The 71,588-nt window shown below is 42.3% G+C and overlaps 3 protein-coding genes and 1 long non-coding RNA gene across 9 annotated transcripts in view; 3 read left to right on the top strand and 1 right to left on the bottom strand.

Moving 5' to 3' along the window:
- The window catches only part of LOC129839799 (rho GDP-dissociation inhibitor 1-like), a 19,345-nt gene extending 1,387 nt beyond the window's left edge, over window positions 1-17,958 (top strand). The window contains exons 2-6 of the mRNA XM_055907439.1: window positions 10,832-11,023; window positions 14,352-14,435; window positions 14,745-14,821; window positions 15,783-15,846; window positions 17,158-17,958. Coding sequence (XP_055763414.1) covers window positions 10,832-11,023; window positions 14,352-14,435; window positions 14,745-14,821; window positions 15,783-15,846; window positions 17,158-17,357 — 617 coding nt within the window. The 3' untranslated portion in view covers window positions 17,358-17,958. The remainder of the gene's footprint in view (window positions 1-10,831; window positions 11,024-14,351; window positions 14,436-14,744; window positions 14,822-15,782; window positions 15,847-17,157) is intronic.
- A 4,319-nt stretch (window positions 17,959-22,277) lies between these two features.
- LOC129839315 (protein phosphatase 1 regulatory subunit 12C-like) lies at window positions 22,278-37,727 on the bottom strand. 2 transcript variants are annotated; one of them, XM_055906640.1, is made up of 20 exons: window positions 37,122-37,727; window positions 36,387-36,561; window positions 36,146-36,276; window positions 35,741-35,859; window positions 35,298-35,457; window positions 34,944-35,088; window positions 34,508-34,582; window positions 34,110-34,189; window positions 31,809-31,918; window positions 31,578-31,642; window positions 31,194-31,324; window positions 28,291-28,378; window positions 28,046-28,163; window positions 26,798-26,907; window positions 26,106-26,170; window positions 25,979-26,018; window positions 25,625-25,729; window positions 25,134-25,184; window positions 24,894-24,944; window positions 22,278-24,449 (listed from the first exon to the last, which is right to left on the bottom strand). In XM_055906640.1, exons 1-20 carry the CDS (start codon window positions 37,343-37,345, stop codon window positions 24,363-24,365), a joined length of 2,130 nt encoding a protein of 709 aa, XP_055762615.1. In that variant the 5' UTR covers window positions 37,346-37,727; the 3' UTR covers window positions 22,278-24,362. The 2 variants fall into 2 exon arrangements, with proteins under 2 accessions (XP_055762615.1, XP_055762613.1); XM_055906638.1 differs by having other exon boundaries at window positions 31,194-31,327; window positions 37,122-37,726.
- A 7,893-nt stretch (window positions 37,728-45,620) lies between these two features.
- Window positions 45,621-58,277, top strand: LOC129839440 (nicotinate-nucleotide pyrophosphorylase [carboxylating]-like). 4 transcript variants are annotated; one of them, XM_055906902.1, is made up of 5 exons: window positions 45,621-45,682; window positions 56,323-56,614; window positions 56,887-57,197; window positions 57,469-57,600; window positions 57,857-58,277. In XM_055906902.1, the coding sequence occupies exons 2-5, from the start codon at window positions 56,362-56,364 to the stop codon at window positions 58,070-58,072; spliced, it is 912 nt and encodes a 303-aa protein (XP_055762877.1). In that variant the 5' UTR covers window positions 45,621-45,682; window positions 56,323-56,361; the 3' UTR covers window positions 58,073-58,277. The 4 variants fall into 4 exon arrangements, with proteins under 4 accessions (XP_055762877.1, XP_055762875.1, XP_055762876.1 ...); XM_055906900.1 differs by lacking the exon at window positions 45,621-45,682 and adding an exon at window positions 46,983-47,145; XM_055906901.1 differs by lacking the exon at window positions 45,621-45,682 and adding an exon at window positions 50,703-50,937.
- Window positions 58,278-58,902: 625 nt separating this feature from the next.
- LOC129839441 (uncharacterized) lies at window positions 58,903-62,423 on the top strand. Of its 2 annotated transcripts, none has more exons than XR_008757025.1 (3): window positions 58,903-59,378; window positions 59,730-60,521; window positions 60,908-62,423. It is a non-coding gene; the product is annotated as an uncharacterized LOC129839441 (long non-coding RNA). The 2 variants fall into 2 exon arrangements; XR_008757024.1 differs by having other exon boundaries at window positions 58,908-59,378; window positions 59,730-60,474.
- Window positions 62,424-71,588: the final 9,165 nt, after the last annotated feature.

Below are 71,588 nucleotides of genomic sequence, written 5' to 3'. Positions count from 1 at the left end.
CAAACAATCTCTCGTATATGCTCAGGAGCTTGCAAATGGTTATGTTTCTGTTCTGAATTTCCCGTGCGCTTGCCAGCTGAGTTAAAATCAGGCCGACAAACCCCTGGCCCCTAGCTCCCAGACAGAGTTGAGGATGTCATTTGCCTAAGAGCAGAGAATAGGAAGTGAGATTTTACTCTTAAGTGACACTGCAAGTTTAGTGCAAATCATTACACAACATTAGTACTGAAACACCCCCACCTTTGGTCAAAAGTTAATATAATCTGACACATTTGCCAACCCAAACAGTTGAGTTAATTATGTGGTATAGAGGTCTACACGGGTCCAACCAAATACCAGACCAGGGTGGGTCCAAAGTGCAAGCTTTTTCCTCGGATCTGGGCCGGGCCCTATTTGATTGTCATCGGGTCTTGGGTCTATGTAACTACAGCTGATAGACCCGAATGGACACCACCACCACGGCTCTGCATAGCATATTTGTTTTACACTAATATTCATTAAGTAGAAGAGCAACTAGGCTGATATATATTTTGCTTTTACATGGGTCTAGACCTGGACCCAATAGGTTGGGCGTCTGGTCCATTCAGGTCCGGGTCTGATTGTCCTCGGATCTGTTCTTGCAAGATGGTGGTAGGTCGACCACTTGTGTCTGTGTGTGTAAAAGCAGTCGGTGTGAGTCTGCAACCTGGTCTTAGAACGTTTCGTATTATTCTTTACGCAAATCGAAGACAGTAGATTTCATATGGTATGTATTAATTTGTGGATGTCATCATCCATTATGTATGATTTGTTATGAACCAATTTGTTGTGGCTACCGTTAGCTACGTGGCTAATGTTAGCTATGCTAGAGATTAAGGTTAGGAGTTTGGTTAGCGGTAATGTTAAGTAGCTAACAAGTAGTAAGTAGTTGCTAATTAGCTCAAATGCTAAAGTTGTCCATGATGAAATTCGAACACACAACCTTTGGGTTGCTAGATATTCGCGTTATACGCCCGACCAACCACCCACCTTTAGTTTTTGCCTTAAGTAACATTCTGTCTTATGTAACCATATCCTACTAATTTGAGTGTCCCTGATTTACATTTACTATGCTACATCAAGTCTGAGACCAGGCTTGAGTCTAAGCAGGCCCCTGGCTGCCCTGTGCTCAGGCATGTTTATCACTGCAGTCAAATCCATGTTCCACTGTCTGCAGGGTGAGCGCTCTCCTTCTGTGGCATTCCACCCAGCCTGCTAGTTCAGGCAGGTCAGGAGGCTGGGTGTATGTTAGCAGAGTCACGAGCAAGTCTCAAGTCACAAGGTCCGAGTCTCGAGTCTCAAGTCGAGTCCGAAGTAGAACGGGTCGTGTCAAGTTCAAGGCGTGTATTCTAAGATCAAGTCACATGTTTTTTCAAATCGAGTAATAAAAAAAATCTATACATGCAATGACTTGTTCAACTACAATTCTTTGTCTATTTATTGAGGCTTCCATACAGCCCTTTTCATTATTTTGTCTCAAAATAGGGACCTTGTAGCAGTCTTAAACACCAGTCTCGACGTCAACAGTGAGGAGGCGTCTTTGAGATGCTGGCCTTCTAGGCAGAGTTGCAAAGAAAAAGCCATATCTCAGGCTGGCCAATAAAGAAAAGATTAAGATGGGCAAAAGAACACAGACACTGGACAGAGGAGCTCTGCCTAGAAGGCCAGCATCCCGGAGTCGCCTCTTCACTGTTGACGTTGAGACTGTTTTTTTGCTGGTGATGAAGCTGCCAGTTGAGGACTTGAGTCGTCTGTTTCTCAAACTAGACACACTAATGTACTTGTCCTCTTGCTCATTTGTTCACCAGGGCCTCCCACTCCTTTTTCTATTCTGGTTAGGGCCAGTTTGTGCTGTTCTGTGAAGGGAGTAGTACACAATATTGTACGAGATCTTCAGTTTCTTGGCAATTTCTCGCATGGGATAGACTTCATTTCTCAGAACAAGAATAGACTAACGCGTTTCAGAAGAAAGGTCTTTGTTTCTGGCCATTTTGAACCTGTAATCGAACCCACAAATACTGATGCTCCAGATACTCATCTAGTCTAAAGGAGGCCAGTTTTATTGCTTCTTTAATCAGAACAACAGTTTTCAGCTGTGATAACATAATTGCGAAAGGGTTTTCTAATGATCAATTAGCCTTGTAAAATGAGAAACTTGGATTAGTTATCTGCCATTGGAACACAGGAGTGATGGTTGCTGATAATGGGCCTCTGTACGCCTAATTAGATATTCTATTAAAAATCAGCTGTTTCCAGTTACAATAGTCATTTACAACATTAACAAAATCAGCTGTTTCCAGCTACAATAGTCAATTACAACATTAACAATGTCTGCACTGGCAGTTCTATCTATTGGATCAATTTGATGTTATTTTAATGGACAAAAGCAATTTTTTTTTTTTCAAAAACAAGGACATTTCTAAGTGACCCCAAACTTTTGAACGATAGTGTATGTTAATAGCAGTGACGCTATTACTGTGTAACTCCGGTAGGGCAACATCTGAAAAACGGCGCACTTGGTGGTGTGTACCGGTGCTCGACCAGTCGGCGAAAGCCAACATCACCCACGACAGAGAACGGTTGATTGTCAAGGGCACTTGGTTCTATTTGTGACGCAGTGCAAGTCCCGCCTCTCCTATCTTCTCATTGGTTTTAAGAGCATACACCCACGTTGGTGATTGAAAGATGAACTTAGGTCCACATTCCAGTCCAGTTGGTGGTCTTTTATTTTTTAACCATTTAACTAGGCAAGTCAGTTAAGAACAAATTCTTATTTACAATGATGGGTTGACTACTTGTGCTTGTAAAAGTCCATACTCAACAAAAATGACATTCGATAGCTACTATCTATGTTTAACTTTGAGCTGGATTTGCCTGTCTTTGCGATTATTAGTTTGTTTTTCGCTCGTTAACATTTAGCTAACAGCATCTATAGCTGTGCTCGAATACTCATACTAACCATACTATTTGTGACGTGAATTGAGTATATATTATGCTTATTGGTCATAGTATGGATATAGTTAGTATGCCAAACGTTCCCGATGTTGGGAAGCCAACAGGGGTATGGCTATCCGTACCCCTGTTGATCGGTGTATGGGTAGCCAAGTGGAAAGCATGGCCAGACGAAGAAAATTGCTTATTGAAATTCTCAATTATAGTGGATTTTTCGGTGGCGACTGTTTCCTCGCCTCAGTGCAGTGGGGCAGCTGGGAGGAGGTGCTCTTATTCTCCATGGACTTTAGTGCCCCAGAACTTTTTTGAGATTGTGCTACAGGATGCAAATTTCTGCTTGAAAAAGCTAGCCTTAGCTTTCCTAACTGCCTGTGTATTTGTTCCTAACTTCCCTGAAAAGTTGCATATCACGGGGGCTGTTCGATGCTAATGCAGAACGCCACAGGGTGTTTTTGTGCTAGTCAAGGGCAGTCAGGTCTGGAGAGAACCAAGAGCTATATCTGTTCCTGGTTCAACCTTTTTTGAATGGGGCATGCTTATTTAAGATGGTGAGGAAGGCACTTTTAAAGAATAACCAGGCATCCTCTACTGACGGGATGAGGTCAATATCCTTCCAGGATACCCGGGCCAGGTCGATTAGAAAGGCCTGCTCACTGAAGTGTTTTAGGGAGTGTTTGACAGTGATGAGGGGTGGTCGTTTGACCGCAGACCCATTACGGATGCAAGCAATGAGGCAGTGATTATAGAATAACTATCTTCAAAGTAATGACTCGGGACGTCGGGTTTGATATGAAAGCTTCTTTTAGTAATAATTCTTGATCACGTTACATTTAACAACTTTAGATTCTACAGAGCAATGCAAATAAGATGCTAGCGCAAAGGAGCCAAAAATTACCTGTTAATTGCACTTAACTAGCGCGTTCACTCACTACTTACTGTTGCAAGGCATTCTGGAACTTGCAGTCAAAAGCGTAATTCAATACTAACCAATACAATTACATACTTAAATAACTGTAAAGACATATCTTTAGATACAGCTCAATGAATTAACTTAAACATTAACTCTGTAACACATTAAAGTTACAACATCGATCGCTGAGATCTTGGTTGAAAACAGCAGAGGTGTATTTGGAGGGCAAGTTGGTTAGGATGATATCTATGAGGGTGCCTGTGTTTACGGATTTGGGGTTGTACCTGGTGGGTTCATTGATAATTTGTGTGAGATTGAGGGCATCAAGCTTAGATTGTAGGATGGCCGGTGTGTTAAGCATGTTCCAGTTTAGGTCACCTAGCAGCACAAGCTCTGAAGATAGATGGGGGGCAATCAATTCACATATGGTGTCCAGGGCACATCTGGGGGCAGAGGGTGGTCTATTGCAAGCAACAACGGTGAGAGACTTGTTTCTGGAAAGGAGGATTTTTAAAAGTAGAAGCTCGAATTGTTTGGGTACAGACCTGTATAGTATGACAGAACTCGGCAAGCTATCTCTGCAGTAGATTGCCACAACGCCCCCTTTGGCAGTTCTATCTTGTCTGAAAATGGTATAGTTAGGCATGGAAATTCCAGGGTTTTTGGTGGTCTTCCTAAGCCAGGATTCAGACACGGCTAGGACATCCGGGTTGGCAGAGTGTGCTAAATCAGTGAATAAAACAAACTTAGGGAGGAGGCTTCTAATGTTAACATGCATGAAACTTTGGCTTTTACGGTTACAGAAGTCAATAAAGGAGAGCACCTGTGGAGTAGAAGTGGAGATGGGCACTGCAGGGCCAGGATTAACCTCTACATCACCAGAGGAACAGAGGAGTAGTTGACTGTTATATGTGTGGATTAATTGGTGGAGTAGAGGACCTTGTGCATTTCAGTTAAAATAACAACTCAATGTTTATATCCCAGGACAAATTAGCTAGCAACAGCAAGCTATCTAAATAAGGCAAATTAGCTAGCAAATGCAAGCTAGCTAGCTAAATTGCCATAAATGTGTAATGCTTTTTGATCTGTCCCCAAATTAATGTTATTGGTTCAGAGTTTATTTTGATATTTTAACCTGCGTGTTGTGATCGCGTTTGGTTTGGGGGGGACAAAATAAATTTATGCACGATGGCGCACGTGCGCAACCAGTTTGGGTTCCGTGTATCTCACCCAATCTGTGTTGATTGACAGTTTGCTGTTCCATTCAAAGGGCCAAGTGTGCGTTTCACTAGCCAATATGTGGCTACTGTCTCTGGCTGCGTGGAGAGTAATCCATGGTGCTTCTGTACCACAAAATGAGTAACAAAATGTTACAAAACCTGGCCAGATCATTTCAAATCATCAGTCTCAAGTCTTGTGGCTCCAAGTCAAGTCTCAAGTTATTTTATTTTCTATACAAGTGGACTTGGGTCAGACTCGACAACTCTCTGTTAGTGTTAACTAGAGGTTGACCGATTATGGTTTTTCAACGCCGATACCGATATTGGAGGACCAAAAAAAGCCGATACCGATTAATCGGCCGCCTATTATTTTTTTTTACATTTGTAATAATGACAATTACAACAATACTGAATGAACACTTATTTTAACTTAATATAATACATCAATAAAATCAATTTAATAAGTAATGAAACATGTTCAATTTTGTTTAAATAATGCAAAAACAAAGTGTTGGAGAAGAAAGTAAAAGTGCAATATGTGCCATGTAAGAAAGCTAACGTTTTAGTTCCTTGCTCAGAACATGAGAACATATGAAAGCTGGTGGTTCCTTTTAACATGAGTTTTCAATATTCCCAGGTAAGAAGTTTTAGGTTGTAGTTATTATAGGAATCATAGGACTATTTCTCTCTAAACCATTTGTATTTCATATACCTTTGACTATTGGATGTTCTTATAGGCACTTTAGTATTGCAGTGTAACAGTATAGCTTCCGTCCCTCTCCTCACTCCTACCTGGGCTCGAACCAGGAACACATCGACAACAGCCACCCTCGAAGCAGCGTTACCCATGCAGAGCAAGGGGAACAACTACTCCAAATCAGAGCGAGTGACGTTTGAAACGCTATTAGCGCGCACCCCGCCAACTAACTAGCCATTTCACATTGATTACACCAGCCTAATCTTGGGAGTTGATAGGCTTGAAGTCATAAACAGCGCAATGCTTGAAGCATTGCGAAGAGCTGCTGGCAAAATGCACAAAAGTGCTGTTTGAATGAATGCTTACGAGCATGCTGGTGCCTACCATTGCTCTATCAAATCATAGACTTAATTATAACATAATAACACACAGAAATACAAGCCTTAGGTCATTAATATGGTCGAATCCGGAAACTATCATCTCGAAAACAAAACATTTATTCTTTCAGTGAAATACGGAACCGTTCTGTATTCTATCTAAAGGGTGGCATCCATAAGTCTAAATATTCCTGTTACATTCCACAACCTTCAATGTTATGTCATAATTACGTAAAATTCTGGCAAATTAGTTCGCTATGAGCCAGGCGGCCCAAACTGTTGCAAAAACTCTGACTTTGCGTGCAATGAACGCAAGAGAAGTGACACAATTTCACCTGGTTAATATAGCCTGCTAACCTGGAATTATTTTAGCTAAATATGCAGGTTTTAAAAATATATATTTCCGTGTATTGATTTTAAGAACGGCATTGATGTTTATGGTTAGGTACACGTTGGAGCGTTGGAGCAACGACAGTCCTTTTTCTCGAATGCGCGCTGCATCGATTATATGCAACGCAGGACACGCTAGATAAACTAGTAATGTCATCAACCATGTGTAGTTATAACTAGTGATTATGATTGATTGTTTTTTATAAGATAAGTTTAATGCTAGCTAGCAACTTACCGTGGCTTCTTACTGCATTCGCGTAACAGGCGGGCTCCTCGTGAGGCAGGTGGTTAGAGCGTTTGACTAGTTAACCATAAGGTTGCAAGATTGAATCCCTGAGCTGACAAGGTAAAAATCTGTCGTTCTGCCCCTGAACAAGGCAGTTAACCCACCGTTCCTAGGCCGTCATTGAAAATAAGAATGTGTTCTTAACTGACATGCCTAGTTAAATAAAGGTGTAAAATAAAAAAACTGCGAAATCAGCGTCCAAAATTACCGATTTCCGATTGTTATGAAAACGTGAAATCGGCCCTAATTAATCGGCCATTCCGATTAATCGGTCGACCTCTAGTGTTAACACCTCTCTAGCCAAAGGGGATACCCATTCTCCCAACTTTTAATGAGATGTTTTGTGTACAGTTGTTTCCGAGGCAAACTAGCCTTTTGTGAAATAGGCTACAGTTAACATGTTACAAACTCTGCCAGTAATATAACATCACATATCATTGTTATAGATGCGTGGAAGGGCTTCTTTTTTTTAATTACCAAAGTAGAATGCATTTGTCCAATTAGTTGGAGTATTTGCCGTCAAGGTTCCAAGCTGCAAGCTGCCTTCAAGATAAGATGACACGCATTTCATATTAGGCCTGAACCATAATTGCAGACTAATAATTGTTTGTCTCTTGTATATGGGCCGATGTAAGTTACTGACTAAGCATTAGGTCTATGATGGAACTACTACGCTGTCACACTGATGGTAGGCTTCCTTAACTCTTGAGATCAGCTCACATAATCACATTAGAAACATCTCTATATTCAGCACAAGGTTTCCGTTCGGAATGTGTTGCATTTATTTACTGGACCCATATGCATCGGGAGCGTAACCTAATTAGGGCGTCCACCCACGGTACTCAGGAAGACACAAATCCCGTTTAGGTTATGGTAATTCATTTGAACAGAAAATGCAAATCGAGAATGCAACGATGTTATCTAATTCCGATGCCCACATACTTTTCCTCAGTCAATAAGCGGCGTAACGAATAACAAAATCAGTAGCCTATTTTAATTTACTATCCCCCATGTAAAAGTTGACCAATTCTATTGTTCGGCTTGTCGAGAAACAGCCTATTCCAAACTGACTCTGGGACAGTTGTGGGACGATAGATCCCAAATTCATACAACCAGTAGGCCTAGGCTACATAAAACAAATGTTAAAAAGCCATGAGTCTGATGCAACCGATAAGAACATTTATCCTTAAAAGGTTGATCAAATCAAATTTATATAGCCCTTCTTACATCAGCTGATATCTCAAAGTGCTGTACAGAAACCCAGCTTAAAACCCCAAACAGCAAGCAATGCAGGTGTAGAAGCACAGTGGCTAGGAAACTCCCTAGAAAGGCCAAAACCTAGGAAGAAACCTAGAGCGGAACCAGGCTGAGGGGTGGCCAGTCCTCTTCTGGCTGTGCCGGGTGGAGATTATAACAGAACATGGCCAAGATGTTCAAATGTTCATAAATGACCAGCATGGTCAAATAATAATAATCACAGTAGTTGTTGAGGGTGCAGCAAGTCAGCACCTCTGGAGTAAATGTCAGCTATTATTTCTTCATACTTATAAGCGCAGCAATGCGCACAAGACAGTAGGCTACGCGTGAATGTTCGTCCCATAGTGCAATTAGCGGGGAAACACTGTTGTCATAATCAAGCTGTTACATGTGACAGAGATGAAATGTAGATAGATGGGAGAACGAATATGCAACAACTAGCATGGGTTGCTAATATGACAAAGATTGTGGCTTTGGCTACTGGACAATGAAAGAAAGTTGGTATAAAATAATTGCCTATATGGATATGGTCTGATTTTGACCAGGCAACTTTGAAGCAAGGTAAGATATGTAGTAAAATGTTCAGTATTCCAAAAAGGAAGTATATGTTTTCAAAATGCATACTGCCTCCAGCTGATTGCAAAGTGGTGTGTGAAGCCCTGATGAAGCCTGCCTTCTATTGCTTATGCATTTGCTGTTTGAGATGCTGTATCGGCAGCTCTCACGCTGTCTTGCACATTTTCCACTTAAAGGCTCTGTAGCTGTATGCTGTGCGAGTGTGATAACTGAGATGCATAACCAATATACACACACGGAAATGTAATTTCACTCAATTATTCAAATGAACCTATACTATAGACCGATGAGCATGACCAGTCAAATGTATTTAAATCGACTGGTATTTCCAATTTGTAAGTCGCTCTGGATAAGAGCGTCTGCTAAATGACTTAAATGTAAATGTAAATGTATTTCCATCAATGAATAGGCTACAAAGCATTATTTCGCAATGGGATTTTCTTCTTCTGGACAATTGGCCAGTGCCAATTGTATTTATTGGTCTTTCTAAAAAAAGTTATTCTGCCCAAAAGCCGGCTAATAACAGCTAACGGAAACCCTGATGCAGCAGTACTTTATTTTTCTTTTGTTTTATGGTGTACTTTTTGTTCCTATATCTTTGTTACCGTGTAGATTGGGATTAGTTTCCTAATACATGTACTATACACTGTATGCCATACAAAACCAACTGCGTCATTCATTCTCCCCGCTCCATTTTCCTCCAAATCAAACTCCCACCAGGCTGCTAGTCTTTTTTATTATTTTTTTAATAAAAAAAAAATAGTCTTACACTCTTTGGTGAACAAGGATCCAGATGTGCTTTTAATTCTTAAGACTAAACGCCAACATTTAAATACTTTAACTCCCCCAAGCTCCAGCGAAGAACGATAGATCACCAAAAGTGGAATATAACTTTCAGCGAATTATTATATGTATTTTTTTCTATTCCTCTGCAGTAGCAGAAACAGAGGATTCATGATAAGGCTATTGTGGGAGAGAAAGCCTTATTGGGATTTTTGGACGCTTCTTGGCAAAAACACAGCTCTTCCTGCTTTTGTGAGTCCCTCATGATTCAAGTATATTGAGGAGAGGCCGCTCATTCCAATTATTACCCCTGGATGGGGATGACCCATCTGGAGTGGATTTTATTGGCCATCTTGCTGTCACGGTTTTAGTTGTTGGTAAGATGGCATCAAATGATGTCGGCATAAGTTCAAAGGACAGAGATGGGCAGGTTGAATTTTGAGTAGTTTGAGAAAAGCAATTTCAAGAACAGTTTCATTCCGATTTTACTTGAGGAAAGCTCCACAAATTATGCCCGGAAGTCGGCCCAGATCCAAACAAGTTTCCTCATGACAACGACCTTAGGTGTTTGCCATTACAGATCTGGGGCAAACAGGCAACAACATCTAAGGAACATGGTCATTGATTGCGTTGATCTAAAGAATGTAGCCTGCATGTGGTCTATTTTAGGAGCATGTAAATTCTGTATGTCAACATCGTTTTGACCGAAGCTTGACCACATCTGTCAGTGTAGTTGAACTTACTTGATAAATAATGAAAAGAAGACATCACTGTAACACATGACAGTCAGTGTAAGTAGATTGGTGTGAGCTTGTTTTGAAAAGTCAGGCTGAGAGGCCCCTGGGGACCAATGGTTGTGAGAGACTGATGGTGTTTGATCTATTTTTCGAACAACCCCTCTGGTGGTTCTCCCAATGCTAAGGAACACAGCCCCTGCTCCTCTGACCTCAATCTTGTGTGTGTTAGGGGCCCATGTACACATGACCTCATTTGAGGGAGATGGTCTCCCACCAGTGATGATGCTGTTTCAGTGTGCCCAGATTTTTCACATTAGATCCTGGATTAAGTCATCAGGAGTGACTTAATGTTTTTGTGATGTAAAAAAAAAAAAAAAAAGATTCTGCAACTTTTTTGGTTCTTCTGATCAGGGAACCTTTCTGCATTTGAGTTCCTTGTGTGATGTCACAGCAGCATTTCATAGTAATTGATGAGATGCTGTCATCCCTTTTATTTGAGCAGAATATACTACATCCTCTGAGGAGTAGCGATTAGTGGAACTATTTATTTGCTGTATCTTGGTTGTAAACATTCCTCTCTTCTTCCTCTTCCCCGCCCTCTCTCTGTCACTTCTCTTTCTCTCCACAGACATGGCTGAGGACGATTTGACTCCGGAGCAGCTAGCAGCCATCGCTGCGGAGAACGACGTAGGCGAGACGGTCAACTACAAGCCCCCGGCCCAGAAGACCCTGCAGGAGATCCAGGAGCTGGACCAGGATGACGAGAGTCTCCGGAAGTACAAGGAGGTTCTGCTAGGTGCCGGCGCTGCTGCTGTCGCTGGTGAGTGGGTGTGTTTGTCATTTCTCTCTCTATGTGTGTTTGTATGCGTGTTTGCCTGACGCCTGCTTAGTATCTTTACGTGTCATATCCAAGATGGTGTAGCAGTCGGACGTGTGTCTTGTCCCGTCCTGTCCCGTGTAAATATAGTTTTCCTCAGTTTCTTCTCTCATATATATTTCATATATTTTAATCTCACTTTTCATCATCGAACTGAATATACTCTCCTGCAACCCACCTCACCCAATGTGGTACGGATCTGCTATTTTTATACTTTAAAACCGGAACCCTCATCAGAAGATAGCCAGCTAACTAGCTACTAGATACTAGTCAGTTAGCCACTGCTAGCGGTCTTCACCGTTAACTAGGACACCAGCCAGCCTCAGCTCGGTCAATACCTGCCAGTCTGCCATCTCCCGGCTAGCCAAAGAGGTCCACCAGCTAATTCTTGGGCTACAATACCTATTTTTCCATATGTCCTGGACCCTTTACTGCTGACACGGAGTCCCGCCGATCCATCACGACTGGTCTCTCATCGAATAGCCCCCCGCGATATGGAACTTTTCACGGAAGTCAGGAACCAATATACATAGTCAGTTAGGAAAGCTAAGGCTAGCTTTTTCAAACAGAAATTTGCATCCTGTAGCACTAATTCCAAAAAGTTTTTGGGACACTAAAGTCCATGGAGAATAAGAGCACCTCTTCCCAGCTGCCCACTGCACCGAGGCTAGGAAACACTGTCACTGCCGATTTAAATCCGGGTTCATTGAGAATTTCAAAAGCATTTTTCTACGGCTGGCCATGCTTTCCACCAGGCTACACCTACCCCGGTCAACAGCCCTGCACCCCCCACAGCAACTTGCCCATGCTCCCCCCCACTTCTCCTTAACCCAAATCCAGACAGCTGATGTTCTGAAAGAGCTGCAAAATCTGGATCCCTACAAATCAGCTGGGCTAGATAATCTGGACCCTCTCTTTCTAAAATTGTCTGCCGAAATTGTTGCAACCCCTATTACTACCCTGTTCAACCTCTCTTTCGTATCTTCTGAGATCCCCAAAGATTGGAAAGCTGCCATGGTCATCCCCCTCTTCAAAGGGGGAGACCCTCTAGACCCAAACTGTTACAGACCTATATCCATCCTGCCCTGCCTTTCTAAAATCTTCGAAAGCCAAGTTAACAAACAGATCACCGACCATTTCGAATTCCACTAACTTCTCCGCTATGCAATCTGGTTTCTGAGCTGGTCATGGGTGTACCTCAGCCACGCTCAAGGACCTAAACACGATATCATAACCGCCATCGATAAAAGACAATACTGTGCAGCCGTCTTCATCGACCTGGCCAAGGCTTTCGACTTTGTCAATCACCACATTCTTATTGGCAGACTCCATAGGTTTCTCAAATGACTGTCTCACCTGGTTCACCAACTACTTCTCAGATAGAATTCAGTGTGTCAAATTGGAGGGCCTGTTGTCCGGACCTCTGGCAGTCTCTATGGGGGTGCCACAGGGTTCAATTCTCGGGCCGACTTTTTTCTCTGTAGACATCAATGATGTCGCTCTTGCTGCTGGTGATTCTCTGATCCACCTCTACGCAGACGACACCATTCTGTATACTTCTGGCCCTTCTTTGGACACTGTGTTAACAAACTTCCAGATGAGCTTCAATGCCATACAACTCTCCTTCCGTGGCCTCCAACTGCTCTTAAATGCAAGTAAAACTAAATGCATGCTATTCAACCATTCGCTGCCCGCACCCGCCTGCCCGTCTAGCGTCACTACTCTGGACGGTTCTGACTTAGAATATGTGGATAACTACAAATACCTAGGTGTCTGGTTAGACTATAAACACTTCTTCCAGACTCACATTAAGCATCTCCAATCCAAAATTAAATCTAGAATTGGCTTCCTATTTCACAAAAAAGCATCCTTCACTCATGCTGCCAAACATACCCTCGTAAAACTGACTGTCCTACCGATTCTTGACTTTGGCGATGTCATTTACAAAATAGCCTCCACACTCTACTCAGGAAATTGCATGTAGTCTATCACAGTGCCATCCGTTTTGTCACCAAAGCCCCATATACTACCCACCACTGCGACCTGTATGCTCTCGTTGGCTGGCCCTCGCTTCATATTCTTCGCCAACCCCACTGGCTCCAGGTCATCTATAAGTCTTTGCTAGGTAAAGCCCCGCCTTATCTCAGCTCACTGGTCACCATGGTAACACCCACCCGTAGTACGCGCTCCAGCAGGTATATTTCACTGGTCATCCCCAAAGCCAACACCTCGTTTGGCCGCCTTTCCTTCCAGTTCTCTGCTGCCAATGACTGGAACGAATTGCAAAAATCACTGAAGCTGGAGACCCATATCTCCCTCACTAACTTTAAGCATCAGCTGTCAGAGCAGCTTACTGATCACTGTACCTGTACACAGCCTGTCTGTAAATACCCCACCCAAATACCTCATCCCCATATTGTTATTTATCTTTTTGCTCTTTTGCACCTCAGTATCTCTACTTGCACATCTATCATTCCAGTGTTAATGCTAAATTGTAATTATTTTGCCTCTATGGCCTATATTGCCTTACCTCCCTAATCTTCTACATTTGCACACACTGTACATCGATTTTTCTGTTGCGTTAATAACTGTACGTTTGTTTATGTGTAACTCTGTTGTTTTTGTCGTCGCACTGCTTTGCTATATCTTGGCCAGGTGGCAGTGTAAATGAGAACTTGTTCTCAACTAGCCTACCTGGTTAAATAAAGGTGAAATTAAAAATAAAAAAATAACACTGTTTAGCTCTGGGAGAAGGCTATAGCTAGTACCCAGGGACTGTTTGTATCTCAAAATAAACAAATGTTTATTTCATGTTGGGGCCCTTCCAACTAATGGATAGCTGTCCTGATTTCAGCGCTCATCTGGGGCAGACCGCTGGACAGCTGGTTGTTACTGATAGTATGCATGCAGTCCTCATTCCTAAATGTTGCCTCTAAGATGTCTTGGTCTGTACAATCGATTAAAAGTTGTGATGTTTAAATGGAAGCCTAGGTAAGGGCAATAACGTCACAGATATCCCTACTTGGATGTATTCAGTTTGGTTGTCATTTAGACACAAATGCAGAATGATATAAAAATACATTTAAGTATTGTCTTTGTGCTAAATGTCAGAATATAAAATACGTTTGTGACGTATTTTCACACCGACTTACCTATAAAGTTTAAAGGTCTGAAACCAAACATTACATATCAGCTGGGGGTAATTGTGTCAAGGTTGCTGTGGGTCAGTTACCTGATCCATATGAATGTTCTTTGTCTGGTCTTGTTGCAGATCCCAGCGTTCCCAACGTTCAGGTGACACGGTTGACACTGATGTGTGAGACTGCCCCGAACCCACTGACCCTTGACCTGCAAGGTGAGCTGTAGAACTTTTGTTTACTGTAATCCCCAGAAATCTTATCGTACGAGCATCTCAAAACATGGGGGAAATGGTTCCGATTGTGTAACTAACTGCCGTTGACAAACTGATCTGTTAGACCGTGTTCTAAGAAAAGACCTGCTACTGTCACCTGACTCTCTTGAGGTGAGCAAGACACCTTGTGCCGCTCTCACACTCCACACTGGGGCCCTGTGGACGGCAGTCGCCTGCTGCATGCCCTAGTTAGTTAGTGTGTGTGTTGGAGAAACCTTACTGTTTTTTTCCCCCTCGTTGTCTTTCTAACAGGAGATCTGGAGTCCTTTAAGAAGCAGTCCTTTATCCTGAAGGAGGGAGTGGAGTACAGAATAAAGATCAGCTTCAAAGTGAGAGCACAGTTCAGATGTGTTGCAGTGGTCCTTGCTGACATTTAAATGTACAGGTAACTGCCAAAATAAAGGAAACCCCAACAAAAAGTGTCTTAATAGGGTATTGGGCCACTACGAGTCACAACAGCTTCAATGCACCTTGGCATAGATTCTACAAGAGTCTGGAACTCTATTGGAGGGATGCGACACCATTCTTCCACGAGAAATTCCATAATTTGATGTTTTGTTAATGAAGGAAAACGCTGTCTGAGGCGCCGTGCCAGAATCTCACATAAGTGTTCAATTGGTTTGAGACTGAGACAGCCATGGCATATGTTTCACATTGTTTTTATGCTCATCAAACCATTCACTGACCACTTGTGGATGGGGGCATTGCCATGGTGGCCAAAATATTGGACCGCCCAGCATTTTTATGCATGATGGGATGTTAATTTCTTAATGAACCGAGGAGCCACACCTGTGTGGAAGCACCGGCTTTCAATATACTTTGTATCCCTCATTTACACAAGTGTTTCCAATATTTTGGCAGTTACCTGTACAATATGTAAGATATTGCACAAAACAATTCAATTGAACTACATTGATGCTTTTTTGTTATTTCAGGTCAATTGAATTGAGAATCAATGTAGTTCAATTTACGAGAATGAAAGCTGTTTGTATAAAGACCCCATCAGTTAAATGCAGAAGACACATTTCAGTTGAATGCATTCAGTAGTACAACTGACTAGGTATCCCCTTTTCCCTTTCCCTAAAAAGGTGGTGGCTACACTTTTCTTTCCCCCCCACTAGAAATCAAACACTCAGATTGTGCCATTAATGAACTTGGCTTACCGGTAGGTATTGTATTTTTCAGATTTCACGGTTCACTAGGTCTTTTAAATGGCCTATTTCTGTCAGATGAGCTTGCGATAAGCTAGATTGATTTTCCATGCCGCTAACGATGCCTCTGTCTCTGCAGGTGAACAAGGAGATTGTCTCGGGACTCAAGTATGTCCAGCAGACCCACAGGAAAGGAGTGAGAAGTGAGTGCTTGCTGCTTCCTATCCCTCTTGTTTGTTCCCTCCTGACCTCATCTCAACCGCACAAGCCTTCCTCCCATAGTAAATGTGGGAAATTGTGCCCTAGACTGAAGCGAATGTTGACATCAACGTTGAAGTTTCCCACTACCATAAGTTTCTACAGATTGCCCTGTTAAGGGAATGTACTAGGTGATACATTGTCATGGTTTCCAAATGTTGGTCCTAACAGAATTGAAGAGATAAGTGGCATGATTTCCACATCAACACCGTTTCTTTAGACAGTAAGTCAATTAATTAGTTCAATGAAGAGCTGTAAACACTTAAGGCCTGTGGAAACTACCATTGTTTAATGTTGACGGACAGCCCCGGCCCACACACTGCCTTCCCTTTTTAATCTGCCAAGAGAAACAGGCAGAAGGTCCAGGGACTGAAATTGAGATATTGTTTGAAACCGGATGAAAAGGTTGAAAAGGAGGCTGAAAAACAGACTCAAGTGTCAATAGGGATATTATTGAGAAATTGTTTTGAGGCATTCATCTCACATTTTACTGAGCAGAAGAGAAAGGCGTGAAATGTTTGTTTGAAACTGGATTCAAGTCGAGGCACAAAACAGCCTGTTGTGTCAATTGCTATATTAGTGAGCCGTGTTTGTGAGGCTTATTGAGAAATCGATAGATCAACATAAATTGGAGCAGGCCTCCTGAGTGGCGCGGCGGTCTACGGGCACTGCTATGCAGTGCTTGAGGCGTCACTACAGACCCGGGTTCAATCCCAGTGTCTTCCGGGCTAGGGAAGGGTTTGGCTGAGCGAGATATCCTTGTCCCGTTGCGCTCTAGCGTCTCCTTGCTGGGGGCCGGGTGCCTGCAAGCTGACTTCAGTCCCCAGCTGGACGGTGTTTCCTCCGGCACATTGGTGCGGGTGGCTTCTGGATTAAGCGAGCTGTGTGTCAAGAAGCAGTGTGGCTTGGCAGGGTCGTGTTTCAGAGGACTCATGGCTCTCGACCTTCGCCTCTCCCGAGTCCGTAGGGGAGTTGCAGCGATGGGCCAAGGCTATAACTACCAATTATATATCATGAAATTGGGGAGAAAAAGGGGTAAAAGTACAACAAATTCTATAAATTGGATTAAAACAATCAGTCGTGTTTTTCATTAATCCTGTTTATTGATAACTTTCTTCCCAGAGAGCAAGTCTTTTCTCCAAATAGTTACTCCCTGTTTCATTCAGTTTTCTGTTTATTGCCTAATGAACACCCCCCTGTATTTCTTGTCCTCCCTGGTGATTCAAACAGCCCTTCTTTTCTCTCGGTCTCTGTAGTTGACAAGTCAGACTACATGGTGGGGAGCTATGGGCCAAGGCCGAACGAGTACGACTTCCTGACCCCGCTGGAGGAGGCTCCTAAAGGCATGCTGGCCCGCGGCACCTACAACATCAAGTCCAAGTTCACCGACGACGATAAGCACGACCACCTTTCCTGGGAGTGGAACCTCAACATCAAGAAAGACTGGAAAGACTAAGAAAGAGGCCTTCAAAACCAAACCCCACAACCATGTCCCCATTTCTCCATTAGTTTATTTTCTTCTACTTCATTCCATCCTCATGTCTTCAATCTTCATTCTGACCCTTCCTCTTCATTCCGACCCTTCCCATCCCTCTCTCGTTTCTCCCCATTTATCCGTCTTCATTAGTAGCAGAAGCAACGCCCCCCTCTGTCCGTCCACCCCCCCTCTCCTTTCATTGGTTGCACAAAATCCACCATCATTGATTCATTGCCCTGAACCTACCATCCATGCAACCTTAAAGGCCCAGTCCAGTCAAAAATGTGATTTACCTGTTTATATATTATATCCACACTGAGGTTGGAATAATATTGTGAGAATTATGATGATGCCCTTTCAGTGTTGGAGCTGTTTGAAAAGACTGCCTTGGTGGGATGGAGTTTTGGCTCCCTGGTGACATCACCAGTTGGTAAATTAGTTGATAGACCAGTAAAGAATAGTTCCAAACCTCTCTGCCAATAACAGCTAGTTTTCCCTTCCTCACTGAGGCCACTCCCAGACAGTCCTAACCAAATTCTTGCTTGAGAAATTGCTCTTTTCTAAGAAGCTATTTTGTTAATTTTTTTTACCATTGTTTTCAATTAAAATCACAGTAAGGTACTTAATTGTTACCCAGAAATGATTTGATATATTAAAAACAGCTGCATTGGACCTTTAAGTCTCCCATAGCTGTACTGTGCAGGATCTATCCTCAACCCCTCATGGTTTGTCCTGATTGAAGTGATTAAACCCCCCTTTGCTCCCTAAATGGTCTTCCTGTCAGTAAGAAGTACATGTGGAAAAGCAAGTGTACAATCAACTTTTCATTTAGCCTTTTTTTATATAATTGTATGAATAATAGTATACTGTGGCTTTGTTCATGTCACTGTTGATATTAATCAGCTTTTATGGTCATTCCTTCCCTGACATCTTTTTCTGCCCCTTTTTAGCATTCCTTTGCTTGCCTCCTTGGTAGTTTATTTTTTATATTTACCAAGACCTGCCTTGTTAAAGATATTCTCCTGAACTTTTGTATTCTTTTTTGCCAGTAGTTCTGAAAGTGGCACCCACGAGCCAAAAGGGGTCTCTGAAAATTGCATGTGTCACAAATGTGCAGATATGTGCACCACGACATTGCTCTCGCTCTACTGTGTGTGCGTCTTGCTAGCCGTCACTCAAATGGCGAGGGGCTGAAACTCATATTACTAAGGGGCTTGCCCAAGTGGGGGTAAATATAGGGAAAAAAGTTCTGGAGCATGTCTTTTAAACGTACAGTGAATTAATGAGCTGCTTTACTTCAGCTCCTCCTACCCCCCTTAAATGTTTAACCCTTTCCTCCTACATGGGGATTGGGGCCAAGGTAACCTAATGTAGCAGGTATAAAAAAATATTTAAAAAAATGAAACTAGATCCCCTACATAAGGGGTATTCAACTCTTACCCTACGAGGTCTGCATCCTGCTGGTTCTCTGTTTGTGGAGGAGGAGTTAAGGTGGCGTGTCGCCTTGTTAACGTCCAAAAGCAGAAGTCCATTTCCCCTGAAAACAGGAACATCCAGTTGTTGCGGACTCTGCAGAGGCTAGGGCAAAGCAAGTGAAAGATAATATGACATTGGGGGGGAAAAGGGCGTAAGTCCCAGTGCTGCCTTATACTGAAAGATGAAAAGAATCAGTTTCACTCACCAATAATGGGTTTACTACTCTTACGCAGTAATCATGGTAGTGCACTAACAGATGGGGCATTCCTTGGGCTGTATGTTGTGTATTTCATGTGGTGCTTGCCATCAGGTAGACTCACTCAAGGGCATATTGTACTGTCAACTGTTCCACCATTTTAATCTCTTTGCTAGTTGAGATTCTCCCTGTAGTGTTTACACACATGCTGCTCCCGGCCTGTTTTGTCTACACTCAACTTGTGTTTACTAGCAGAGGTTAACATGGTAGTTAGAATGAGAATAGAATACACCACCTAGAATTTACTAATGTGTTTTTTTCCTTGCCCACCCCAGCAGGCCACGTCATCATTGTCGATAACACACTTGTGTTCCTTAGCCATGAGGCCTTATCGTCGACTTTGGTCGTGTGAAAAAGAAAGACATTTATTTTATTTTTGTTGGTTGCCTTAATGTACATCAATCACCAGTCAGATTTCCCTCCTCCCCACCTCACTCACATTTTGTTATAACCCTTAGAGCCTGCTGTCGGAGGTCAAAGGTGATGACAAGTACCAGAGAAGGCACAGGAGTAGAGAATGACTCACCGTCTGCTGCTGGAGTCATTGACGGTGTTTTAGCTCTCATTAGGAACAGGAGCTGGTAGGGTTAAGATATACACCTCCACAGTCAGGCCCCAGCCTTTGTCCAATGACATATTGACGAAAAGAGACGTTGATGGAAGAACGGTCGAGTTTGCACAGAGTAGGATGTGCTAGCAGAAAACGCGTGATACTGTTTGAGTATGTTAAGAGGGAGGGATTTTGGATCAAAGTGGAATTGACATGTACTGTACCCTAAGCATATGGATGTAAAAGTGTTTCAGATATTGTGAATGATCTTATGCTTTTCCATACATTCCTTCACATTGTACAGTTTCAATGATGATGCTGGTGGGATTGTATAAATTATTCGATCATTTGTGATTGCTCTTCTTGGACAATAAAGATGTTGCTCAACTTGGCCTGTTGTACAGACTATCTCTGGGTTTCAAAGTTTATTTGTGGGTAAAATAAGTAAAACCATTATTTCCAGTCTTGATCTATTCAGCAATCACATTTTACAACTTCTCAAGATTTCTACTAGTCACATATTTTTAGGCTAGTGGCCAATCTTAACAGGCCTAAGTTTGAGAGAACCTTACCCAAGGTATAACAAAGCACAACCACATTTTTCCATATCTCTAAGGTCTCCCATATATGGATGGTTGTATACAAAAATCTTATTGCAAAAGTGGTTATATTGATAGATATGGTGACACACACCCTTACCTGGTGGGGGAGTGGGCCACCTAAGCTTATGATGACCCAAAATTGAAAGCTCTTGCTAAAATTGAGTATACAAGTAATCAGTTGTCTGCTCTTCATAGACAAATCAAGAGCATTAGGATATCTTAAAGCATGTAGAAAATAGACCTGTAAGCACACATACAATAGGGCGACATGTCAACCATGAACATTTATGATGAATAAACTTCACTATTTGGTAGATGTTTGTTGTCGTTCAGTTCTGTATGGTCCAGTCTGACAAAAATGTATATTGTGGCCAGACACTGATGGTCCCCCTGTGAATTGTGTATGTTTAGCCGCTACTCTTGCAATTACGTTAGAGGGTCCCCCTAGATTTGACTCCAAATTACCATTAAATGGTGGTTTTATTACATGTATTAAATTAGAATTTGTTTTGATTTTTGTACTGTACTTATGACCTGTACTCAAGGCAATTTCTATGTACTTCAACTATGTTTGGAATCCAATATGCCCACAATGTACACTCAAACACCTTTGTCTGGTTATATAAAAAAAATTAAAAGCCAGCAGACTGCTTGTCATGGCAACACCAAATATTCCAAGTTACGAGCCTCAATGAGGCATCTGAGAGGCTCCAACTAAAGGAAAGAGAATCCTGGACTCTAACAACCTCTCTCTAGCTCTACAACTTTCCCCCACTGTGGTATAACTTGCTCCTCCAGGATTGGGCTCTTAAGTCACCTCTTTACAGACGGTACCAGGTTTTCTATTTTTTTTGGGGGGGGGGTTTAGTAATGAATTTAGGCTACAAAATAGGCTGCTTATAATAGGTGAATTACCCTATGTGAATGCAGCCATACACACAACTCTCTTACCAAAAGAATGCAAACTAAATGCTGAAAGTAGTCACTTAGTTATTCATACATGCAAACAAAAATAGGGCCCAATTCTGACCCAAGTTAAGCGTGTGGAAATGGAACTGAAGCTTATGAAAAATATGAACACAACATGCAACAATTTTAATATAAGGAAATCAGTCAATTGAAATAAATGCAATAGGTGCTAATCTATGGATTTCACATGACTTGGTCACAGATACCATTAAAAAAAAGTAGGGACGTTGATCAGAAAACCAGTCAGTATCTGGTGTGACAACACATCTACTTCAGATAGAGTTGATCAGGCTGTTGATTGTGGCCTGTGGAATGTTGTCCCACACCTCTTCAATGGCTTTGTGAAGTTGCTGGATATTGGCAGGAACTGTCACACACTGTCGTACACGTCAATCCAGAGCACCCCAAACATGCTCAATGGGTGACATGTCTGGTGAGTTTGCAGGCCATGGAAGAACTAGGACATTTTCAGCTTCCAGGAATTGTCTACAGATCCTTGCGACATTATCATGCTGAAACACAAGGTGATGGTGGAGGATGAATGGCACAACAATGGGTCTCAGGATCTCGTCATGGTATCTCTGTGCATTCAAATTGCCATCAATAAAATGCAATTGTTATCTCTGTTCGTAGCTTATGCCTGCCTATTCCACAACTCCACCACCACCATGGGGCACTCTGTTGACATCAGCAAACCACTCGTTCAGACAACGCCCTACACGCTGACTGCCATCTGCCCGGTACATTTGAAACCAGGATTCATCCATGAAGAGTATACTTCTCTAGCGTGCAGCCATCGAAGCTGAGCATTCGCCCACTGAAGTCAGTTATGAAGCCGAACTGCAGTCATGTCAAGACCCTGGTGAGGACGAGCCACGCAGACGAGCTTCCCTGAGACAGTTTCTGACAGTTTGTGCAGAAATTCTGACAGTTTGTGCAGTATCATGGTATACCATCATACTTCAAGGCTAAAACCATGGTACATTTGCATGGTATAAGTAAAAGTACCATAGTAGTACCATGATATAAATGAAAGGACCAAAGGGTATTATAAGAAACTTTATTTGTTATTTATTTCAAATGATCACACGAACAGTTACTTTAGTTAAGAACTTTGATTTGGTAACAGATTCAAGCAACAGTTTTGATAAAAGTCAGCTCTAAATGCTTAATTCCATGTGAAGCCGTATAGTGGATATGTGACTACTTTATGAAAGTGGATATGTCGATCTAGTGCAGGACTCTCCGACCTTGTTCCTAGAGAGCTACCCGCCTGTAGGTTTTCCCCAGTTGTAACTAACCTGATTGAGCTTATCAACTAGCTAATTATTAGAATCAGGTACGCTAGATTAGGGTTGGAGTGAAAACCTACAGGACAGTAGCTCTCCAGGAACAGGGTTGGAGAGCCTTGATCTAGTGGATGTTGTCTATTGTAAAATGATACACTTGCAAGTGGAAACTCAGAACTCAGCTGTGGAGTCATTACTGATTGTGATGTAATTATTAATGTATCTTGGTCTTGACTTTTTCTTTTTACCTACTAAGATTCATCTTGAAAAGTCCAGTGCAGTCAAAAACGTTATTTCCCCGTGTTATATTTCCACACTGAGGTTGGAATAATACTGTGAAATTGCAAAAATGATAATGCCTTTTTAGTGTCAGAGCTGTTTGAAAAGACCGCCTAAAATTTCAGCCTGTTTTGGTGGGATGGAGTTTTGGCCTGCCTGATGACATCACCAGGTGGTTAAATGAGTTAATAGACCAATAAGAGAGTTCTAAACCTTTAGTTTTCAGTTGCCCCCTCCCCACTCAGATCACTCCCAGACAGTCCTAGCAAAATTCTTGCTTGATTATTGCTCTTTGATAAGCTGTTTCTTTTTAACCATTTTAATTGAAAACAATCACACTAAGGTACTTTATTGTTTCCCAAAATTGATTTGATATTGAGATAAAAACAGCTGCATTGGACCTTTAATGAAAAGCACAATATAAATAAAAAGAGCATCGACTTCCATATGCAGTGAGTGCTTCCCTAATGTCTCCATTAGGTAAGGTGTTGATCATGAGTTTTATTCTCTTCACCTCACAGGAACTGTAGGGGGGGGCAAGATGGTGAGCTTAATTTACCATACTGTATTTTATTTTTGACGTTGTGTAAATATTAATTACAAATATATATAGAAAGGCACATTGTCAAAATACAATTTGGCATGCATTTAAAAAAAACGCAGTAAACATTCAAAAGACTTGACCCATCTTGCAGTCTACTAACTAACAGGTCTCCGTCACAGTATGAGCACCCAGCATCTCCGTCCTTTCCTAAATAAAGAGACCATTACTACGTCACTGGATGAGGAGAGGGCCCCTGTACATAAATATACACATAAATATACATTCAAAAATATTGAACATGCACATATAGTTTGGTCCAACTTTAACAGTAGTCAGCTCAAGTACAGTATTGACCCAGACTCGTCCTGAGAGACAAACCAATCACTTCACCTTTCCCCCAAACAACATGCCAAACAAGCCGTAAATGGGGGGGGGGGGGGGGGGTTTGGCACATTTTTGTGGAATATGCATGTCAAAACCTAATAACAACCTTCTCCGCCTCTCCTCAGAACTGAAGCACCTGACGTTGGCATCGCCCCCCCCCCCAGTCCTGTTTAGGTGTCTAGTGGTATGTACTCTGAAGTAAGATCATGTTGTTATCGTAACCGTGCACTTTGCATGGTTATTAAAATAGATCTTAAAAACACATGTATCCTTAAACAAGGTAATGCAGAAGCAAAGCACAAAATACTTAGGTCAAAAAAACTAAAAAAGATCAACTTTACGAATTTGAACAGGAACACCGTACAGTACCCTGTGAATCCATAGGTGCAGGTCAGCTTCTTATTCAGTAGATTGAGTAATGAACCAAACCAAAGGCGAATAATAACCCTGCAAAAACTATTCTTTCCAGTTATAAATCCAAAAATGTCATTGAACAAATGCATCGTTGGTCTTCCATCAGAGCAGAACGCAGTTTGTTTTATGCTGGGTTTTGTTCCCGGTATGTGCCTTGTGAGTTGGGCAAGAGACAGGAACCTTTAACACTTTTCTCCGTATAGAGGTTTGGGAGAGGAGGCTCATTTGGAAAGTTTGCTGATGACACGGATGAGAGCGGCATTCTCGTCCTTTAGCCTCTGGTTGTCTGCTCTGAGATCCACCAGCACCTGGAAATACACGATAACAAGGGAAGACAATCAATATCAATATCTCTTTATCATCACGATCGGTTGATGGAAATCTATTGGTTATTGTATGTTACAGATAATGCAATGTAGAACGAACGGTACAGAATAAAACCATATTCTCAGAACACTTTTTTTATTTTTACATAGTGTTTAGGGTAGATTCATTAGTGTTTGTGTAATTTGGAGTTGGTTTGAGTACTTTTATGTGGTTAATGTTTTTGATAGTTTATTCTTTGGGGTAGTATGTTGTTGTTTTTTAGGTTGTTGAATAGTTTGGGGTAGCTTATGGTTAGTGTTTTGGGTAGTTAGTAGGATCCCTAAGCACATAATCAATGCTAATAATTATGCAGGTTAATTCAAGTCTGAACAGACAAAATATGAGTTAAATAGGCTAGCCCCGGTGACGGAACAATTCCCTTATACCTTCAGCTCATCCTCCAGTTCCACTGCTTTTCTCTGGAGTGCTCTCTTCTCCTGCGAGTAAAACAGACACTGATGTTATAACTCACTCCCACATAGGTATGCAGCCTTTATGGCTAATGACATTAGGTTATATTCCATTTCACCTCCATTGATCCAATAAATAAATCATTTCCTGAATTGGGAAGCTAAAAGTGAAATGGGCCCTAAACATGAATAGAGACAGGTTAAGAGGGGACTCACGAATCTCTCCAGTTCCAGCAGGGCCGGCCTCTCTGTGCTGCTCTCTTGACTCTGCAATGGAGACACAGAAACGACAGGGCCAGTCATTGACATGCACAGCTCAACACAGCAGCCGAGCGGTATAATGACGACACATTCTGTGTGCTATAATCTGGAATCCATCTGTGTTCCTACCATACTGTGTATTATTTGTCTTACACAACGTAACTTCTCTCTACATTGTCAAGAGTCGGACACAGAACACCATCAGGTCCCGCCTCCCTGGCAAGACTGACAGTGTCCCAGTACTCTTCGTCTCCCTCCTTTCCACTGCTACGTGGATCTGATATATTGAAATGGAATACCTGATAATCATATCCAGACTTATCTGTAGTTCCCTACCTGGAGTTATGAGCGAGAGAAGACAAGGAAGAGTCATGGCACAGGGCTTTGCTATACACCATGGATCTTGACCCATGGCCATCAACATCCAGACAGGATCATATCCTCACCTGTCGGAGTCTCTCCAGCTCCACTTTGCTCTGGCTGAGCAGCAGCGCCGTCTCCTGCAGCTCGTCTTTGAGCAGGCCGTTCTCCTGCAGCACCGACCTGTACAGCTAGGGGGCGACACCAAACGGCGATTCGGTCAAAAGGCAGAGGACAACAGCCTGGATATAGCCGAGCCACTGCAGTTCTAAATAGATTCAGTTGAAGTGGTTTAAACTCCTATTTCCCAGCTAGTCAGCTGCATCCATTCATTCCCCCTCATGTTTTTCTCTCACTTATTAAAACCTTAGCTTCCATCTTTCAAGTGCCGGAAGAATGTGTATATTTAAAATCACTGGGAGTTGTCAACAACACCATACCATTTTGTAGTCTGGTGAGGAATCTCCCAACTGAGGCTCACTGCAAATATGGAGTACATGATTTCATCAATATAAAAGAGGTTTAGTAATTCAGTATACTGTAGTATAGAAATGAAAAACCACTTACCTGGGTGAACTATGACGGTGGTTTTCATCCTGTTGGGCTTCATCCATTGCATCCAAATGTTCATTCTTATTGAAACAAATAATATATATATATACAGATACAGCATATAATGAACATTGTAACAAACACCACGTTGACAATGGTATGTTTGACATGGACCACTAATATTTTACCAGGCATTGTAATACAAGACTACATTTGTGACAAATAATCAGATTGCAACATTTTGTGTGTGTGGGGGGGGGGGGGGGGGGGGGGTCCTATCTTTCAGGCCTACATTATAAAGCAGTCAAAATACAGAAATGCCGCGGATGTCATAAGGTGAATGCACCAATTTGTAAATCGCTCTGGATAAGAGCGTCTGCTAAATGACTTAAATGTAAATGTAAATGTAAATACACAACTGAAAAATAGGAAAAAAAGAGAACATTTCAGGTCGGTATGGAGTTCCTGTTCTGAGTATGAGGTTACGAAACACTGTGTCATTTCCTCTTTGACTTTGTAGGACATAACATTTATTTTGTACTTGTGACATGTTGGATGTGGACAAGAAAGAGTGATACTGATATTCAAATTAAAGTTCAATCAGTTTATACAAAGAGAAAATGGTCAAACGATTTGAACAACAAAAAAAACTTCAAAAGCTCTCGCACGAATACTATGAATATGTATGAAGGGGTTCCTCCGCTTACCCCTAGCTGAACCACCCCGGTGGAGCGTCTCTCTCGCCTTCCCTTCCGTCGGTCCCTCACTCCTAGCCGCGTCTCTCCCTCGGACCCGACCTCCTTCACTGTGTCAGTGTCTACAATACAAGAGGAACAGAATGGCATTGCTAGATCACAAAGGCATTCAACGGCACGGCTCGAAACTAACGTTTTCCACCGGAGGCACTGGCGCTACCAACTTTTTCAGTTGACGGCACCAGCACGTGATATGGTCGCACCAATTGTTTTGCCGCTGCGTGCCAATAATGACCTGACCTGTGTCTCATAATGTGCCTGCATTCCATACAGAACCAGGCTAATAATGACAAGCCATCTTTAACATTTGCATGCCATTGCAGTGTTTGACATTCAGATGAATTTGCCAGTGGCACACTGGGCCAATGCCAACTGAAAGTTACTGACCTGAATGAAAAGAATGCTGGCCAAGGAAAGCAGATGATGCGTGCAACAATTAAAATGTTATGTTTCATTTGCAGGCTGAGTAAGTAGCCTACAGCAGGGCTCTCCAACCCTGTTCCTGGAGAGCTACCGTCCTGTAGGTTTTCGCACCAACACTAATCTAGAGCACATGATTCTAATAATTAGCTGCTTGATAAGTTGAATCAGGAAAATTACAAAATGGGGCTGAAATGAAAGGCTCCTGGAACAGGGTCTGACAGCTCTGGTCTATAATGATCTACCCTCCATAAAAAAAACTATCTTTGAGCAATCTCAAAAAGGGTGTTCTTGCTAGCGATTGTAGGGTCCTAAAAAATATATGTTTTAGTTTTTCACATGCAAAAGTCACCTTTTTTGGTTGAAAAACTGCTCAAATTTGATGTTCTCAGACCACAACAATGCTTAAACCACATTGGGAAAACACTTGAGATCTGGGAACATTTATTTATTTTTTGAAATTGGAGGGTGTAAATTGTGAACCAAAAAGTGCCCAGGAGAAGAAAAAAAAAAAAAAAAAAAATCACTGGCACCCTAGCATCCAATTAAAAATGTGTGTTGCACTGCCAAGTCAAACGGTCGCAAATACGAGTTTTGGTTGCAAATTTGAGCCTTTAACAGACACTAAGGCAAGGCTAGGGCATGCATCTGATATTGCCAACTTGATGTTTTCATGACACTAAAATACTTTTAAAACTAGGATTCATAATCCTGTCTTCCTGAATGGCATTACTATTAATAAATGAAAACAGCTCATTTTCCCACCACAGTCCCACTCACCTCTCTCAGTAGGTGTTATGGTGACTATAGGGCTGACATGCAGGATGTTGCTAGGTGGTGAATCAGCCGGTTTGGCTACGCTCTTCTCTGCCTCCTTCAAGTCAGTGAGCGTCACACCCTGTCACAGGAAACAAGCAAAAAAATCATGTTTATTATTTATGCTGAAAGGTGGTCAGTTATGGTGACAAGATCCATTTGAAGTCCTCTGTAAGAGACGTAAAGAGATGGTTTATAGTGGCCAGTACCTGTGTGGAGCGGCGAGACTGGCGCATGAGGCGTGATCGTGCCTTCCTCTGAGACTCAGACTCCTCGTCTCTTACTGGGGCCTGGAACCTGAGGGGCAAACATCCACACCGTTCCATTAGAACCCATAGATTCACAATGCTCCAAAAGAACCCATCCACACAGCTCCATTAGAACCCATAGATTCACAATGCTCCAAAAAAGAACCCATCCACACAGCTCCATTAGAACCCTTAGATTCACAATGCTCCAAAAAAGAACCCATCCACACCGCTCCATTAGAACCCATAGATTCAGAGCCGTAACCAGGGTTGGAGTTTCAGTGAACGAGGGGAAATATGAGAAATTATTCATACTGACACGTAGCATCAGCGACAGTTCAGTCAGTTGTAATGATGAATTGCATAAAACAATCAACTTTTTACATGGATATCCATTTTGTCAAATTACAAAGCGTTTTGGGGCATTACATGGCGAGGCATTATGAGGCATGAACTAATCAAGCTCCGCACAAACACACATCAATGGAGCACACAGATGATCGTATCATCAGTCACATGAAATATTAGCACATTACTTACGATTCTGTATAAACATCAGTGATGTAGTGGTAAAAAAAGTGGGTAATGGGTAAACTATAAACTCCAGCGGGGGATCAAGACTAACAAGAGCGGTGGGTCAGTAGCCGAAAGGTCGCTGGTTCGAAGAACCCATCCACACAGCCCCATTAGAACCCTTAGATTCATTATGCTCCAAAAGAACCCATCCACACAGCTCCATTAGAACCCTTAGATTCATTATGCTCCAAAAGAACCCATCCACACAGCTCCATTAGAACCCTTAGATTCATTATGCTCCAAAAGAACCCATCCACACAGCTCCATTAGAACCCTTAGATTCATTATGCTCCAAAAGAACCCATCCACACAGCCCCATTAGAACCCTTAGATTCATTATGCTCCAAAAGAACCCATCCACACAGCCCCATTAGAACCCTTAGATTCATTATGCTCCAAAAGAACCCATCCACACAGCCCCATTAGAACCCTTAGATTCATTATGCTCCAAAAGAACCCATCCACACAGCCCCATTAGAACCCTTAGATTCATTATGCTCCAAAAGAACCCATCCACACAGCCCCATTAGAACCCTTAGATTCATTATGCTCCAAAAGAACCCATCCACACAGCTCCATTAGAACCCGTAGATTCATTATGCTCCAAAAGAACACATCCACACAGCTCCATTAGAACCCTTACATTCATTATGCTCCAAAAGAACCCATCCACACAGCTCCATTAGAACCCTTAGATTCATTATGCTCCAAAAGAACACATCCACACAGCTCCATTAGAACCCTTACATTCATTATGCTCCAAAAGAACCCATCCACACAGCTCCATTAGAACCCTTAGATTCATTATGCTCCAAAAGAACCCATCCACACAGCTCCATTAGAACCCTTAGATTCATTATGCTCCAAAAGAACACATCCACACAGCCCCATTAGAACCCTTACATTCATTATGCTCCAAAAGAACACATCCACACAGCTCCATTAGAAGCCGTATATTCATTATGCTCCAAAAGAACCCATCCACACAGCTCCATTAGAACCCTTAGATTCATTATGTTCCAAAAGAACCCATCCACACAGCCCCATTAGAACCCTTAGATTCATTATGCTCCAAAAGAACCCATCCACACAGCTCCATTAGAACCCGTGGATTCATTATGCTCCAAAAGAACACATCCACACAGCTCCATTAGAACCCTTACATTCATTATGCTCCAAAAGAACCCATCCACACAGCTCCATTAGAACCCTTAGATTCATTATGCTCCAAAAGAACCCATCCACACAGCTCCATTAGAACCCTTAGATTCATTATGCTCCAAAAGAACACATCCACACAGCCCCATTAGAACCCTTACATTCATTATGCTCCAAAAGAACCCATCCACACAGCCCCATTAGAACCCTTAGATTCATTATGCTCCAAAAGAACCCATCCACACAGCTCCATTAGAACCCGTAGATTCATTATGCTCCAAAAGAACACATCCACACAGCTCCATTAGAAGCCGTGTATTCATTATGCTCCAAAAGAACCCATCCACACAGCTCCATTAGAACCCTTAGATTCATTATGCTCCAAAAGAAAACCCATCCACACAGCTCCATTAGAACCCTTAGATTCATTATGCTCCAAAAGAACCCATCCACACAGCTCCATTAGAACCCTTAGATTCATTATGCTCCAAAAGAACCCATCCACACAGCTCCATTAGAACCCTTAGATTCATTATGCTCCAAAAGAAAACCCATCCACACAGCTCCATTAGAACCCTTAGATTCATTAGTGCTCCAAAAGAACACACCCACACAGCTCCATAAAAGCACATCCACTTAATTTACAGCAGAAGAGACACACTCCTCTACTAAAACACATTGACAGTGCTTTAACAACAGCTTGTCTTGAGTGTCTTTCATTCATTAGCTCTCATCACCCCTTCCTTTTTATGTGCCACTCCCTGCCTCCTGCTACACCAACTATTCAGTCATCTGTCCTATAGTTGTGCCACGCCCTGCCTCCTGCTACACCAACTATTCAGTCATCTGTCCTATAGTTGTGCCAGGCCCTGCCTCCTGCTACACCAACTATTCAGTCATCTGTCCTATAGTTGTGCCACGCCCTGCCTCCTGCTACACCAACTATTCAGTCATCTGTCCTATAGTTGTGCCAGGCCCTGCCTCCTGCTACACCAACTATTCAGTCATCTGTCCTATAGTTGTGCCACGCCCTGCCTCCTGCTACACCAACTATTCAGTCATCTGTCCTATAGTTGTGCCAGGCCACGAAGCTTTAAATGTGTGTTTACTGTGTGTCGTGTGGCTCTTACTTCCGTCTGTCTGGGTTGGTGTTGTTGGGACTATCAGCCAGGGGGTCCTTCCTCTGGGGGGTGGGCTGGACCCGGGCTGTACGACTGGCTCTGTCCTGGTCCCGCTCCTCCACATCCTTCTCCTCTGGAACCTGCTGGACCGCAGGCAAGACAAGACCACATTAATACAGGGAAATAATAACACTCCTCTTGACACTAATCGATTCATTGTTGCTAGTCTGATGACTCACATTTTTCTTGATGTTCAAATGGAAAGGACATTTTGTGAACATCAACAGCGAAGATACGAAAATAACGAATAACTAAGTGTGTAAAGCCCGACGGACCCAGGTAGACTACACAACATCGACAGTACAGCTTAAGATACATTGAGACATGTCTTACCTTCTCAGCAGGGCTGACGGTGGAGGTGGCACTTTCTGTGTCTGGACTGGATAAAGTGGAGCTTTCTAAGACAGGAGGTGTACTCTGGTCAGTGGGTATTCATGACTGGGTACTCAAAATTGCCATACCACTTGACCAGAGCATTTTAAAATGTGAACATGTACTTCAATACGTCTTCATGAAAGCAGATATGTCTGTGTGTGTATGTGTGAGACCAGACATATTATATACCAGGGCTGCTCTCTTTCTCCTCGCTGAGCTCCAAGCCTTCAGACCTCCTCTCTTTAGACTGGTCCTGCACGTTCATCTTTTCCTTACTGCTCATCCTGCACACCGAGGTCCTGAAACACACACAGAGATGATTATTATCAGCATTTCACAGAAATAGGCAGCATTCTGATTATTTACCCTTCTCCCAAAGTGTGCTCTCGTTCACTCCCCTCCGTGCATTGAAAAGCTTTGGATTAGTGCATACATGGGAGGAGATAATGATCGGAATGTAGCCATGAAATTCAGTGGAGGAACGCATCCAGTTCTGACACTGTCCAACACAATCCCTGCTATTATTTACAAGGAAGATGCCTTTTTCATAGTCAGCCATCTTTGTAAAATAACATTAGTCAATGAAGAACTATCCAATTGAATCTCATCGAAATGTCTTATGAAGACAAAACCATCTTTCTGCATGAAAATAATAAATAAATATATTTGATACTCGAGGCCAAGCCCACCACATTTACTCCAACTACAGTCTAACCGCAAATTAAATACTACAGGTCAGAAGAGGAAAATAAACTATAGAAAATAAGATGCAGTAGTAATAAGGCATATCCTGACCTCCGTTGATTGTAATGAGATGCAGTAGTAATAAGGCATATACTGACCTCCGTTGTTTGTAATGAGATGCAGTAGTAATAAGGCATATACTGACCTCCGTTGTTTGTAATGAGATGCAGTAGTAATAAGGCATATACTGACCTCCGTTGTTTGTAATGAGATGCAGTAGTAATAAGGCATATACTGACCTCCGTTGTTTGTAATGAGATGCAGTAGTAATAAGGCATATACTGACCTCCGTTGTTTGTAATGAGATGCAGTAGTAATAAGGCATATACTGACCTCCGTTGTTTGTAATGAGATGCAGTAGTAATAAGGCATATACTGACCTCCGTTGTTTGTAATGAGATGCAGTAGTAATAAGGCATATACTGACCTCCGTTGTTTGTAATGAGATGCAGTAGTAATAAGGCATATACTGACCTCCGTTGTTTGTAATGAGATGCAGTAGTAATAAGGCATATACTGACCTCCGTTGTTTGTAATGAGATGCAGTAGTAATAAGGCATATACTGACCTCCGTTGTTTGTAATGAGATGCAGTAGTAATAAGGCATATCTGTTGTTTGTAATGAGATGCAGTAGTAATAAGGCATATCTGTTGTTTGTAATGAGATGCAGTAGTAATAAGGCATATCCGTTGTTTGTAATGAGATGCAGTAGTAATAAGGCATATCCGTTGTTTGTAATGAGATGCAGTAGTAATAAGGCATATCCGTTGTTTGTAATGAGATGCAGTAGTAATAAGGCATATCCGTTGTTTGTAATGAGATGCAGTAGTAATAAGGCATATCCGTTGTTTGTAATGAGATGCAGTAGTAATAAGGCATATCCGTTGTTTGTAATGAGATGCAGTAGTAATAAGGCATATCCGTTGTTTGTAATGAGATGCAGTAGTAATAAGGCATATCCGTTGTTTGTAATGAGATGCAGTAGTAATAAGGCATATCCGTTGTTTGTAATGAGATGCAGTAGTAATAAGGCATATCCGTTGTTTGTAATGAGATGCAGTAGTAATAAGGCATATCTGTTGTTTGTAATGAGATGCAGTAGTAATAAGGCATATCTGTTGTTTGTAATGAGATGCAGTAGTAATAAGGCATATCTGTTGTTTGTAACGAGATGCAGTAGTAATAAGGCATATCTGTTGTTTGTAACGAGATGCAGTAGTAATAAGGCATATCCGTTGTTTGTAATGAGATGCAGTAGTAATAAGGCATATCTGTTGTTTGTAATGAGATGCAGTAGTAATAAGGCATATCTGTTGTTTGTAATGAGATGCAGTAGTAATAAGGCATATCTGTTGTTTGTAATGAGATGCAGTAGTAATAAGGCATATCTGTTGTTTGTAACGAGATGCAGTAGTAATAAGGCATATCTGTTGTTTGTAACGAGATGCAGTAGTAATAAGGCATATCTGTTGTTTGTAACGAGATGCAGTAGTAATAAGGCATATCCGTTGTTTGTAACGAGATGCAGTAGTAATAAGGCATATCTGTTGTTTGTAATGAGATGCAGTAGTAATAAGGCATATCTGTTGTTTGTAACGAGATGCAGTAGTAATAAGGCATATCTGTTGTTTGTAATGAGATGCAGTAGTAATAAGGCATATCCGTTGTTTGTAATGAGATGCAGTAGTAATAAGGCATATCTGTTGTTTGTAATGAGATGCAGTAGTAATAAGGCATATCCTGACCTCCGTCGTTTGCTATCAGCTTTTGCAGCAGTAGAGCCTGCAGGGTTCTGTCTGTCCATGATGGACTGCTCATTACGCCACTGTGAAGGGACACTCGGTCATCAGTGACAGAAATATGACCACTGTCATATTGATAACACACATAATAATAATATTGCAAGGCAAATATAGTAGCAAGAGTCATGACAGCATCACTCATCAGTAAGAGAAACATTGGAAGACTGCCTTTTGCAGAACAGCCCAATATTAGATGGCAAATGTGGCAAAAAGTCAAATGATACTATTCCAAAAAGATGTGAAATCTACAATTAATATTTCACAATCAGGCAGTTTTGTATTGGCCATCTACAGAAATATTTTGCACACATGAACAGTGACAAAAAAAAGGGAAGTCTCACATTGGCTTGTTTCTGTGACAGCTCCTCCAGCAATGACACAACACTCTCATCAGCGACATCAAACGGAGTCTGACCCTGCAGGGTTGACATTACACAATGAAAATAGAGCACAAAGGAAGCAGCAAGACAGTACGTGGCATCACACTTCCTACCACATGACGAAGCTACATTAGCCTAGCATTTCAAAAAGTAGTAACAAATACTACAGAGACCTGGTATACAAGCAGTCGGCAATATTTCGAGGGACATTGAGTAATGTCTTGAGGAGGACGGGCTCATTGGAATTGGCTGAAATAGAATAAAATGGAACGGTATCAAACATATAGAAACCACATTTGACTCCGTTCCATTAAATCCATTCCAGTCATTACAATAAGCCTGTCCTCCTACAGCTCCTCCAGGATACATGTGTATGGCTCTAGTCTGTCTGTCTCACCCCATTGCTGCAAACCTCCATGTCGCAGAGCTGTTCAGCCAGTATCCTGCAGGCATCTCCCTGCCCCCAGTGTGACGCTGCGTGGAGAGGCGTCCAGCCATCACAGTCCATCTCTGACACGTCCAGACCACACTGGCATAGCAGTCTGAACCACAACAACACAGAGTGGTTTAGCACAGAGAGCAAAGCAGAAAGCCTATGCAATTGAGTTCATTCATTTTGTCTGTTTGTTTTTTAACAACGCCCTGTTTTTTCATAAACTCAAGAGTTATTGAGCTTGTCAGAGTGGCTGTGAGGGAGAGACAAGAAAAATAGGTTTATTGAGAGAATTGGGACACGGTCATGGACACTCACTTGATGGCTTCTAGGTAGCCCTTGGCTGCAGCCACATGCAGGGGAGTGGCCCCAGTTTTGGGGTGCCGTAGTTCTGAGGGAGGCCCCTCTGTCAGCCAGGCTCTGGCGTCTTTCATGATCTGCTCCTCCTCCACCCGCTTAGCTGCCTCCACATCCACACCTGAGACAGGAATGAAATGCATAACCAACAACTCAACAAGAACGTGTAAAAAGTGGTAGTCAAGAAGCTTCTTCCTCTCTCAACTCCATTGAAAAAGGGAGAGCCTTATTCTTGTTTAGCTCGATATGAAACGTTGACAGCATCACAAACCAAAAATTGGCTAAGAGTGTGCCCTGGCTTCCCTTCCTTCTCAGTACCTAAGTAAGTCTTTATAAATCAGACACCACTTATCACCCTGAATCTCTCCTTTGTTTCCTCCCCATGTTGGTAGCAGCGTACTCACCTTGTCTCACTGTGTATTGGTGCAGGAGCGACTCAGTGGCCTCGTCTTCAGCTATGTCTAGGGGGACGTCGCCATCGCAGTTCACAGCAGTGAGAGACGCACCCTGCTGCAAAAGGAAACTGAGATATAGAAAGAGAGTTTGAAACCATCCACAACTGAGAAACAGGCCACATAATTAAGAGTAAACAAAAAGCACTTGACCAGCTTTACAGGCCCTGCTGTACCAGACAACAATACAGCCTTGTTGAATGGAGAAACATTGGCACAGAGAGGCTTAGGCTACAAAATCAGGTTAACTCAATTGCAACGACTGCCCAACACTATAACAGAGGAATGTAGAACACTTTCATAGGTAGCCCCTATTCTATTGCCTGATGTTGAAGTGATATAGTGTACTGTACATACTCAGTTATCTCCAGGTTCCCACAGGTGGCTGCCACATGCAGCGGAGTCCAGCCCTCACTGTCCACCTGGTTTATGTTGGCACCCTGAGCCAGGAGAAAGACCATCACCTCCATGCTGCCATCTATACAAGCCTACAGTGAACGAGGAGATAGGGTGATGATATTCATTGCTCCAGTATGACTATAGGTTGTAGAGTCAATACACAGACACTACATTCTACTCATTTACCACAAGTCCTTACCTGGTGAAGAGCTGTGATTCCGTCAGCATTGGCACAATTCACAACCTTTCCCTGATAGTCTCCATTCTTGCCTTCTGACTCTTTTGCATCTTTCAGCATCTCTTGGGCCTCATCTGTGTCACCACTGGCACAAGCTGCCAGGAACTCTGCAGCAGTATCAAACCGCACTCGCCTCCTACAGTAGAGGTCATCATTTAGTGACATTACTCAGGTTATTAAAGTGAATATTTTACCAGCACTCCATGGCAGCTATTCAAACCTCGTTATTTGCATACATGAAAGGCTGGTCATATTCCCCTCCTCCAAATAGTCCATGTTAAACCCAGTGGTTGTCAACAACAGTGGTGGACTGTAGCTAACTAGATATGTAGTTAGCTAACTTAACTAGTCAGCCAGAAACATAGTTAACTGCCTGATAACTTTCCAAAAATGACTAGCCAGCCAATGTGGGTGTGTTAGCTACATATCCTGTCGAATGGTGTAGAGAACTGTTCTAAATCTACTAACGTTACTAGACAGTAGACAATGTATGTATGCATGTGCCATTGTTGTGATTACAGACATAGATAGTTAGCGAGATAAACATTCAAGTATCAGCAAAGCTAACTAGTAAGTGCCTAGCCCACGCACAGCATTCCTGAATAGCATCCGGTATAGTATTAGTACTAGTTAGCTAGCGATAACCTAGCTAGCTGGCTAGTTAGCTAGTAATGCATCAATCTGACAATACAGTACCTTCGTTTGAGTAGAAGACTATTGGCTTCCCCGGTGGTCGATCCGCTTCCCTCCACATCCTGAGAATGGTCCTTTGAAACGGCGTTGTTTACGGCCTCCGAGCAGCCTGCATCCTCGACATCGCCCCGCCACCTTCGCCTGGGCACAGCCGGTTCTCTGTCGGTGCTCGAACCGGACCAGCGCTTCAATTGTTCTTGCCGTTTATCCTTTGCTGTGTCCCCCATTATTATGCGACGAGGACTTTATTCAATAAAATATATATTCGATAGAAAAGACACACCCTCCATGTGTATAGTTTCACTTCCTTATTCAAAGCACTGGGTGTGAAGCCAAAGATGGTGCATAAAATGAAGATGTCCCACTCAGGCCGTTAACCATTGAAAAAATATGTCACAGTTCCGGTCTACTTATGGAGTAGGTTAGCTGACAACGAAAACGATGCGTACGCTTCAATGGGGCAGAATTCAGTGTGTTGTTGTGATTCTGGTTGGCCAGGTAGCAACAATGAGAAGAAGCTGCCATCTGGGGCATCGTAGGTGGCTCATTTCAGCTAGTTTAATCTTCTTCTTGATACAATGTCTTGTGTTGAGGTGTTTTGACTGATGCAATGTCTATGCTAATGTGACTAAAAGGCACTAGCTAACTAACGAACAATGTAACTATGTATTTGAGAGACAAGTGCTCATTGTGCAAATGTATTTATGTTTTCAATAAACATTGGAGACAAAATATAGTTTACATGTTGTCAATAATCTAAGCCAACCCTGTCTGTTTTCCCTAATAGTCCGCCACAGTGGACGGGTCATAATACCCATAAAACTTAGCGGTAAAACATGTAAATGGTTTCATACATTTTTCCCCATCATGAATTTTGCAAACACTTTACAACAGTGTGTGTGTTTGGTGTAGGCGTACCTTGCTGTGACGTTTTGATAACCGTTAAACTCAAGGTGAGTTGTATCAATATATTTGCCTCAATATACTCTCACAAATTCAAAATGCTAATTCACAACAGAGAAGACGTCAGCAAGCGCAATCAGAGACCTAATTAAGAAGTTAAGATGCAGATAAATACACACCAAAATATGTTACAGATACGATAAACATTTCCATCATTCAGAATGTTAGTGAATACACAGCATCCAGCACAGCAAACAATCAATCAATCAAAAGCCCTTTTTACATCAAAATAATAACCACAGTGGCTATAGAGGGTGCAACAGTTCAACACCTCAGAAGCAAATGTCAGTTGACTTTTCATAGCTGAGCATTAATAGGTTGAGAGAGAGTCGGAAAAGCCAATCCATGATGAATACATGTGCTGTATTTAAATTAATTTAATAAAGTGTTGAACTTCTTCCATCCTCTTTCTCTGTCTTAGTTAGCCACTGACTACACTTTATCTAGCTAGTTAGCAGAGCAGTAGATCAGAACATATTCTTGTATTACAATGCCTAGATAATTATTTGTACAGTATCTCGACGTTGATGTCTATTTCAGACCTTATGGCATTTTTCAAGGATAAGCATAAGAGCATTAAAAGGGGAGAAAACCACTATAAGTCTGGCTATGTGGAGAAGTACAGCCAGCCAGAGTGAGGGGCAATTTACCGGTTTGGTCAGGGCCATGAGGGATACAGTTTAATCTGTGTAGGTGAGTTAAGTTTGAGCATCTTAGCAATACAATGTGTTTTATACTGCTGTCCACATTCCACGGAAAGAGCTACTTAATCAATTATACAGTGCATTTGGAAAGTATTCAGACCCCTTGACTTTTTCCACATTTTGTTACATTACAGCTTTATTCTAAAAATGATTCAATTAATGTTTTTCCTCATCAATTAACACACAATACCCCATAATGACAAATCGAAAACAGGTTTCTAGAAATTTGTGCACATTTTTTAACATAAAAAAACTGAAATACCTTGTTTACATAAGTATTCAGACCCTTTGCTAAGAGACTCAATGTATCTCAGGTCCATCCTGTTTCCATTGATCATCCTTGAAATGTTTCTACAACTTGATTGGAGTCCACCTGTGGTAAATTAAATTAATTGGAAAGGCACACACCTGTCTATATAAGGTCCCACAGTTGACAGTGCATGTCAGAGCAAAAACCAAGCCATGAGGTTTGTCAGTAGAGCTACAAGACAGGATTGTGTCAAGGCACAGATCTGGGGAAGGGTACCAACAAATTTCTACAGCATTGGAAGGTCCCTGAGAACACAGTGGCCTCCATCATTTGTAAATGGAAGAAGTTTGGAACCACCAAGACTCTTGCTAGAGCTGGCTCCCCAACCAAACTGAGCAATCGGGAGAGAAGGGCTGACCAAGAACCTGATGGTCACTCTGACAGAGCTCTAGAGTTCCTCTGTGGAGATGGGAGAACCTTCCAGAAGGACAACCATCTCTGCAGCACTCCACCAATCATGCCTTTATAGTAGAGTGGCTAGACTGAAGCCACTCCTCAGTAAAAGGCACATGACAGCCCGCTTGGAGTTTGCCAAAAGGCACCTAAAGACTCTGACCACGAGAAACAAGATTCTCTGGTATGATGAAACCAAGATTGAACTCTTTGGCCTGAATGCCAAGCGTCACGTCTGGAAGAAACCTGGCACCATCTCTACGGTGAAGCATGGTGGTGGCAGCATCATGCTGTGGGGATGTTTTTCAGAGGCATGGACTGGGAGACTAGTCAGGATCGAGGGAAAGATGAACGGAACAAAGTACAGAGAGATCGTGGAAGCGATGAGAATAGGAAAATTCAAATCTTTTGTGAAGCATCACAGCACAGTTGAAAAATATATGGCAAATAAAAATCCGAAATGGATGATGTTGGAAGATAGATGGGAAAGGTTGAGTGGAGCTGAAGGGTGGGACTAATAACAAGATAAACAATGTAGGGCATACGGGATCTGTGAAATGTGTATAGGTGCGGAGCTATTATGAAATAGCACAGTTACAAGTGGAAATCAAACTGGATGGACAACAGAAATAGAGGAAGGACTAAGAACAAACAAGAGAGAACTATTATAAAGTAGACTGTGTCTGTAAAATGTGTATAAGATGTATAAATATAAAACTAATTGTAATCCGGTTTGGAGCGAGCGGTCGCATTTGCATTCGCTCCGCAGGTAGTATAACTTTTCATTACATTTCATTACATTTCATTATAGTACAACGGTTTGATTTGTCTAACCTTAGCAATTTCTTCTTAGCTAGCTACATAGCCGTCTGTGTATCAAAGATAATTGCGTAATTATCGTATTTCGTTGTCTATCGTAGTCCACACTGCTATCTGCCCAGCAGCTAGCCAGCTAGCAAACGTCCACCGTCTACCGAATAGTAGTATAACTTTTCATTACATTTCATTATAGTACAACGGTTTGATTTTCATTTTCATTACAGTACAACGGTTTGATTTGTTTGATCTTAGCTAGCTACATAGCCGTCTTTGTATCAAACATAATTGTGTAGTTATTGAGGTTCGCTAGCCAGCTATCTTCGTCCTAACGTAACGCAACGTAGCCAACACTGCTAGCTAGCCACCGAATAGCAGCATTGTAGAAACGAGTGCATTACAACGGAACGACTTGATTTGTGTAGTGTTAGCTGGCTACACAGTTGTCTTTGCTATCTTTGATTTGTTTGATCTTAGCTAGCTACTTAGCTGGCTACATAGCCGTCTTTGTATCAAAGATAATTGTGTAGATATCGAGGTTCGCTGAGGTTCGCTAGCCAGGTATTCTCGTCCTAACGTAACGTAACGTAGTCAACCCTGCTAGCTAGCCAGCTAGCCACCGATTAGCAGCACTGTAGAAACGATTACATTACATTACAACGGAACGACTTGATTTGTGTAGTGTTAGCTAGCTACATAGTTTTCTTTGCTATCTTTGTATCTAAGATAATTGTGTAGTTTTGAGTAATTATCGGTTAGCTAGCCAGCTATTTTCGCCTGCCGCGCTGCCGTCCTCCTACCTAGCCAACACTGCTAGCTAGCCAACTTTTACCGAATAGCAGCACTGTAGAAACTTACATTACAACGGAACGACTTGATTAGCGTAGTGTTAGCTAGTTGTCTTTGCTGTCCTTGTATCCATGATAATTGTGTAGTTTAGAGAAATTTAGAGAAATTGTCGAGGTTACCTAGCCAGCTTCACTTTCAACAACGCAGCCACTGCTAGCCAGGCTACTTCACCAGCCAGCAGTACTATATCATTTTAGTCAATAAGATCTTTTATTTTTTTTGCAACGTAAGCTTAACTTTCTGAACATTCGAGACGTGTAGTCCACTTGTCATTCTAATCTCCTTTGCATTAGCGTAGCCTCTTCTGTAGTCTGTCAACTATGTGTCTGTCTATCCCTGTTCTCTCCTCTCTGCACAGACCATACAAACGCTTCACACCGCGTGGCCGCGCCCACCCTAACCTGGTGGTCCCAGCCCGCACGACCCACGTGGAGTTCCAGGTCTCCGGTAGCCTCTGGAACTGCCGATCTGCGGCCAACAAGGCAGAGCTCATCTCAGCCTATGCGTCCCTCCAGTCCCTCGACTTCTTGGCACTGACGGAAACATGGCTCACCACAGATAACACTGCTACTCCTACTGCTCTCTCTTCGCCTGCCCACGTGTTCTCGCACACCCCGAGAGCTTCTGGTCAGCGGGGTGGTGGCACCGGGATCCTCATCTCTCCCAAGTGGTCATTCTCTCTTTCTCCCCTTACCCATCTGTCTATCGCCTCCTTTGAATTCCATGCTGTCACAGTTACCAGCCCTTTCAAGCTTAACATCCTTATCATTTATCGCCCTCCAGGTTCCCTTGGAGAGTTCATCAATGAGCTTGATGCCTTGATAAGCTCCTTTCCTGAGGACGGCTCACCTCTCACAGTTCTGGGTGACTTTAACCTCCCCATGTCTACCTTTGACTCATTCCTCTCTGCCTCCTTCTTTCCACTCCTCTCCTCTTTTGACCTCACCCTCTCACCTTCCCCCCCTACTCACAAGGCAGGCAATACGCTTGACCTCATCTTTACTAGATGCTGTTCTTCCACTAACCTCATTGCAACTCCCCTCCAAGTCTCCGACCACTACCTTGTATCCTTTTCCCTCTCGCTCTCATCCAACACTTCCCACACTGCCCCTACTCGGATGGTATCGCGCCGTCCCAACCTTCGCTCTCTCTCCCCCGCTACTCTCTCCTCTTCCATCCTATCATCTCTTCCCTCTGCCCAAACCTTCTCCAACCTATCTCCTGATTCTACCTCCTCAACCCTCCTCTCCTCCCTTTCTGCATCCTTTGACTCTCTATGTCCCCTATCCTCCAGGCCGGCTCGGTCCTCCCCTCCCGCTCCGTGGCTCGACGACTCATTGCGAGCTCACAGAACAGGGCTCCGGGCAGCCGAGCGGAAATGGAGGAAAACTCGCCTCCCTGCGGACCTGGCATCCTTTCACTCCCTCCTCTCTACATTTTCCTCTTCTGTCTCTGCTGCTAAAGCCACTTTCTACCACTCTAAATTCCAAGCATCTGCCTCTAACCCTAGGAAGCTCTTTGCCACCTTCTCCTCCCTCCTGAATCCTCCTCCCCCTCCCCCCCCTCCTCTCTCTCTGCAGACGACTTCGTCAACCATTTAGAAAAGAAGGTCGACGACATCCGATCCTCGTTTGCTAAGTCAAACGACACCGCTGGTTCTGCTCACACTGCCCTACCCTGTGCTCTGACCTCTTTCTCCCCTCTCTCTCCAGATGAAATCTCGCGTCTTGTGACGGCCGGCCGCCCAACAACCTGCCCGCTTGACCCTATCCCCTCCTCTCTTCTCCAGACCATTTCCGGAGACCTTCTCCCTTACCTCACCTCGCTCATCAACTCATCCTTGACCGCTGGCTACGTCCCTTCCGTCTTCAAGAGAGCGAGAGTTGCACCCCTTCTGAAAAAACCTACACTCGATCCCTCCGATGTCAACAACTACAGACCAGTATCCCTTCATTCTTTTCTCTCCAAAACTCTTGAACGTGCCGTCCTTGGCCAGTTCTCCTGCTATCTCTCTCAGAATGACCTTCTTGATCCAAATCAGTCAGGTTTCAAGACTAGTCACTCAACTGAGACTGCTCTTCTCTGTATCACGGAGGCGCTCCGCACTGCTAAAGCTAACTCTCTCTCCTCTGCTCTCATCCTTCTAGACCTATCGGCTGCCTTCGATACTGTGAACCATCAGATCCTCCTCTCCACCCTCTCCGAGTTGGGCATCTCCGGCGCGGCCCACGCTTGGATTGCGTCCTACCTGACAGGTCGCTCCTACCAGGTGGCGTGGCGAGAATCTGTCTCCTCACCACGTGCTCTCACCACTGGTGTCCCCCAGGGCTCTGTTCTAGGCCCTCTCCTATTCTCGCTATACACCAAGTCACTTGGCTCTGTCATAACCTCACATGGTCTCTCCTATCATTGCTATGCAGACGACACACAATTAATCTTCTCCTTTCCCCCTTCTGATGAGGTGGCGAATCGCATCTCTGCATGTCTGGCAGACATATCAGTGTGGATGACGGATCACCACCTCAAGCTGAACCTCGGCAAGACGGAGCTGCTCTTCCTCCCGGGGAAGGACTGCCCGTTCCATGATCTCGCCATCACGGTTGACAACTCCATTGTGTCCTCCTCCCAGAGCGCTAAGAACCTTGGCGTGATCCTGGACAACACCCTGTCGTTCTCAACTAACATCAAGGCGGTGGCCCGTTCCTGTAGGTTCATGCTCTACAACATCCGCAGAGTACGACCCTGCCTCACACAGGAAGCGGCGCAGGTCCTAATCCAGGCACTTGTCATCTCCCGTCTGGATTACTGCAACTCGCTGTTGGCTGGGCTCCCTGCCTGTGCCATTAAACCCCTACAACTCATCCAGAACGCCGCAGCCCGTCTGGTGTTCAACCTTCCCAAGTTCTCTCACGTCACCCCGCTCCTCCGCTCTCTCCACTGGCTTCCAGTTGAAGCTCGCATCCGCTACAAGACCATGGTGCTTGCCTACGGAGCTGTGAGGGGAACGGCACCTCAGTACCTTCAGGCTCTGATCAGGCCCTACACCCAAACAAGGGCACTGCGTTCATCCACCTCTGGCCTGCTCGCCTCCCTACCACTGAGGAAGTACAGTTCCCGCTCAGCCCAGTCAAAACTGTTCGCTGCTCTGGCACCCCAATGGTGGAACAAACTCCCTCACGACGCCAGGACAGCGGAGTCAATCACCACCTTCCGGAGACACCTGAAACCCCACCTCTTCAAGGAATACCTAGGATAGGATAAAGCAATCCTTCTGCCCCCCCCCCCCCCCCTTAAAAGATTTAGATGCACTATTGTAAAGTGGCTGTTCCACTGGATGTCATAAGGTGAATGCACCAATTTGTAAGTCGCTCTGGATAAGAGCGTTTGCTAAATGACTTAAATGTAAATGTAAATTGAAGGTAAAAACAGAAATGTTTATCAGTTTACTCCAATTGGGGGATCGGTGGTAGGGTTTTCGGGGAATAATAATAAAGGTATACTCTTTAAAAAAAGTATGTATGTCTATGTAGGTATGTGTATGTATATATGTGTATATGTATGCATACGTGAATGGATATATATTTACCCCAAAAAATATGGGGGATTGGAAATGATGCAGACAATTACATTGGAAGCAACATTCTTTCCGCAATATTAAGCTGATCCACCCCACCCAAAAAAAAAGAAGAAAAAAAAGAAAAGAAAAAAAAGTACAGAGATCCATCATGAAAACCTGCTTCAGAGTGCTCAGGACCTCAGACTGGGTCGACGGCTCACCTTCCAACAGGACAACGACCCAAAGCACACGGCCAAGACAGCGCAGGAGTGGCTTTGGGACAAGTCTCAATGTCCTTGAGTGGCCTAGCCAGAGCCAAGACTTGAATCCGATCAAGCCGCTCTGGAGACCTGAAAATAGCTGTGCAGCGACGCTCCCCATCCAACCTGACAGAGCTTGAGAGGATCTGCAGAGAAGAATGGGAGAAACTCCCCAAATACAGGTGTGCCAAGCTTGTATCAAACTCAAGAAGACTCGAGACTGTAATCGTTGCCAAAGGTATTTCAACAAAGTACTGAGTAAAGGGTCTGAATACTTATGTAAATGTGATATAAGTGATAAATGTGATACACAAAATGTGTAAAAGAATCAAGGGGTCTGAATATTTTCCGAATGCACTGTAAAATCATTAATCAGATTGCCTCGGATACCAGACTTAGATGAGTGATAATTCAGTTCTAGAATGTTGTCATTGATGAGACTGAATCTAAAAATCTATTGACATCCAGAATTGACTTTGTTTAGATGTCCTGCGTGTGTTATAGTTTCATAACCAGAGACAAATCTTCAAAGGCACAGTATTTATTTATTGGGAGTGGCACATGCATTCACATAGTCTTGATTCTGTCGCCAAAAATGAAACGCTAATTATCTGCTAATTTGACTATCATACAGAACCACAAATGTCTGTCTCAAGCTTCACATCTCACCAGGGCCATGATGATCTGGATGAGACTGCAGGATTGAGGCAAAGGTAAGAATCTCTGGATTAACTGTGTAATGTTAGCTAAATTTAGTAATTCATAAATTAGCTAAAGTTGTTTAAATTGACAATTCTGCGAATTGTCTTGGGCAAGTTTTTAATTGAAAATGCCTGTTATCTAGCTAGGTAGCTCACGGTTAGTTAGTTAGCAACATTAGACTGGCTAGATGGCTAATAGCAGTCTATTTGCATAGCCATTTAAATGCATGAGAAATTCAGAAAAACAAGTTTCTTTCTTTGGCTTTTATAAACCAACAGTCTAGCTTGGCAGCAAACTTGGGGAAGCTATGGCTAGGCGTTCTTGATAATGTTTGTTTGTGTCTGTGGGTGAGGGGTGGGTAGCCTACTTCAAGTACTACTTGACTTGTAGCTACTCTAGCTAGCTGGATTATTTTAGTCTGGATTTTTGAGATTTCAGTATGGACTGATATCATCCTCTCGAGTCAAGAGTGTGTTTACTGCGGGAAAACGTTGTTTGCTGTTACCCTCTGGACAGCAGATCATTAGTATGGGCAAGGCTATGTAACCTTTATTTATGAATGAATGGTGGGAAAACGATTGTAACCATTTCTGTGTTTGACCGCTAGGTTTTTGGGGTATTATGACTCATACTGTGGTAGACCAATGCATTATGGTGCGTTCAAGACAACTGGGAACTCCGAAAAGTACAAGGTGAAATCATGACGTCAGTGATCTTCAGGTCAGAAAGTCGGGGCTCGAGAAAGAGGCCAGAGTTCTCGAGTTGGAATTCCGAGTTGAATCACTGTTCAAAAGGATTTTCCCCAGTCAGAGCTAGTTTTTTTTCTCGCAAGTTCCCAGTTGTCTTGAACACGCTGAAGTTGGAAGTCTGATATTTCTGAGTTCCCAGTTGTTTTGAACGTGGCATTAGCAGTTAGGTCTGTATATAAACCCTGGATTGCTGTTGCTATGTATTGGACAATGAGAGGCTTTGAAAGCACCGGTCAGCCATATTGGCACTCCTCAGAAGAAGCAGTCCTCCATAGGAATGAATTGAATTCCACAGTATTTGAATTAAATGGTTCAAGGACAAAATTACATGTATGTAGCTCAGATAATATAATTTAAAAGTATGCATTAAGGAGTCTGTAATAGAATAAACGTGGCAAAACAAATGTAGACATGAATAAATTAATTTCTATAGCTTCCAAAATATTTTTTGCAATGGTGCCGGAGTGCCAAGACGGTCTGGTCTGCTCAGCTAGTTAATTGACTATACAGCATATGAAACAGGAAAAAAAGGAGCGAGTGAGATGTTTTGGTTGCTCTTCGATCTCTAGTGAAGCTACGGGATGTGGTCGGGAGCGTCCCGTCTGCGCAGTGCTGCGCAAGAGTTGTCTGATAAACGATTGTGCAGTGTTATAAATTGTAGGTTTAAGGCAGCCCCACATCCCTTTCACTTCTTGTCAGAAAACTGCATATTGCACTACACTCGGGTGAGTATGTCCGAAACCAAACCACCACTTTGCATTTAGGAAAGTGACATCTGCTGTGCTTTAGAATGACTTATAGTTCCAGAAGTAAGATTGCAACTTTTAAGGCTTTGTTTTAAGGCTTTGGGGCCAATAAGGGGCACTCTTAAATTAAATTGACATGTCGGTGAAGATCTTTGTCTGAATGAAAAGTATTCTAACGGAATTATTAAAAAATATATACATCTGTAAATTAACATTACTTTTTGTATTAGAATTATTTTAGTTTGACTTCGACATCCCAAACTTGAAATGTCTCTCAGGACTTTTACGTTGCTCAGATTGTCTGGTTAAAAAAACAAACTTGAAAAAACAAATAAGACTAATACTTTTTTCAAAGCTGTAACTCAATGTGACTGATTTTCACATTCTTTGCTTAGCCTGTAAACATTACAACATGAGCAAAAGAGCAAATTCCAATTTTCTGGTGGCGTTGTTGGCTTTGAATGTCCTAAACAATCAATAAATCAAAGAAAAGAGGAACATTGTTACTTTTGTTGGTTAATTTGGTGGTAAATAAACATTCCTCTGTAGCCTATTGTATATCCATATTAATAATTTCATTTTGATATTTGATTTAGTGTATTGTTGAATAGTGTTTAGGTACACAAAAATTGTAAACATTACTATAACATTTGTTGCGGTAGGTCCTGAGATGCGTAAGAACTTGCACATGAGGGGGTATTTTGGATCAAAATGTGATGGAGATACAGTAACTCCAAAAGGTTTGAGAAGTACTGTTATACACAACCATTGCTGTGGACCAAATGTTATTACAATGGATAATCTCTGCACACAAAATGACTACTGTACAACAGACTCTTTTTGTATCAAAAATGCATTTTTGCAAGTCTCTAAAATAGTCTTCAGTTGATTAGCACATCATAGGTGCCATTTGAGGATGCAAACATGCTTTTGATGCAACAGGTGCAATAGAATGCAAACAGCTGTAGTTCAGAGTAACCTAGCCCTTGTTCATGAATCTCAGTTCCAGACATTACACATAAGTCATTGGACAAGGGCGTCTTCTGTGGGGGGGGGGGGGGGGGGGGGGATTTGTTGTCGGTCTGGGATAATGGTGTTTATGTAAGCCATGACCAGTCTTTCAACGCACGTGCTATGGGTCGTTAGTCATTTAGGCAAGTTACCTTAGTGTTCTTGGCCACAAGGACTATGGTGGTCTGCTTGAAACATGTTGGTATTACAGACTAAGACAGGGAGAGGTTGAAAATGTCAGTGAAGACAGCGCATGCTCGGAGTACACAAAGTAATTTAGCTCATCTGGTAGGCTTGTGTCACTGGTCAGCTCTTGGCTGTGCTTCCCTTTGTAGTCTGTAATAGTTTGCAAGCCCTGCCACATCCGACAAGCGTCGGAACCGGTGTAGTACGATTCGATCTTAGTCCTGTATTGACTCTTTGCCTGTTTGATGGTTCGTCGGGGGCATAGCGGGATTTCTTATAAGCTTCCGGGTTAGAGTCCCGCTCCTTGAAAGCGGCAGCTCTACACTTTAGCTCAGTGTGGATGTTGCCTGTAAACCATGGTTTCATTTACAGATATCATTTACAAACAAAGCATTTGTGTTTAGTGAGTCTGTCAGATCAGAGACAGTCGGGATGACCAGGGATGTTCTTTTGATAAGTGCGTAAATTGGACCATTTTCCTGCCCTGCTAAGCATTCAAAATGAAAAATGTAAAAAGTACAATATATTCTTTAGGAATATAGTAAAGTAAAAGTTGCCAAAAATATAAATAGTAAAGTACAGAAAAAAACGACTTAAGTAGTACTTTAAAGTTTTTTTACTTAAGTACTTTACACCACTGCGAACACCTGTGTGTAAGCGTAACTTGGGAAGTATAGTTTCTTTGGATGGAGTCACCCATAGCTGTATTGATCTATGCAAAACTACAGTATGTGTATCTTATTTGAATGATTCTTTCTCACTGATGAAAGATAAGGGTCATATGTTTCGAAATCCTTATCGCAAGCTATGATTATTGACGTTTCTAAACGTTAAATCACAGCGTCAGGGTTGTAGTTCACGAAGCAGTCATGGGCGAAGCTAATGGCTGAGAACTGTGTTTGAGACTACAGTTTGAGAGCTAAAAGTATCCTAACCTTTAACATACACGTATTAGTTGGAATTTGGAAACGGACATTTCTGACTTGCTAACTGGTTGTAGTTATACAGGTTTATTTTTTTAAATTGCATTTCCTTTAAAAACAGCTCATATTTTTGTACAACATTTTATACACATAACATGGTATAAAAGCATAAAACACAGCATTTGAATATTACATTTAAGTTTGTTAAAGTACATGTTGTTAAAACTAATAGAAACAACCATGAATAAAAGTACTTTTTCTTGTAAAACATCCAATCTGTAAAAGCCATTTAAAGTGTACAAATTATTTAATAAAAAAAAAAACATTTAAGACATGTAAAAATAAAAATAAAATAAAAACTTTGTTAAAAAGCTGTCTTCGGTCCTTTGTACAGGAACGGGGTGAGTCCTTATCAAGCTCGCCTCCTCCTGCTCTTCCGAATCAATCACTGTCCTGTCACTCGGGGCCCAGAGGAGACCCCTCCCCTAGGCGCCACAGCGCTGTCAGGCCGTGGCCGCCGGGACCTTGGGTGTTGTGGGGGACCCTTCGCCTGGGGTCGAAGCCCCCTTTCTTTTTTACCATCCCAGGGCTTCCGTGGCTACCATGGCCACTGCCTGGGGGTTGGTCTCTACTCGTTTCGCTACCAGCAGGTTGCAGGAGGACCACAGTGCATCCTTCAGACACGTGTAGTTATACAGGTGCCGCGTTCAAATAGTTAGCAAGTCGGAAATTTCGGAGTTTCATCGTTTCCACTAACACTTGAATGCACCATTAGACTTTTACATGTTCTTATTGCCGCTGGTTATCCATTATGCAAATGCTTAACATTTCATATTTTGACATTTGCAGGGTTCTACACTGCGACCATTTTACTCGCATATTCAACAAAATGTGTGCGAACTGCAAAAGTCAATGAGCACATGTACAAGTTGCAGTTTATACCCGCTGTTTGTTTTATATCATGTATGTCCCGCCTACTTCCTGGTTCAAGTCCTGTACTGTTTTTGAAGTCCTGTACTGCTTTTGAATGGGCTTTCGGCTTACATAATCAAATTCTTGAAAATGGGGTCATTTAAGAAATTTTAAATAATATTCGTATTCATGGATTAATTTACCTTTAACCAATGCCTTTTATGAAGGTTTTCGAATATGAAAAAAAATGCAATCAGGTAGAAGAAAATATAATATAAGAATAATTGTACATATCTTAAAGGACAACGTTATCATTGATCATCAAAGATGTTTTATAACTAAACCAAGATAGACCACAGCCTGTCGTTTCAAATGGGAACAATTGAGTCATTGTGGGCAGAAAAGAAAAGACGTGTGCAGAACCAAGAACGAGTTAGTGAGTTCCTATTGGCGCCTTCTAGCACATATTTGCATATTTCCGTGAGGGAACGCCTACTCTGAAGTGCGCGTGTGCATTAACTCAATTCGCCTTTGCACTCCTAAACAACGCAACAACAAAAAATGACTTGGCAAAGTCTACAAAACTTAGTCCACTCTGTTCGTAACTGATTTTAGTTTTGTGAACCGAACTATATTGAGATCAAATGTTTCATCGATGAGGAAATTTGCATAATGTCGGTAAAAATCCATCTCGTAGTGAGTGGAAACGCAAAGCGGATGCTTCATATTGATACATCCGGTAAGATATCTGTCTCATTGTTCTATCTGTGATATAAGCTTTTAGTCCATTAAAAAAACAGTACGGGCCTTGAACAAGGAAGTAAGCAGTACTTGCCGTTTTCAACGCGCAGCTCAACGAGCCAATCGTAGCCGAGTTGAAGCTCGTTTAGCTGAACGCGCCAATCATAACCTAGTTAGAGTCTGGAACCGCGAGCCTTTGAGACGAGTACCTTAAGTGCGCCCGTTTTGGCTCGCTACTGTAAAGCAGAATGAAGAGCATCCAATTAAATTTTAGGCGACAATGTCAACAGGATCCAGAGGAGGCCGGGTCCGAGTCTGCCAGTGATCTTGTCGATATTGATTTTGCTGAGCCACCAACAACACAAGATGAAGATTCGGCCAGCAGTAGCCTTAACACTGGCACTGCCCCAGTGTCGCCAACCACTGCCGGTGGGAAACAATACAAATACAACGCACAGTGGGAGAAAGCGTTCCCGTGGTTGCATTTTGAAGGAAATGTTATGTTTTGCAAATATTGCAAGGCCGAACCACAACTTGCAGGCAAGCTTTCTTCGTTTGTGGTGGGGAATCCTCACTTGAAGAAGGACACTGTTAAAAAACACAACGCGTCGAAAAAGCACATTGAGTGCAGAGATATCCACATCAAGAGTACCAACGAATATCCGGTAACAATTCAATCGGCTCTGAGGAGGCAGGTGAGAATTTCGGAAGATAAGAGAAGACAATTAAAAAAAAATATATAGCATACTTGATTAGAAAATTTCGACCAATGATTGCGTTCTGCAACCGGTGTGGTGATATATGCCAAAGACAACTTGGAACGAGAGGTCAACTCATGACGTCAGTTATCTTCAGGTTGTAAAGTCGGAGCTCTAGAAAGATGTCTGTGTTTCCGAATTGGAATTACAGTTCAAAAGATTTCCCCGTCGGGGCACGTTTTCCCCCAGTTGTCTTAAACGTGGCAATAGCTAGGTCTTGTTCCCAGACGTTACCAACCAATGGTTGCGTATGTAACAGTTTTGCTTCCGTCCCTCTCCTCGAACCCTCTGCACACACAGACAACAGCCACCCTCGAAGCATCATTACCCGTTGCTCCACAAAATCCGCTGCCCTTGCAGAGCAAGGGGAACAACTACTTCAAGGTCTCGGAGTGACGTCACCGATTAAAACGCTATTAGCGCGCACCCCGGGTTACTAGCTAGCCATTTCACATCGGTTACACGTACAACGTCATCGACTGACAAATTGCTATAACGTGTGGTTAGCAAATACTTATCCTGCCTTAAGATATGGCATATGGCACAGTTTGTCTTAAAAAACGGAAAGGAGTTATTTTACGCGTGCCGCGGCAACCACTTATGAAGTCGGACATTACGAGTTTCCTAGTTCCGACTCATACACGTGAACGCGGCATTAGGCCAACGAGCCATTACAGAATTAGTGCCTATAAAAACGCTCCGGCACTATTGATTGCAAAGGGTTGTCACTAGTTAACACAGCCACAAAGTCATAAATGCATTCTATTTCTACAATTTATTTTCTTAAAATCCCATACTGCTAATCGTATGCCTAACCTCAAATTAAGACCAAAAAAGCTACTTTTAGTTTATAGCCAATTTTTACTTTGGCTGTGCGATCAAGTGGGAACCACTGACGGGCTTCGATTATGTGCCCCGGTAGGTGGGTGAAAAGTGATTGCATTCGTTTTGGAACCGGGCTGCCTCCCGGGCGTGAGTCAGGTGATCCGCCCTGGTCAACAGCGAAGTCGGCTCAAAACAAAATTGACGTGTAGTAATGACAGAGCTGCCAACTCACGCATTGACCCTCTTCTCACACTCTCACGGCACACCTCTATGTCACGCATTGAAAAGTACTGCATTTATTTATCTAATTAGTCCATTGTATAGTCCGCGCTTTAACTGTTCAACTGTGCTCCAAATTGTTTTGAAATCAGAGCATCTGCGCCTGCAATTTAACATCACGAGCGGGAACCTCTATCATTGTCTTGTCTTGCCTCAGCACTGTGAACCATATCTAGCAGTTCAAATGATGTAAAGGGATCAAGGGGATTGGATGCATGGTTTAAAGAAACGCCCCCCAAGATTAGAGTGGAGATGAATGGAGAGAGAGAACATAGTCTGCTGAGTTTATAAAACTGTAAAAAGACCTGCACGGCAGTGCTGTTTTATGTACAATGTTGTCCACAAAATTAGTTTCTCCTGTCCCTATTATTGCAGAATGCAGCCTTTTTGACAGCATTTAATCCACACTGTTTGTAACTATGAAAATGATTTTGTCAAACAGATTGTGAACCAAAAACTGTAAATTTGATTCTACAGGGATGACAATGAATTTAACAATAATTTGGTTAGGGTGTCGGGAGTTTTGATCTTTTTACTTTATTTAGTCCGATCAGTAGAACAATTCTCATTCTTAACAATGGGCTACAATATAGAGTAATTACTGTGCTTTTCAGAAAGTACACGACTGTTATTCCCCACAGTTATTTTATTATTCCACTTCTTCCCAGTTTTACCTGTGTAATCATATATTTGAAATTTGATATGCCTACTTGTCTTTGAAAATTAATAATATTAGGCTATACATTATTGCTGCCATTCATGGACAGTTTTGAATAAGTCAAACAAATAAGTATTTGATATTAAATGCTCCAGGAATCAAATATTATTTGAGATTTTAGTATTGTGCACATGCTAGGCAGAGATGACAAGGGGACTCACTACTCCTAAACACGTCATATTTTGTCTAGTTGGCATAAACCACCTGAATATTGATATTCATTAGATTTTTAGGGGAGATTGGTAATCGAACACTGCCATTAAAAAGAGTGCTCCTTAAACCACGCCCCAGTGGGCAGAGCTAGGCATGTTGCTTGTGCACTGGGACACATTTTATTACTGAGATAGGCCTCTCATTTTTACAATGGGTCTGCGGTGGTTCTGTGTAGTTCATCTAATATATTTCAGACCATGTGTATTGCAGTTAATTTTGTCTGATTTTTTAATTTTTAATTTTGTCTCACTTAATAAGTGAAATATCTTTGAGTAGCAAACAGGGAAACAAGTCCCAGACACTTCTCAATAGAAACTGTTCTGCCTAAGGGGGGCGCTGTTTACCTGAATTCTTTGTATTATCTAGTGACCACCATTCCTCTGAATAAATTTTGCTCGTTCACAAGAGACCTGGTTGATATTAAATTCACATTATTGTAATTGTCCCTTGTCATAGACACACTTTGTACTTTTCACAAAAAAAAAGACCGCCATTGTGAATTCATTGTATGTTTTGTACAGTCTGATTTGGACATTTTTGTTCTCTGTTGTAGAGCAAGTAAAATATAGACTTTATGTAAACTGGAATTGTGACTAATAGTATACTGAAGGTTGAGTTCTCTTGATATCAGAGATGTGCCTTACGGCGTCCACATACTTCCCAGCCGAAACAGTTCGGAAGAGTTTGTGTATGTTTGTTTTGGACTTCGGTTTTGTGCCCGAACAGCTGAAAACCCTTACCGAAGTCCCTTTATCGGTGATAGGTAAACAATAGAGATGATTCAATAACTCGTTGTCATTCAACGATAGATTACTAGTTTTCATGCACATTTCGTTGAGAAATACTGCAAACATCTTAGATGTAAAATTGCATGACTTTTTTGACTGAGTTTATGACCGATTTTCGTGAGTTATTTTAGATTAATTCTGAGGAAGTGTATACTGGCTACGGCATCTCAAAATGGACACACAGTACTATTGCATTTTTTCCCCTTGTTTTTCAAGCGAAGTTCTTTTAAGGGAGTATGCGAGCACACTCGTTTGGTTCAGCTAGGAGCAAGCCGAACTGAAGCATGCCGACACCTTTACCCAGTCGGTTAGGGGGAGTTAAGTGAACCACTTACATTAGTGAGTGCATACATTTTCATACTGGTCCTCCGTGAGAATCAGACCCACAACCCTGCCGTAGCAAGTGCCGTGCTCTACCAAGTGAGCCACACGGGACTGCACAGATGCTAGACCGTGGAATCACAGTTGACTTGTAGTATTTTGATACTTTAAGTATTTATTTTATTGACAAGTTGTGTTGAACACAGGGTGTACATGTGTCCACTGTCCAAAGTCTCTCACTCACTGCCTCATCACCTGGGAGCTAACACATCTTCAACTACCAGCACCTAAGGAATTAGTCCCCTTGGTTAACCCCAACAAAGGCTAAATACTAGGCCTACATGGCAACAAAAACACTTCCAATTGTTACATGACTGTTCAGAATCTGTAGAATATAAAGATCCACTGGGCTGAATTGTGTCATTCAATTATTAGCAATTTTATTAATTATAAACATTGATCCATCCATCACACAAGCGCACAAAGGTTATGATAGGCAAGGTTCAAATGATTCTGCATTGCTTTTCAATGGAATTGACCTCAACCCTAGTAGTAATAATTTATTGATCCCAACTTGGATGATTGCGTATTAAGGATGCCATGCATTTCAATAAGGATAGAGCAAGTGTCTGTTTTCCATCCAGTATTAAATCACGGTCATATGTGACCAGCAGGCTCAGACAATATCCATAGCTAGGCTATAGTGGATAGCCAGATTTAAAACACTTCAAGACCCTGTGGGTCAGATGGCTTTTCATAAAGATGTCATGCTAAGTAAATAAATCCATGTGTGGGGGGGAGACTGAAGCAGTGGGTGCAGCAACAGGCAGATAGGGGGGAGGCCAGGTACGTCCAGGTGTAGGCCAGGGTGCCCTCAGGCGTTGTCCTGGGAGATGCATAGAAATAGAAAAGAGGGGTTAGTGAGAACATCCCTAAGATCTTACTTATTAGGTCATAGATAAAATTGACTGCAATGTACTTGACTCAGATATATTAGCATAACTACACAGAACCACCGCATGCATACCCATTGTAAAATGAGATTCTATCTCCGTATGATATCGCCTTACTAAAATGTGCACAAACAACATGCCTAGCTCCGCCCGCTGGGGTGTGGCTTACAGAGCGCTCTTTGCAATCTGCACTCGTAACTTGTACCAGGGTCTCGAGTTATATCACCACACAGACTGGGATCAGAAATCGTCTCTGGCATTTCTAACACACCAGCCCCCATTGAGGCTCCCACAACGGCCAATTTTTTTTCCCCTCTACACCGCGCCCTTTGTTTGTGGTGAATCTTAACCTGAAGACGGACACTGTTGCTAAGCAACAGGTCGAAAAGCACATTGAGTGCAGGGATTCATTCATACCAGAACTCAGGATATTTTGTAGGGTACAAATAAACTACAAACTGTTAACTATCATCAGTGGATAGCCAGATTTAAAGCACTGGAACTAACCCCTTTCTCCATTCTTAACAGAACAACTTTCTGGCGTCACATTTTACCTCACCTCTCAAGATGACGATGACTCAGTATGACCTGTCAAACACGCTCCCACCCCACACACTGACCCGGCTGGCACGGGAGTGGCTGGCAGAGGACACACCAAACTTTGACCCTGCAGGGCTGTGTGTGGGGTCACATGAGGTCGAGGCCAGGTTGTTGTGCAAAACGCCGTGCAGCGTGCTGGCGGGCAGGCCTTTCTTCACCGCTGTCTTCACTGAGCTCAGCTGCACTGTGGAATGGGCACACAAAGAGGGAGCACAGCTGGGTAAGAGACCAACTATGAGCCTGGTCAAAAAACATGCGGGAGGTTTTAGAGAATACAGATACCTCACAAACGTGATGACAATACAATTCATCTCTGATCACACTGCCAAATTCATTTGAAGAAGGTATTGGGGAAACAAGCTTTGAGTTTGGCATTCACAAAATTCCAATGGAATAGATTCCAACTGATCACAATCTAACCATTAAATACAGTTCACTCACATGATGTTTGTAATTTTTAGGTAAACTCTACTTTGACCTCACCTCCACCAGGTCCAGATGCGGTGGCCCAGACTGCTGTGGTCAGAGGCCCAGCAAGGTGCGTCCTCCTCGGGGAGAGACCGGCCCTCAACTGCCTGGCCCGGGCCTCGGGGATAGCCACCCGCTGCTCCCAGCTACAGAGCATCGCCAGGGAGGCAGGCTGGCACGGCCATGTGGCTGGCACGCGTAAAACCACCCCTGGGTTCCGGCTGGTGGAGAAGTATGCCATGCTGGTGGGCGGCGTGTCCATGCACAGACAGGACCTGAGTGGGATGGTGATGCTGAAAGACAATCATATATGGGCATCAGGGAGTATCACAAAGGTAGGCAGGGGTGGGTGTCTCAAACTGTACATTTGACATCAACCTATACTAGGATGTGGTTGTCGATTCCTCTTTAATCCTTTTACAAATGCATGAAAATCAGAGTGCAAGAATACATGTATGTCTTTTATATTCCAAGATGTACCATTAGATCTGGCATTTTTCTAATATGAGAGCTGAAGTTTTCCCCTCTGTGCATTTTGAATAGTGATTAATTTTGCATTCTGATAGAGAACTGATTTGATGTAATACCTACCTGTGGGTCTTCCAGGCGGTGAGGGACGCCCGCTCGGTGTGTGGCTTCAGCAGTAAGATCGAGGTGGAGTGCGGCAGCCGGGAGGAGGGCAGTGAGGCGGCCACGGCAGGAGCCGACATCGTCATGCTGGACAACTTTAAGCCACAGGTGAGGCTGATGGACGTCCCAAAGACATCAGGGAAGTAATGTAGAAGAGGTAGAGACGTACTGGAGGGCTTGCGATAAAGCAGAAGAAATATTTCCGTTGGACATTCATGTACATTGGACTATCAATTAAGTAATATTCTTCTTCCTCCTGAATGTCAGTGCTGTGCATTTCGTTCAATCTCTTCTTTCCTACACGGTCTCTTCCCGCACTCATCCCTTCCGGCCTCTATTCCTCCTCTGTCCTTTCCTCTCTCAGGAACTCCATGCGGCTGCCCAGCTTCTGAAGGAGGAGTTCCCGTCTGTGCTAATCGAGGCCAGTGGAGGGGTGACCCCAGACTCCCTGCCCCAGTATCTCTCCCCCCACGTGGACATCATCTCTCTGGGCTGCATAACCCAGGGCTGCCCCGTGGTAGACTTCTCCCTCAAGGTTCAAAAGCCTGTTGCCTTTCCAATCATTTTCCAATCACAGTAACTGGCAATTCAGGATTTTTGTTAATAAAGTGAAAATAAAAAGCAATGGTCAATTTCCTCACAATTGATCCTGGAGATGATCAAGAGACAAAAAAATCCAGGAATGTTACATGAGATTTAAAACTGACATTCAGAGATGGTGACTGTATAATTTCTATGATGCGTACAACTAATTTATAAATCATTATTAAAACTGTGAAGTAAGACTGTTCCCTCAGTTTCTTTTGTCCCAAAGTGATCATTATCTATTGTATGGGATATGCTTTAGAATCCCAAATCTTTATGATCCACTGGAAGAAAAGATGACAAATTAGTAACCAAGTCACTATACTGTTAAACCTTCATATGGATTAAAACACACTGCACTTCTTCCACTAAAAGTGCCATCACCTGTTAAATGAATAAACCAGTTATCAGTATTCAAAACACTTAAGTTAAACGCATAAAATGGCCATCTTTGAATTTACATTATATATGCCTAATAATGCTATGCCCAAACCGGGTCCGCATGCTCCTACACCAAACGCGATCACGACACGCAGGTTGAAATATCAAAACAAACTGAACCAATTATATTAATTTGGGGACAGGTCGAAAAGAATTCAACATTTATGGCAATTTAGGTAGCTAGCTTGCTGTTGCTGGCTAATGTGTCCTATTTAGCTAGCTTGCTGTTGCTAGCTAATATGTCTTGGGTTGTTATTTTACCTGAAATGCACAAGGTCCTCTACTCCGACAATTAATCTACAATGGTCAACCGAATTGTTTCTAGTCATTTCTCCTCCTCCCAGGCTTCTTTCTCTGCTTTGCACTTTATATGGCAATTGACATCTAACTTTCATAATAAGGAGTATTACCAACCGACCTCAGTTCATCTTTCAGTTATATGCTTTTATACACCAATGAGGAGACGGGAGAGGTAGGACTTGCATCGCGTTCAGCGTCACAAATAAAACGGACTGACTAGCGAGCGTTGAAAAATAAATGTAGAAATCTATATTATTCAATTATTGCACCCACACTGCTTGCGCGCGCCAAGGAGCGTCTGCGTTGCCAAGGGCTAACGCTTCGAACACACCGACTGTGTCTTTGCATCACTGCTGCATAACATTTTGCGCAGCTAGGCAACTATACTGATGCAGGTATCTTTTGCAGATGGTCGCATGCGGTTGGACACATGGAGGAGTATCGTATTTCGCAGTATCCTCAAAACCGTGTCTTTTTGACACAACTGCTGACAGCTACAGGGACATAAACACAAAAAAATGCTGCTTGGAGACAAGTGTCCAGGATAGTAGGATTGCCAGGTCAGTTTAGTAGTGAGCTTGTGCTAGATGTGGCTAGTTAACATTAGCTAGCTAACCTAGCCAATGAGGTGTGTGTGTGTGTGAGAAATAGTCATAAAAATTATGCTAGTTACTACCCCTGATAGTTACTACCTCTGATAACTTTACCAAATAATCATGTTTGAAAGAGCGTGAGTGTGTATGTCAGATAAATAGTCATATAAATGGTAGATACTACTGTACCCCTGATAATTTGGTGAGATAACCGTGTGTGTGCCTGTGTGTACAGTAGGTGACATGTTCATGATAGCTATCTAATAACTATAGTTATGCTAGGTAATGGTTTGGCTTATCATGTTCATGTCTATGTAGAAGATTCTAGGAGGAAGTGGAGAGGACTCAGGGACAGGTGACAGAGAGAGAGAAGAAGAGGTCTGGGTCAGCAGCCTTGGCGCTTCTGCTACATTCTTTCTTTTCTGGATCCATTTATTGTGCCTATGGCAACGAGTGGCAATTTTACAGCCAGACCCTCTACTACGTCATCCACAAGTGTTGTCGCCACCGGTGCATCAAGACCCTCAACGTCACCTACAAGTGCGACCATCACCTCCACCGGTGGAGTGAGACCCTCTACAACATCATCCACGAGTATGACCACCACCGGTGCAGCGAGACCCTCTACAACGTCTACATCATCCACGAGTATGACCACTACCGGTGCAGCGAGACCCTCTACAACGTCTACATCATCCACGAGTATGACCACTACCGGTGCAACCATGGAAGATGATGAAATGGAGGAAGCACCTCTGGATCTAGGACCGCCTGAGATTATTATGAACCTCACGGAAGTGACCACTGAGGACCTCGTTGAACAGGATGTGGCCGTGGAGACAAACGAGAGAAACAGAGAGAGAAACAAAGAGGAACAACGTCACACCAGGCGTCGTCGGAGGCACCAGCCCCCAGATCCACTCAACTCATTTCAGCAGAGGCTCCTCCAAGTCGTCGAGAGGGATGCAGCCCAACCTGATGCTCACAGAAGGAGGATGAAGAGACCCTCTTTGCCATGAGCCTGGTGCCAACACTGAAGAGACTGCCTCAGCAAAGAAAAACAGTATGGGGTTAAAATGTATCAGCTGCTTTTCGAAGCCGAGTTCAATGGTTAAAAAAAAAAATTACATCACAGGTAGTGTCATAAGTGTTGCGACAGTGAAGTAAAGTAGGTCATTTTTACAGTATACTCATGTAGGGTAATTGGTATTTCAGATCAAAGTATTAATGAGGCAAATGTATAGCTGTTGTTTCTAGGTTAGAAAATATCCCAAAACAACAGTTTGCTGTCTAAATATTTGCCTGTCATATTCATCTTTTGATCTGAAATACAAATTCCATGAGTAAACAGCGAGTATTACCAACTTTAGCGCACTCTTCCAATATTTATGCCTCTAACTACACTATACAAGCAGTATTTATTTAACATTAATCTCACCTTTTATGGTGTTCTATTATGTTAAGCTTGTATGTGTTGTTTTTCTCTTCCCTTTCAGAGATGGAGTCCATTTAGCCGACCAGCTCACAGGAAGGACAGGAAGAGGAGAGGAAGGACAGGAAGAGGAGAGGAAGAGGACAGGAAGGACAGGAAGGACAGGGAGAGGAAGAGGAGAGGAAGGACAGGAAGAGGAGAGGAAGGACAGGAAAGACAGGAAGAGGAGAGGAAGGACAGGAAGAGGAGAGGAAGAGGACAGGAAGGACAGGGAGAGGGAGAGGAAGGACAGGAAGAGGAGAGGAAGGACAGGAAGAGGAGAGGAAGGACAGGAAAGACAGGAAGAGGAGTTGTCTGGGTGTTGTTTTGGCCTCCCTCATTGTACCTTTCTTTTCACACACGTCAGTTCCCTTTTAAATTCAGTCAATTCATAAAGTCATTTGTTTATAAAGTCTTAGGATAGCATTCATTATTAGTGTTACATAGATTTCTGAATTGACAGAATCCCTCACCCTGGTGACATCAGGTAGGTGACCATTTGGCGTGCCCATCTCCATCCGGAGCGGCTCCTGGAATGACCTCCGCAGGTAGTGGTGGAGAACACATGTGGCCTTCACGCAGGCATCGACATTTGAGGGGCTGAGACCAAGCACTCTCCGATACATTCTCCACCGGGCTGCCAGAATCCCAAAGGTGCATTCAACAGTGCAATTCAGTCTGACTGTATCAATAAACTGTAGCCCAGGCCAACTCTACTCTTAGAAAGAATGGTACTATCTACTTAAAAGGGTTCTCCAGGTGTCCCCATAGGAGATCCCCTTTTGGTTCCAAGTAGAACCCTATTGGGTTCCATGTATAACATTTTCCACAAAGGGTTATACCTGGAACCAAAAATGGTTATCCTATGGGGAAAGCAGAAGGACACTTTTGGAACCTTTTTCTCTAAGAGTATGTGAGTACAATAAAAATGTAATGAATGACTAACTGTTTTGAACAACAATGGGTCCTGGAGAAGACTAGCCTACCTTCATCAGGGCAGAAGGCACCTCAACTTTCTTTTCATATTGTAACATTGCATAATTAAAAAATGATTATAAACACACTTTGGGAAAAGTTATAGTCCTAATGAACATTCTGTAAAAGTACATCTGATGTCAAATAGGGACTATTAACTAGAGAGCCCTTTAGCTAGCTAGGTTGCACATACAATAACTGATTGATATTTGATACATTGTTTTTATCAAATGCTTTAAAAATGTACTAGAATGTAGCTTACCGGAGACAAATCGCCAGGCGTTCAACTGGGCTGATGGACCCACACAGACCTGTGCTTTCAGGACTTTAACCATCTCTGGACCCACACAGACCTGCGCTTTCAGCGGGGCTGGTCCCGGCCCAACAGCGTGATCAAGACCACCTTCCTCAACGTTGGTCTCATTGTTGAAAGAGCCTACTCTGCTATCTTGACTATTTATTATTGCATTTCACTCAAACTGCATTTAAGGGACATCATATTATAGGCTCTCACAATTCATTTGTGGATGTCATCGAATAAATAATATACTTGGCAAATAAATGAATAAAACATGTAAAGAAATTATGCAATTAAACTGTTTTTATTATGTAATCCCACATTTTTTTACTGGATATGTGTGCAACAAAAATTCAACATTCACATTTACTACTTTCTGTCAGGTCTACGCATACAATTTGAAGCATAAGTTCGATCCACACAGAACACGCAGCAACTGCCTCTGCAAGGCAAACGCAGCGTTCCATTGGAAATGAATGTACTTCTGGTGTAAGATTGCGCAGCAAGTCCTGCCTCTCCCATCTCCTCATTGGTTTATAGAAGCATAGAAACGATTTGGTTGACCGTTTTATGTGGCTTAATTGTCGGAGTAGAGGACCTTGTGCATTTCAGGTAAAATAACCCAATGTTTATATCTCAGGACAATTAGCTAGCAACAGCAAGCTAGCTAAAAAAGATAAGTTAGCTAGCTAAATTGCCATAAATGTTTAATGCTTTGACGTGTCCCCAAATTAATGCAATTGGTTCAGAGTTCGTTTTGATATTTTAAGTGTGGTGATAGAGTTTGGTGTGGGGGTACAAAATACATTTATGCATGATGGCGCATGCGCGCAGCCGGTTTGGGTTTCGTGTAGTAGCGCTTGGCAACGCAGACGCTCGTTGGCGTGCGCAAGCAGTGTGGGAGCAACGATTGAATAACATGTATGTGTACATTTATTTTGCAACGCGGTGTGGTCAGCATGTAACTGTGGAACAAGTTTCAGTTTTGATTATGGGTGATAGGTACAATTTCCCCGATATGATGTGTATATGACGTGTGTGGCTAGGGCATAAAACACAGGAGGGTTTCAGGAAATCAGTTAAGAGATTATCTGCCATTATAACCACAGTTCTTTCTCTTTCAAAACGTGTTGCTTGTTGGTAAGTTAAATGATTTTATTAGCAATTTGTTGTTTTTTCTCACATTTGTAATTATTAAAGTAACAAACTATGAAGTAACCATATATTTTGGAATATAGAACTGTACATTTATGTGAAGTTCATGATGGCAAGAAAACCTGTCAATTTTAAACTTGCTTCAATCTGCTTTTGACTTCAGAAACTCAATGTAGATTTTGGCTTCATAAACGTCAAAAGTGGTTTGTATTTAACTATGGTGAGGTGCTAAATAGGATGATACATTAGCAAACAGGAAGATATTTTGGGCTCCTTCTACCTGAAGGCGATGCTTTCCTGGTTCCTAACCACCAGGAGTGGTATGACATGCAGGAACATAAAGGGACAGCTGCATTTAATCCTTAAACTGATAGAAAGAAATGACAAAGTAGATCATTTTTCTCCTCTATTGCAGCCAGCGTCATTACAGAAACACCAAGAAGCTCCAATTGACTAGACCTAGAGGAAACCGTGCTATGGTAATCTGAGGCAGATGTAAAATGAACGGTTCAAAACTAAAGTACAGGAAGTATTATGTGATTGATACTAAAGGCTCTATTCAATCTGTGTCGTGGAATTGTTACAAATAGAGCACTAGAAATGTAACGGTAATTTCCTTTTTGTGACGACATCTGCAGCGTTTACCATGAATGCAGTCTACGTTAATGCGGGAACATTGCCTTTACATTTGATGTAACACTGAATTGACTCGATACAGAGTGAATAGAGCCATAAGAAGAGTATTTTGTGTGTGTGAGTGTGGTTGTAAAAAAACAAGTATTATTCATTATTTGTGACTATTCTGTTTTCTACTATTTCTCTGTGAGCTTCTCTTTCTACACTCTACCTTTCTGATGGCCGTAAGGGAGCAAACAAATGGCTGAAAAGCCACAAACAAATGGCTGAAAAGCCACAAACAAATGGCTGAAAAGCCACAAACAAATGGCTGAAAAGCCACAAACAAATGGCTGAAATGCCACCGATGACTGGCTGAAATGCCACCGATGACTGGCTGAAATGCCACCGATGACTGGCTGAAATGCCACCGATGACCGGCTCAAGTGCCACTGTCAGATAAGTAATCTTCTGTCAAGTATACTTTCAATAATGTTCACACAAAGAAGATAGCATATTTTGTGCATTTATGTTAGACAGTCATAATCAATCATTTAATGTTAATGACAGGATATAACTTCATGCATCAAAACATTTGGGCCAAAAGTCTACAATACATTAATTTGAGAAACAATGTCCCCAGGATTATGAAAAGAGAGACAACACTTTCCCAGGGGCAATGGAGAAAAGGAACAGGGTAAGTTACAGCCTAGGTCATGATATACCTCGTCACCATATTAACTGGCCCTAGCACATTCAACAACTAGGGCCTATATTAAAATCACCCAGACTAGTCATTCAAAATAGCATGGTCCCTGGTTGTTACCCTAACATTCAATACAACATGAAAAAGACAGTACAGACATGTTTGTAAATCAGCTAGTACAAAGGCTGGTCTTTGCCATCTTTTTCATGCAGGAACTTATCGATCTCATCGCTCAATTCCAACATCTACGCCTGTGTGGTGAAGGAGAGGATATGGACTGGGAATGTGCAGTCACCACAAGTGTACGTACACATACGCGCGCACACACACAGGGTGGAATGGACATGACATGAAACTGCTTTTTCTGTTGAAACAGATTGATGAAGAAATGGAAGTGACCTGCTGCCAGGAAGAGGAGCACAATGAGGAAATGGACAGGGTATGTGCAGTCACCACAAGTGTACGTACACGCGCGCACACACACAGGGTGGAATGGACATGACATGAAACTGCTTTTTCTGTTGAAACAGATTGATGAAGAAATGGAAGTGACCTGCTGCCAGGAAGAGGAGCACAATGAGGAAATGGACAGGGTATGTGCAGTCACCACAAGTGTACGTACACGCGTGCACACACACACACACACACACACACAGGGTGGAATGGACATGACATGAAACTGCTTTTTCTGTTAAAACAGATTGATCAAGAAATGGGAGTGACCTGCTGCCAGGAAGAGGAGAAAATGGACTGGGTATGATGGACACATTTTGTCTATGAAATTACTTTATTTTATGAATGTGTCAGAAATGTGAGTATTCCTGATTTACCTATATGTCAGTTAGAGCCTCAATTAAGAAAAAGGGAATTCATGTCACTTACCTCTGCTTTTAATGGGGTAACATGTTTTTTTTCTTCTTAGGGGGTAGATCAGCTAGATGTGGCTTCTATCAATGTTTTTGTCTGCATCATTTCCAATCCCCCATATATACTGAACAAAAATAGAAACACAACAATTTCAAAGATTTTACTGAGTTGCAATTCATAGAAGGAAATCAGTCAATTGGAATACATTCATTAGGCCATAATCTATGGATTTCACAACTGGGCAGGGGCACAGCCATATTTTTGTTCAGTATATATTTTTCCAGGGTTTTTCTTTATTTTTACTATTTTCTACATTGTAGAATAATATTGAAGATGTCAAAACAATGAAATAACACATGGTATCATGTAGTAACAAAAAACGTGTTAAACAAATCAAAATATATTTTATTTTTGAGATTCTTCAAAGTAGCCACCCTTTGCCTTGATGACAGCTTTGCACACTCTTTGCATTTTTTAAACCAGCTTCATGAAGAATGCTTTTCCAACAGTCTTGAATGAGTTCCCACATATGCTGAGCACTTGACGGCTGCTTTTTGTTCACTCTGCGGTCCAACTCATCCCAAACCAGCTCAATTGGGTTGAAGTTGGGTGATTGTGAAGGCCAGGTCAACTAATGCAGCACTCCATCAATCTCCTTCTTGGTCAAATAGCACTTATACAGCCTGGGGGTGTGTTTTGGGTCATTGTCCTGTTGAAAAACAAATGATAGTCCCACTAAGCGCAAACCAGGTGAGATGGCATATCGCTGCAGAATGCTGTGGTAGCCATGTTGGTTAAGTGTGCCTTGAATTCTAAATACATCACTGACTGTGTCACCAGCAAAGCACCCCCACACCACCTCCTCCTCCATACTTCATGGTGGGAACCACACACGAGGAGATCATCCGTTCACCTACTCTGTGTCTCACAAAGACACGGCAGTTGGAACCAAAAATCTCAAATTTGGACTCTTTCACCGGACTAATGTCCATTGCTTGTGTTTCTTGGCCCAAGCAAGTCTCTTCTTCTTATTGATGTCCTTTTAGTAGTGGTTTCTTTGCAGCAATTCGACCATGAAGGCCTGATTCACGCACTCTGAACAGTTGATGTTGAGTTGTGTCTGTTACTTGAACTCTGTGAGGTGCAATCTGAGGTGTAGTTAATTGCCGATTTCTGAGGCCAGACTTAGGAACTTATCCTCAGATTGCAGAGGTAACTCTGGGTCTTCCTTTCCTGTGGCGGTCCTCATGAGAGCCAGTTTCATCATAGCGCTTGAAACGTTTTTGCGACTGCACTTGAATAAACTTTCAAAGTTCTTGAAATGTTCCAGATTGACTGACCTTCATGTCTTAAAGTAATGATGGACTGTCATTTCTCTTTGCTTATTTGAGCTGTTCTTGCCATAATATGGACTTTGTCTTTTACCAAATAGGGCTATCTTCTGTATACCACCCCTACCTTGTCACAACACAACTGATTGGCTCAAATGAATAAAGAAGGAAAGAAATTCCACAACTTAACTTTTGACAAGGCGCACCTTAATTGAAATGCATTCCAGGTGACTACCTCATGAAGCTGGTTGAGAGAAAGCCAAGAGTTTGCAAAGCCGTCATCAAGGCAAAGGGTGGCTACTTTATAAAATATATTTTGATTTGTTTAACACTTTTTTTGGTTACTACATGATTCCATGTGCTATTTCATAATTGTGATGTCTTCACTATTATTCTACAATGTAAAAAATAAAGAAAAACCTTTGACTGGTACTGTATATCTTAAATGTAAAATATATATATTTTTCCTTTATTTTCCCTTAACTGTACCACCCCTCCCTAATTGGAGTTAACTAATGGACAACAATACTTAGGTGTCTGCTTCCAGCTTCTACATACTATACTGAACAAAGATATAAATGCAACATGCAACAATTTCTAGTATTGTACTGAGTTACAGTTCATATAAGAAAATCTGTCAATTGACATAAATTCATTAGGCCCTAATCTATGGATTTCACATGACTGAGAATACAGATATGCATCTGTTGGTCAAAGATACCTTAAAAATAAGGTAGGGGCGTGGATCAGAAAACCTGTCAGTATCTGGTGTGACCAGATGTTGATTGTGGCGAGTTGAATGTTGTCCCACGCCTCTTCAATGGCTGTGCGAAGTTGCTGGAAATTGGCGGGAACTGGAACACGCCATCGTACACGTCAAGAGTTGATCAGGCTGTTGATTGTGGCGTGTGGAATGTTGTCCCACGCCTCTTCAATGGCTGTGCGAAGTTGCTGGAAATTGGCGGGAACTGGAACACGCCATCGTACACGTCAATCCAGAGCCTCCCAAACATGCTCAATGGGTGACATGTCTGGTGAGTATGCAGCTTAGAGGAATTGTGTACAGATCATTGCGACATGGGGTCATACATTATCATGCTGAAACATGAGGTGATGGCGGCGAATGAATGGCACGACAATGGGCTTCAGGATCTCATCACAGTATCTCTGTGCATTCAGATTCCCATCGATAAAATGCAATTAGCTTATGCCTGCCCATACCATAACCCAATTGCCGCCATGGGCCACTCTGTTCACAACATTGACATCAGCAAACCGCTCGCCCACATGACGCCATACACGTGGTCTGCACTTGTGAGGCTGGTTTGAAGTACTGACAAATTCTCTAAAACAACGTTGGAGGCGGCTTATGTTAGAGAGATGAACATTAAATTATCCGGAAACCGCTCTGGTGGACATTCCTGCAGTCAGCATGCCAATTGCACACTCTCTCAACTGGAGACATCTCTGGCATTGTGTTGTATGACAAAACTGCGCATTTTAGAGTGGCCTTTTATTGTCCCCAGCACAAGGTGCACCTGTGTAATTATCATGCTGTTTAAACAGCTTCTTGATATGCCACACCTGTCAGGTGGATGGATTATCTTGGCAAAGGGGAAATGCTCACAAGCAGGGAGGAAACACATTTGTGCACAAAATGTGAGCAAAATAAGCTTTTTGTACATACGGAATATTTCTGGGATCTTTTATTTTAGCCCATTAAACACAGGACCAATACTTTACATGTTGCGTTTATATGTTTGCTTTAGGGCATACACATTTTACTGACACAATATATTTTATATTATTTTGAATTTTTTTTAGTTACACCCTTCAGCTACCCTCAACCCCTCCCATCTATCTCTGAAGACTATCCAGTTTTGATATCTAATTGTCATATATTTTTCAAAATAGCTGTGATGTTTCACAAAAGTTCTGACCCTTTCTATTCTCATAGTTTCTACAGATTGTTAAAATATATCATAGTTTGCTAAGAGTATTATTATATTTTTGATCGATTGACTATGACTTTTCAAATCACCCAGCAGTGGTTATAGCAGAGTTAGCTCCAGATAAATGTTGCAATTTTTCAGTCATTCCTGAACCGGCGACCAAAAACAAGCTACATATGGACAGTACCAAAACAAGTGATCTAATGATTCTGTGTCTTCGCAGCAAAATCTGCAGAGCTGGGATGGTTGTATCCTCCATATTTCTAACATTCTATTGTTTGCAAGAATTTTGCAAGAAAGAGTTTTGAATCCGGCATTGTTTTGTGTATCAGTTCATAAACAATGTGCCATGGAATTGGTACATCGAAAATATCTTCCCAACAATGTTGCAACCTGTATGGCGCAGCTGTACAATTGTAAAAATAGCAATAGCAACCGTTTTATTGGTAAACTAGTAATGTAAAGTTGTATTTCTTAGCGATCCAATATGTAATATGGTGCATTTATCATAATTATGTTGTGATCCAGAGAGGTTAGACAAATTATCTAGATCCTCTGAGGCCATGTAGCGATCCAAATTGCGGATTTAAAAGAAAAAATGAATGTTCAGCATCTTTGTTTTTAAACCCTGGATTTCTATCCCCTTGATTATATTGTTAGATCTGATTTTAATAGCTAACATTTAGATGGCCATAATAAATAGATTTGCCGATAGTGGACAACCTTGTTTTGACAGTATTAAACTTTCTTAGAAGTAGCCATTATTTACTATTTTACACCTGGGGTTAAAATACATAACTCTAACCCATTGTATAAGAGATTCTCCAAAATTAAATAGTCCAGGTATTTATATATAAATTCCAGTCGTACTTTATCAAAGGCCTTTTCAAAGTCTGGTATGAATACCAGGCCTGGTTTCCCAGATTTCATAGTTTTCTATTGTTTCCGGTACATGTCTTATATTATCTCCAATGGGCTAACATGTTGCAGTATATAGTCAATTTTATGTGTCTTCACAGATCTCATCAAGCAATCCAAATTTCTGCGTCTGGAGAGAAAGAGAAGATGAAGATGATGAAGCCTAAAAGGTGTCAACTGGATGGATTGTCATCAAAACTTATTTGCATTAAGGCCAGGAAATTGGTGCACAACGCAGCTGTATTTTGCACCTCCACCCAGCACAGCCAGAAGAGGACTGGCCACCCCTCGGAGCCTGGTTCCCCTCTAGGTTTCTTCCTAGGTCCCTGCCTTCTAGGGAGTTTTTCCTAGCCACTGTGCGTGCTTGTGCATTGCTTGCTCTTTGGGGTTTTAGGCTGGGTATCTGTAAAGCACTTTGACAACTCCTAATGTAAAAAGGGCTTTATAAAATGTATTTGATGGATGCACAATGACTTCAAGTCAGGTGTCGATAGTATATAGTATGATTCTTCTTTTGTCTTTGGCAGTCACATTGAAATGTAGAAATATGTTGTTTTGTGTTTATTTTTCCACTCATCTATGGTTTATTGGCCGAGAGCACAAGTGAACACTGGAGGAAATGGTGCTTTATTGAAAATGTTGTCTTGTTGCCCATTTGAGCCACTCATTTCTTATGGTGGGAGGGATGTCGTTCGTGGCTGTTTAGGGCCACCTGCGATGAAGATTGGTAGAGAGCGGGAGCAAGGGAATGAGATTAGATAGGGACATTGTGTTAGGAGTGCTAGCCCTCTCCCCTAATTTATGTTTGGAGCTCATCTGGAGAATCTGCCACTCTGTTACTCTATTTCTAACCAAAAAGTGAACTCTGCATTAATTTAAAAGATTGTATAATAAAGTATCTATTTTTTGTTCATACTGTGGTTGTGTCTTGACCGTTGACGGACCATAGCGATTCAGTTAAAGGTGGTGGCAGCTTGCACACTACTTTGCTCACTCCAGTATTTGGCCCACGATCTTGGATGGTTCAGGTTTATTACAGTAGCCTTGGCTCTATCGGTGTACTGGTTTGTTTTTACTTTTCAACATGAGAAGAAACAAATAAGCATTGAAATAAGTCCTCATCATGGTATAGTTTAAGAGAGAACTGGTTTGAGCTAGCTGAAACATGCATTCAAGTGAAACTACATAAAGTTGTACAGGGGTGGATTGGCCATCTGGCAATTCTGTCAGATGCCAGATGGGCTGGACCATTTTTTAGTTAGGTGGGCTAGTCGAAATTGACACACTCGAAAATATTATTATTTAAAAAAAATTAAGTGACATGGCAATTTCTCTGTTATAATAATATATACTTAGTGTACAAAACATTAGGAACACCTGCTCTTTCCATGGCAGACTGACCAGGTGAATCCAGGTGAAAACTATGATCCCTTATTGATGTCACCTGTTAAATCCACTTCAATCAGTGTAGCTGAAGGGGAGGCGACACCTTAAAGAAGGATTTTTAAGCCTTGAGACAAATGAGACATGGATTGTGTATGAACGGGGTATGGTAGTAAGTGCCAGGCGCATCGGTTTGAGTGTGTCAAGAACTGCAACGCAGCTGGGTTTTTCTGGCTCAACAGTTTCTCATGTGTATTAAGAGTGGTCCCCAACCAAATGACATCCAGCCAACTTGACACAGCTGTGGGAAGCATTGGAGTCTTCATGGGCCAGCATCCCTGTGGAACGCTTTCAACTCCTTGTAGAGTCCATGGCCGGCGAATTGAGTCTGTTCTGAGGGCAAAATGGGGTGCAACAACCTATGTGTTGTGATAATTGTATTTGCTCTATAACCTGTTAGTTCATATACCTTGCCACCGTGACATATAGGCCTAAGGCCGAGCACG

The sequence above is a fragment of the Salvelinus fontinalis genome, chromosome 40 (assembly GCF_029448725.1).
Source record: "Salvelinus fontinalis isolate EN_2023a chromosome 40, ASM2944872v1, whole genome shotgun sequence".
Taxonomy (NCBI): Eukaryota; Metazoa; Chordata; class Actinopteri; order Salmoniformes; family Salmonidae; genus Salvelinus; species Salvelinus fontinalis.
This window is presented reverse-complemented; position numbering and strand designations above follow the sequence as displayed.

What these genes read in the sequence shown, in the direction of transcription:
- LOC129839315 (XM_055906638.1), bottom strand. Translation starts at nt 37,345, where the DNA reads ATGGGGGACACAGCAAAGGATAAACGGCAAGAACAATTGAAGCGCTGG. An exon ending in CCAATACACAGTGAGACAAG is followed by an intron (nt 35,458 to 35,740) that starts GTGAGTACGCTG and finishes TTCCTGTCTCAG; the next exon opens with GTGTGGATGTGGAGGCAGCT. An exon ending in CCGGGGTGGTTCAGCTAGGG is followed by an intron (nt 26,171 to 26,797) that starts GTAAGCGGAGGA and finishes TGTTTCAATAAG; the next exon opens with AATGAACATTTGGATGCAAT.
- LOC129839440 (XM_055906899.1), top strand. Translation starts at nt 51,188, where the DNA reads ATGAAGAGCATCCAATTAAATTTTAGGCGACAATGTCAACAGGATCCA. An exon ending in AATCGGCTCTGAGGAGGCAG is followed by an intron (nt 51,635 to 56,322) that starts GTGAGAATTTCG and finishes CATTCTTAACAG; the next exon opens with AACAACTTTCTGGCGTCACA. An exon ending in CATCAGGGAGTATCACAAAG is followed by an intron (nt 57,198 to 57,468) that starts GTAGGCAGGGGT and finishes TGGGTCTTCCAG; the next exon opens with GCGGTGAGGGACGCCCGCTC.